The following is a 72,089-nucleotide window of genomic DNA, read 5'->3' as shown; positions in this document are numbered from 1 at the left end:
TGTGAGCAGGAACAGAGTGGAGGTGGCGGGGCGTTTGCAAGTGACTCCCTCCTGATAATTTGGGATAATTTGGGGTTTTCTCAGTTCAGTGTCTATCAATCACATGTATAGTTTCTCTTATTACTTATATTCTATCAACTGAAAAATATCATTCTACACTAACTTCACGATAACATGACCCCAAGTTGTACACCAGTGAATCTTTACAGCTCTCCTTTGGTTTTACTAGTTTGCCTCCTATCTGTGTCTTGCCCATAAGGACAGGAATTTTTATCTCCAGCATTTAAAACACATCTGGCACATAGTAGGGCATCAATAAGCATGTGACTTAGTGTTGAATGAGTGAACAGCTCATCCTGCCGACATATGCTGTACATGACTCCCCTGCTTTCAGAAACTAATAGAAACCATTTCTTAATTATGATGTTAACAAGACTATAACGTAAATTTATACCTTATATTTATTTAACACTCTGCCGACTATAAAATACTTTCACACACATTGTTTTGCTTAATTTTCACAATAACTTTATATTCCAATTTTTCACAGAAAGCCAAATCTGAGAGAAATAGGGTGTTTTATTCAGAAATCACAGGGAAAGGAAATGTAGGGAAATTGAGTGATTTGCTCAACGTCCACACAAGAGAACCAAGATTCAAACTTATGTTATCCTGACCACAAATCTGAGGCAATTTACACTTCAATATCCCAACACTTTGAATCTGTATCGGATCAGTTGCCTACATATTCTTCAACTCTATCAGGAACATCTGTCTACTCTCCTTGGCCAACTAGGCTCAGGACTCAAAATCCAGTTGATCAGGTTTGCTTCAGTTCTTAATAACCTTGCTAACCTAGCAAAAGTGGGGCTGGCTGGATGGCTCTGCCTCGTTGAAAAACGAGGATTAGGTAGTCTGAAAACACATGTTTTCAATACAGCTCATCTGCAAAAATATGGATAAAGATTCAGGCTGTAAAAACCTGGAACCAAAGACTATAAATCTCAGTTTATAGAGAATTGCATGAGGATAGAGACTTAACAAAGTTCTGGTCAAACCATTTAAATACATTCTCCTGTGGTCTTAAAGTTACCACGGCCCCTTCAAGGAATAGTTTTTCTCATTTCTTTTCAATTCTGAGCAAGTCCTGTCTTTTAAGCATTGTCCAAATCTTTATATAAATGGCTATTGAGTACCTACTACATAAAAGGCACAATGCTGTTTCTTGTCTTCCTGTTCATCCATAATCAAGTATTTAGCTTTCTTTGTAAACTTTCATTTCTCTTAGTCATTCATCTATCCTCATTCTTCTTCTCCGCCATCTTCCATAGCTCACTCCCACTCACAGAAAATTCATGATTATTAGGGGTTCACTTCGTTTTTTTCTTCCCTTTTGGCTTCCCCCACTTCAACTATAGACTGCTTAGAGTTCGAAATCCATTTCTTTGTACTATCATAGATTGTAAATATTCAAAAGCTGGTGGCTAAGGAAGGGAGAGGAACCCCATTCATGATTTGAACTGGAGCAAGGGAGCAGATACTATCAAACGCCCCATTTCAGTGGCATACAAATAACATGACTCAAACCAGTTTGGGTGCAGTCTGCACACATCAGAGAGGAGGAGAAGGACTGCTGAGTTGGCAAAGGGGTTGTAAATAAAAGCTGACTTTGGTTTGGCACCTATAATTACACCCAAGCCATAGCTTGCATTTTGATTGTCTCGAAAGAGAAAAAGAAAGAAAGAAAGAAAGAAAGAAAGAAAGAAAGAAAGAAAGAAAAAAAGAAAGAAGACAGGGAGATTAAATTTTGTTTTCTTTTTCCTTTTTTTTTTTTTTTAAGATTTTATTTATTTATCTGAGAGAGAGAGAGCATGAGAGGGGGGAGGGTCAGAGGGAGAAGCAGGCTCCCCGCTGAGCAGGGAGCCCGATGCGGGACTCGATCCCGGGACTCTGGGATCATGACCTGAGCCGAAGGCAGTCGCTTAACCAACTGAGCCACCCAGGCGCCCCTTGTTTGCTTTTTTCTTAATGGAACAGACTCAGATATTGTTTCCTTATAGAATTTATTTCAAACTGGAAATTTTCTTACAGAGGACATCTATGAGAATGATGGGGGAAAATGGTGTAATTACTTAGACTTTTGTAATAAATGTCTCACAGATTTTATAGGAAGCTTTAATTCCAGTACTGAATTAAAATTTGAAATTATTAGAGGAGAAACAATCCCTCTGCCCAAATCTACATGTCATATCTGGATCTAGTGTTTGGTAAGCAGTTTTTAGGTACAAGATATGTTGAGTACTGTAGAGAAGAAAAAAATTTTTTTCCTCTACTCTCCTAGGTTCACTGGCTACCCACCCTCCCAATTGAAGTGACAAGAAAAAGATAAACAAGAGAAAAAAAAAATGGATTTCATCACACACACACACACACACACACACCGCACGCACACACACACATATGTATGTATGCATATGGGAGTTCACAAAGAAATGAAAGCTCAAGGAGGTATCCAGATGATTAAGGTTTACATACCATCTCGGGAAAAAGAGGAAAAGGGATTTTGAGCTTCTGGGAGGAGGAAGCAAGTTATGGGCTGTTGAGGGGAGGAAATACATGGTAAATAAGATTTATTTTCTTATGCACATAAGAGGTGATAAGAGTTGTCTTTGGGAGTAGCTTTTCTGCATCTGCTGGTTCTCAGTTGCCTTTAGCTCATGATTATCCATATGCCAGATAGGCATATTTTGCCATGGTGTATTCTGGTACACTGTAGTGGTTAACACAGAAGGGTTCCTGTCCTCAAGGAACTTCGCAGCCTAAAAGGAAAATAAGATGTATAAAAATAACTATAGCACAAAGAAGAAGTGTTTTGATAGATGTATAAAGTGCTGTAGATGCCAAGAAAATGTAGAATTTGCTACTATTTAAGAGATTTTAGGTTTTATGAAGAAGGTGACACCTTAAGAATGGGTAGAATTTGTACCTCTGGTAAGTGGAGAGAAAATGGCAAACATAGGGGCAGGAAACTTCAAGAAATGTTTAGTGATAGGTGAATAGTCATGTTTGGTTGAAGGATATGTTAGGAAAAATGAATTGGAGGAGAAAGCAAGTACCAAGTCACAGGGTATTTGAGGCAGTTTGAGCTGTTTCATTTTTATTCTATGAGTCCTAGGGAACCCCTGAATGTTATTGAAAAGAAGGCTAACATAGTCAGGGTGAGTTCTAGAAAATTCTTTGACACCAGTTGGAAGAATGTTCAGAGGAGGTGAAACTGGAGTCTGGGAATATAGTAAGGAAACCATTATGTAACCTAGGAACCTGAACAAGGTGAAGAAAATGAGATATATATTAAGGATGTTTGGAGGTAGAATCCACATGATTTGGCAACTGCTTAAATGCTTACCTACCTGTTCAGGGGAAAGGGAAGCAGGTGGTAAGAGAAAAAGGCTTAAGTTAAGGTTTTGTAAATGACAGAAACCAAACTTGATTTACCCAAGAAGTTAAAAAGGAGAATTTATTTGCAAAATTAGGTTACTAACCTAGCTTTGGGAATGTTAAAAAGGAGACAGCAGGTCCCAAATGGAGTCACTTGTGCTAAACCCCATGTCAGCAAACCTTGACTTAATACCTAACCTAATTACAGTTTCGACCCTCAGGAATGTAACCTTCAACCAGTCAACAGGGAATTACCTGGTCAGCAGTAGTGGGATAATCTGCCATATAGACCCCCTTCCATTTGTCTTAGGAAGGCGACCTTGCCTGAAGCAGTGTATTCTTTGCTTATAACTTCCCTTTTTTGTCCCCTTTCCACCTCTACAACTTGGGGGAGGGGAGGTTCCTTTCTATTGCTAGATGGGATGCTGCTGGACTCCTGAATCATTGAAGAAAGCCAATTAAATCTTCAAATTTACTCAGTTGGATTTTTGTTAATTTAACGGGAAGGACAGAAATAGAACCAGGTACAGACAATTGAATCAGGGTCTCAGATCATTCTTCCTCCATATCCTCTCTTTGAATGTAGCTTCATTCTTCTCTACTACAGAGAAGCTCTCTCCAAGTCTGTGGATCTTCCAACTGAGCACCTACCAGAAGATGAGATCTTCTCCTGGGCCAGTTTGGACTTTTCCAGGGAGGGACACTGATGGATGGGCCTGGGTCATGTATCCATCTCTTGGGCCAGTCACTGGATCTGACATCTGAGGTGCTGGTTTCGGCAGCCCCCACTAGAAGGTCACAGTTGGGGATATGGGAAGGTATTGGAGGCATAGCCACAGGGGCATTTCTTGAGTGTGGAGACATCTCAACTACCCCACTGGGGACATAGCACAGAGGACAGAGGAACACAAATTGTGACTGGGGTTCTGGAATCATGTTTGAGAGGATGATGATATCTTTAATGGATAAAGAAATGGGTTTGGGTAAAGTAGCCAATTTTTTTTTTAGACATCTTATTTTTAAAGTATATCAAGACATCCATGTGGCATTCTGTGGGAGCCCCTTAGAAATTGGGATATTTAGGGGGTACCTGGGTGGCTCAGTCAGTTCAGTGTCTGCCTTTGGCTCAGGTCATGATCCCAGGTTCCTGGGATCGAGCCCCACATCAGGCTCCATGCTTAGTGGGGAGTCTGCTTGAGGATTCTCTCCCACTCCTGCCCCTCCTCCCAATCGTGTGTGCTCTCTCTCTCTCTAAAATAAATGAATAATTTTTTTTTTAAATGGCAAAGTAGACTGGGAAGGAGGTGTCAAATAACAGTGTCCAAGGGAGGGAAATGGGTAAGAAAGTATTAAAAAAAAAATCACTGAGTGATTTGCAAGTTCCCTTTTATCTTCTTTTCGAAATAAACAAGTTACCTCTGGAGCACCTATTACGGTCAGTGCACTTTGTCAGGGCACCAAGGGAGATAGAAAAGAAACAGAAGACACAGATCCTTCCCTGAAGTAAAGAAAACTTGCAAACTCTCAAGAATGTGGTAAAATAACGGTAGACTATTCGAGAATGTGCTGAGGTAGGGACCGAAATGGCTGTGGCTGGCCAGCACACTGATAATATTTGGCTCATTTGCCATTTTTGGCATATGCAGCAGAAGTCTCCATGAGAGAATGAGGGGAAGAACTGAATGCAATAACCCGTGAAAGCATTTGCTTGTCAGCTCGTTGTAACCGAAAATTACGTAAGGGACATAGTGCCTAATGAATAAACGAGTGATTTCAAAGAGTGATCACCCTCCGGGCTCAGAAGAGGGCTAGGCTTAAAAATATCATGTAATAATTGTTATCTAAAGAAATCAATCCCCTTGTCTGTTTGGGTAATAATTCATTTTGTTTATACTTTCTTTTTTCCAACTGAGTTTCTCTAGGGAATGATAACAGATTAGTAAGAGGTCATCATGTAGTGAAAGGGTCACAGTATAAGAAGGTAGGAAACCAGGATATGAGTTATGAACACCACTTTCTCCCGTCCCGGCCTCTGCCCCGCCAAGCAGACAAACCTGTACGTTCCAGCTCCGCAACCTTAAATAAATCACTTAATCTTTGTTTCAGTGGTTTCAACTAAAAAAATGGGAATGATAATAGTTCATTGGCCCAAGGACAGGGATATATGGATGACTTCTTGAGTTTCCTTCTGCTGTGGTATGATCATTCATTCCTGGGACATGTGTGCAAGGGATACAAGGCTAAAAGGATTTTAGTTTTCCTGTCTTCAAAGAGCCTACTGTCTGGTCTGGGGAAACAGGGATCACACAATTACAACTTGACACAAAAGTGCTATCGTGGGAGGGAACTGAGATATACAGAGGGCATATGAGGACTAGGATCCCACATCAGTGCAGGGAAGTTTGGGGACTTCCTTAGAGGAAGTAACACTTGAGCTGAGCCTGAACTCTTTGCCAACAAGGAGAAGAGGGGTTCCACGCAGAGATAACAGCATATGGGTTTTTTGGTTTGGTTTTGTTTTTGCAGGTTTTATTTATTTATTTATTTGAGAGAGAGAGAGAGAGAGAGAGAGAGAGGGAGAGCCTGCATGAGCAGGGGGAGGGGCGGAGGGAGGAGAGAATCTCAAGCAGACTCTGCGCTGAGCTCATAGCCCCATGCGGGACTCTATCCCACGACCTTGAGATCATGACCTGAGCTGAAATCAAGAGTCCATCGCTTAACCATCTGAGCCACCCAGGTGCCTCAGCACATGGTTTTAAAAGGAGAGGCATTTTGAGGAAGAACAGAAAGTAAATTCATGTTACTGGGATATAAAGAACAAAGCATGAAGTTAGTGAAAACTCGGGGCTGGACACACGGTCAGATATATCACTCAACCAGAACAGTTATTGAGTACTCTCTGGTTGAAGGGCATACAGCGGTCCCCCCCTTACCCACAGGGGATATATTCCAAGACTCCCAGTGGATGCCTGAAACCATGGATAGTACCCAACCCTGTATATGTTATGTTTTTTTCCTATACCTATATACCTATGACAAAGTGTAACTTGTAAATGAGGCACAGTAAGAGATTAACAACAATAACTAAGAATAAAATAGAACAGTTATAACAAGACACTGTAATAAAAGTTATGTGAATATGGTCTGTCTTTGTCTCTCAAAGTAGCTTATCATACTGTACTCATCCTGCTTCTTGTGATGATGTCAGATGATAAAATGTCTACGTGATGAGATGAAGTGAGGTGAGTGACGTAGGCGCTGTGACGTAGTGTTAGGCTGCTATTGACCTTCTGAGGATTTTCATCGGTAGGAGGATCATCTGCTTCTGGACCACAGATGACCATCCATGGGTAACTGAAATGCAGAAAGCTAAGCCCCGGGGAAGGGGGGATTACTATGTGCTAGATGCTGGGCTCAGTAGGAATTACAGGATCTTGGAGAATGATTTGGGAAGGCTTCAAGCTAAAGTCAGAAAGAACAGAAATCAAACAGTGAGGGAATCCAGGGAAGACATAATAAAAGTCTATGAAAGACAGTGGCTTGGGGGAAAAAGACATTTAGGAGATAGAATCAACCCTTAGTTTACTGAATGAGGCATAAGGGGAGGGAAGAATAAAGGATCACTTCCAACTTTCTGGCTTTGGAAACTGGGTGGATAATGGTGGTGTCCTCTGAGATAAGAAGTACAGAAACAGAAGCAGGTTGGTGGAAAAACATGAAGTTTAAGCACTCGTATCTTTCATCCCGCTTTTGTTTTATGGATGCAATGTCATGCTCCATATCTCTGAAGGTACTAAAGTACTTTCGTTTGTCTTCTGCTCATTTCTCACACTTGCCTTCTGCAGACTCTGTGGAGTCTTGACTCAATGAGTCTCTGGAGTCTCGATTCATTTCTGGATTTATTCCAGACAGGGTGACTTCTTCATTGGCTGTAGTCTCATTCTCGGGTGTTCTAGGCTGGAGGTTATTCTGCTCGGATCACCAGTCTCCTCTCTTCTTCCACCTCCTGACTTCCAGAACTTTGTTGGAATCTCTATTCCTCTCATGGCTTCCATCTTACTCTCTTTGTTGAGTTGGGTTGGGGATGTCCACACCTTTTTACTTCTTTACTATGGTTTTAGTGTGGTTTTTGGGGAAAAGGTAAGTGGATATGCTCTATCTGCCATGTTAAACCAGAAACTCCTGAATTTGATCTATGATAGGATATGTTTAATAGCTATGCAACATCTAGGTAGAGATGTATAGTAGGCAAATAGTTGTGTGTATGGACTCAGAATTCAGGAGGCAAATCTAAATTACAGCTAAAGATCTGGAGTTACTGGTATAGAAATGACGGGTGGGGATGAAATTGCTTCAGGAAAGCAGGCAGAATGAAAAGGGACTAGGAATTAAGCCTAATGCTGGGGACCATCAATATTTAAGATAATTGTTTTAAGGATACAATATTCCTAGTATTGTAGTTAGGGAGACTAACCATGGCATAGAACTTTCCCTTAGGGATGAGAAGGGCTCAAATGGGCTCTGTGAGTTCAGGAAGGTTGCATTTAATATGTAATAAAGGGGTAAAAGCTGTAGTAAGATGATTAGGTGTAACAGAGTTGAACAGGGGGAGGATAGGAGTTCCTAAGATGGGAAAGATAATCAAGGGTGTCACCAGTTCTAGATGATGCTATCTAACTGTTTTGGTTCTGGGCCCATTCTTATGAGTCTGCTGAATGATGACTCCCATGATCTGCTTTCCCATTCTTTTCTTCTGCTGAGAACATGGCTTAGATTCAAGTACCATTGTTCAGTGAGCTACATCTTGATAGTCTCCACACATTCAGTAAATATTTATCGAGGCCTTCAAATATGCCAGACTCTCGGTGAGGTGCGGGGGATATGAAAATATATACATAAGATAACATTCCTGCCCTCAAAGAACTCAGATGATGCATAGACTGCTCCTCATGCTCCAACTCAGTGTGGCTAACTGCCATTAACTTAGTAGCAAAGGTCTTGCCATTTGCTTTTAGGGAAAGTTTGGCCATCCCTCATATGGATAGATATGGAAGGTCTTATTTGGGTGTCCAGTGTGGCCATTTTGTGTCCCTGGGTCAACAAAGGATGAGGATTTTTTTTATCCTTCTAAAGAGTCATAGAAAGTCGCCCCTCCAACCCAACATAGCACAGTGCCTGGTGAACAGTGAGCTCTCAGTACGTATTAGTTCATTTCTGTTTTTTTGTTTTTAGTGTCTTAAAGTATTAGTAGTATGCAAGGATTCTAAAAAACAGCAAGTCACAGCACAATAGCATATATCAGGGAGGGCCAATAAAAGAAAAGGTTGTTTGCGAGTAAAATTTAAAATAAGCACAGTAGGCAAAAAAGTCATTGGTTTAAAAAAATACACCTAATCAAAGAACAATTGTCTTTTGCCTTCCTTACAAACATCACCGTCCAAACATAGATGAATTCTTTTGACCCAGAATTTTAGCTGTTGTATCTCTAATCTCAGCTGTTTTTTTTTTTAAACCCCTGTGATTTTTAAAAGTTTCCAGAAGAGATAGGGAAAATTAAATTAAGCAGAGAATAAGAATGTAGGTTGGCAAAAGGGTAAGGAGAGAATTAATCTAAAGTATGGTGCTTTATTATTATTACTTAAACTAATTAAATCTGTAATTAACATGATAATAGCAGTAATGTGATAAGAAGAAGGGAATTGGACCACTTCAGATGACTTTTATCTAGTTGAGGTAAAATTTCAGTATTTATTTATTTATTTGAGAGAGAATGCAAGGGGGGAGCAAGGGGCAGAGAGAGAGAGAGAGAATCTTAAGCAGGCTCATGTCTAGTGTGGAGCCCGACACGGGGCTCGATGTCATGACTCTGAGATCATGACCTGAGCCAAAACCAAGAGTCCCACGCGCTTAACCAACTGAGCCATCCAGGCGCCGCCCGCAATTGTATTGAATTGTATTGAATTGTATTTATTCATCCATTCATTCATTGATCCATCCAATCAACAAATACACTCCGCATGTGCCAAGCTTTGTGCTAGGTGCTGGGAATACCAAGATGAACTGGATGCCTCCTCCTTCTTGGGGAGATACCCACTAATCGCTAAATGAATTCCCACCGAAGAAAGTTACAGTGCAGTGAGCACAAGCTGAACCGGTGTGGCCGTTTGCTCTGGTTTTATTCCAGTTATCTGGTGCTGCCACCTGCTGGGCATTTTCTTTTTTGCAGAGTTTATCCAGAGGCCTGGACAGAGAAACCAGAATGTCCTTGGTGCAGAAGGCTTCCATCTCTGTCTTTGCCTACTGGACCATGCATTTTTTCTCCACGCGTACACCTACCCTCTTCCTCTGCACTAATACACCCCCCCCCCCCCATGGTGGCATCAACCCTAACTCTTCCAGAATTGCAGGCTCCTCGCTGGCTGGTGTGCTGAGTCACCAGTCCAGTATGCCCCGGGCAATTGCCTCACTTCTCCCTCTCCCTCCCAGTTCTGCTCCTGAGCTTCTGTTTGCAGGTTTTGGTCTTCTTTGGCCTTCCTCCCACTGTTGTGAGAGTAAGAGTTTCTTGCCAGGACACTGGTAGTGTGTGCCTGGGTTGCTTAACACGGGCAGGAAGAGGCCAAAGGCCTTGGCTCCAAGCACTTCCACTCAATTTTGAACTTACTCTCACTTCTGTGTAGGGGAGCAGCTTGGTGCTGGGGGTAGTTTACTTACTTCCTCATGAGTAGTTTGGTTCAGGTCCTCAGGGCTGCTTCAGAATGCTGAGCAGAAGTCGGGGCTCAGGGGATTAAGCATTAAATAGGTCTTGAAGTGAGTCAAATGCCTTCAGGGTGGTTTCATCATTAAAAAGGAGCCCAGTGGTACCAAGTCCACCAAGGACTGCACGGCCTCCGGACTCATTTGGCCCTGCTTCCAGCCACCGGCTTCCTATGAATTGCTGATATTTTTGCCCAGAAAACACTGATCTACTTAATTCTTAGACTACTTGGTGGGGCACAAAATCATGGAGACCAAACTTTTCCCATTGCTCGTCATCACATCAAAAATGATTCTGATTTAAGTAGATCAGAATGACTGTTGGGATATTAAATATCCTTTTGGAAAAAATGCAATGCTTACTTTGTACTTTTTATCCTAAGTCATGAAGTGGAAAATATACTCAAGCGTACACACATATTTCTCTCTGATGGACACCCTTGTGAAAGCTCCTCTGGAGGAACCCCACATTTGTCCTTCTTGACTCTGAAATTTTAAGAACATATCTGGAGCTCAGTGACATGCACTGACCCACGAGAAAGAAGGCCCGAGTGGACACGGCACTTAACAATTTAACTGCTGAATCTCTTCAAGGATACTCTTATTTCTTTGTTCTTCACTTTTCCTTTCTTAGCTTGACAAACCATCCCATCAACTCCTTGAGCTCAGTCGTCTTTCTGATCTCTTCTCAGACTCCACTTAATCTTCGCCTTTCCTCTCCCACACAGCCTGGAACACTCCATACTTGACTTGTGGTTAGAAACAGCCCAGCCCAGCCAGCCCCGCCCCCTTCCTTGATCCCGTGTCTGAGGTTGAGGTGATTTTCATGAAAAAAGTTAGTGTGGAACCTGTTATGGATTCCAGGTGCCCCATCAGTGCTCCATCCAATAGGTAAATGCCTCCCACAATTAAGTTACGATGTCCAATGTGTTCTTTCTCTCTCTCTTTTTAAGTAAGCGCTCCACCCAGTGTGGATCTCCGAACTCACAACCCCGAGATCAAGAGTCACATGCTCTACTGACTGGCACTCCAGGTCTAGTGTGTTCTCAAAAACAAAAGAGGGCCCTGAGGAAGGGGAATGAGGAAACCTGAAGGTAGGCAGCAATAAGAAATGATTAGGTCAGAGACAAGGAGATCTGGGGGTGTGAATGTGGGTAGTATGGGAAACAGGAAGGCGTGTGGACTTGGGGTGCAGAGAGTGGGGGCAGGTAGAGAAACTCTCAGAGTAAGGGGTATTAGCAGGGAAAGGGAACTTCGACTCCCCAGGCTGAACATGGGACTTGAAAACTAGGGCTCAGAAACAGTCCAGATCAAATCTTCATTCTTCAGTATATTCCACAATGTGAATGATTTATTTTAAGGCACTCCCCCCACCCCCGCCATTTCATTATATTTCATCCCTTTTACCAGAGGTGCAGAGTTAAGGGAAGGCAAGCAGGAGAGAAGTGAAAATCTAATCTTTCAGAACGATATGCACTTTTTCAAGTATAATTTGAAATTTAGTGCTAAATTGAGGGGATTTTTTTCCCTTCTCGTATCTATTTTTTTCTTTTCACATTTTTGTTTTCTTGCTTAAAATATATTAGAACATTAGAACATGCTCCTGGTTTCAAGTCAAACAGTATCGAAGTCCATAAACAAAAAATAAGTGTTCTCCTTCTTCAAAACTACCCATTAAAGAGCTACTGTTGACAGTTTGATGTATCATTTTCTATTTTTATAATAACATACGTAAAGACCCCCATTTTTAACAAAAATAAGATAACAGACACTCACACTATAACTTGCTTTTTAAAAAAATAATATATACTGGGGCGCCTTGGTGTCTCAGTTGGTTAAGTGCCTGCCTTGGGCTCGAGTCATGATCTCGGGGTCCTGGGACCAAGCCTGGTGTCGGGCTCCGTGCTCAGTGAGGAGTCTGCTTCTCTCTCTCTCCTTCTACCCCTCCGCCCTCCCCACTTATACTGTCTCTCTCTCTCTGTCTGTCTCAAATAAATAAATAAAATCTTTTAAAAGTAATATATATCAGCATATTAATTGCTACAAAATATTTCAGGCTTTGGATATGCAATTTTTTTACGCCATCCTCACTGTTAGATATTTTTCAAACTATTTCCAGTATTTTGACACTATAAATATTGTCAAATATTTATACACATCTCTTTGCATTCTGGTTCTTTTGCCTTTAAAGGATAGAATCCTAAAATTGGGATTGCTGTGTTAAAGGGTTTTTGCATTTTTAATTTTAGTAGCTGCTGCCAAGTAACTCTTCCAAAAGATTTGGGAGTGCAAACTTTGTGTTAGCACGGGATGGCCTATATACACATTTTAATGATTTCTCTATAACTGATTCCAGCTTAGTTCATGAGCCTCCATTTTCACTTGTATCCTGATAATTTACTCTGTTTAAAGCTCAGTCTCTTAGGAGTAACCCTCCAACCCTACAGTTCTCGTTCTTTTGCTCCTGGATGGCCTCTGAGTTTGAGGGTTGCCTGTGTGAAATTGTGGCATTAAGTGTGTTTGGGCCACGGATGTCTCTATGTTGACCTTTGGAACTGATCCCTTCAGGCCATGGGCACTGCTCTCTGTCCCTGCTGATCCCTGCCATGGGCCCCAGTTGTCGCATCTCAGTTCTGTATCTTCCTTGTCCTAACCACAAAGATGCATCTGGTGCCCCCAGCTTGTCCCGCTCCCTCTCGGGGGGCCTGGCCATTCCAGCTCCTTCCCTTGCATCATGCCGGCGTGTAAGAGACTCTGTGAGGGGGGCGCCTGGGTGGCTCAGTCGTTAAGCGTCTGCCTTCAGCTCAGGTCATGATCCCAGGGTCCTGGAATCGAGCCCCGTGTGGGGCTCTCTGCTCCGTGGGGAGCCTGCTTCTCAGTCTCCCTCTGCCTGCCGCTCCCCCTGCTTGTGCTCTCTCTCTCTAAGATAAATAAATAAATTCTTTAAAAAGAGAGAGACTGAGACTGTGTGAGAGTCCCTCAGGCCCTTAGGGCCAGCCCCAGCCCTGATCCTCGTCTTGCTCAGGCAGACATAAGGATGCTTTCGGAGGTTGAGTCATTCAGATTGTCTGCGAAGACAGGCAATGGTTCTATTTGCTCTGGAATGTCTCAAATGTATTTTAAGCTTATTCTGCTCTTCTAGAGACTTGGGCTTCTGGGAAGGAGAGGCAGCCCCAGGCCCCAGCAGCCCCAACAGCCCCACCAGCGATGGAGCCCTCAACACATTCCCCACAATCCTTGCTTTCCCGTGTGCTGGCCAAACTTTATTTTCCGAGCCGGACACGGCTTTTATGACATCACATACTCCTCTCTGTGGTTATGGTATAAATATTATGTACTTGGTCCTCCAGGTGTTGGCTCTGGATATTTCAAGCCAGACCTTGGGGATTAAAAAAAAAAAAAACAACAACCACGTTTCTCTCTCAAGTGCCTCGCTTTTATAATTGAAAGCCATAGCTTTTAAGACCTTTTTCTCTGCTATAGATTTCACAAAATTATTTTCAAGAGCTTGAAAGTTAAGCATTTAGTTGTTCACCCTGTATCATCTCTGTATCTCTAGTTCTAAAAAACCTAACACTCCTTGAATGGTAGGAAAAAAAGAGGTAAGTAAAAGGAATTTTTTAAAAACCCACATAAATATCCACATATTATCCCACTACACGAAAAAATATATTCATTGCACACTTAATTATGGAGGTGATGAAAAAACTTTTATTTGCAAGAATTCCATCTTGGGGGGGGAAGAAAAACCCTTAAATCACCCTGGGGGGGTATGGGGGGTGAAGACTGAGATCCTAGGGACATGTTATAACAAAAGTTGGTTTCCAAACTACTACGTAAAAGGAAGGAATTTGTTTGCACCAGTGAAGGAGCAGGGAGGTTAATGAGCAGAGGAGATTGAGGCAGAAAGAAGTCAAGAAAGACGGCAGGATGATGCACACTGCAAAATGTGCCAGATTCTAAGACTTCCTAGATCTCCAGTAAAATTCTATCAATCAACAAGAAAAATGTTTGGTCTAAGTGTGAATAGCTGCACTTTGAACTCAGCATGATGCAGGGATAAACAGATCCAATGTAAGGCGTCGGAAAGTGTCAAGTCACCAGCAAAAGTAAAGCCTGCTCCACACACAGCGGTTGCCCCCCGTTGCTCTGGCAATTTACTGGCTCTGCCCTATTATTTACTATCCTCAGTTTCCTCTTGTACTTTCCTGTTGTGTGCGGGTGTTGTGTTTTCATACCTTTACACAATGATCTGCCTTTCCTCCTTTGCTGCATATGAGCACCAGAGAGCCACAGTCACCCACAAACCCGGTTCCAGGATCGCTTAAAAAAAACCAACCCTCTTAATTTACCTCCAAGAGACACTTTTTTTCACTTTCGCTTGAGTCTCAGCAAGCCACGCCAGATTGCGCATGCGTTTGACCTTCTTTAAGTGCGAAGCGTTCACACACACGCGGGCACACATACGTGTATATTTGATAAATATAGTATGACTCATTGCATGCCTCAAGTGATATATTATCAGTGTATACGCAGATAGTGTATGTTGCGTGTGTGTGAGCTTTAAATATTATATATAATACGTATATAAATCCTTCAAATAATTATATTTATATTTATATTATAAATATTATGTATAAATAGACACTTGGACATTAACTGGCTGCCATTAGGACCATCCTCAGCATGATGTCACATTCAAAAGAAACACAAAGTTCATTCCAAAATGATCTTTGAAAACAGTGTCTTTATTTAGATGTTTCTTAAAGAGACAGGGACCAGAGAACCGCATCACATAACACATGGCAAGATTTCTTTCTTTCTTTTTTTTTTTTTAAGATTTTATTTATTTTGACAGAGAGAGACAGCGAGAGAGGGAACACAAGCAGGGGGAGTGGGAGAAGCAGGCTTCCCGCAGAGCGGGGAGCCCCACGCGGGACTCGATCCCAGGACCCCTTGAATCATGGCCCCAGCCGAAGGCAGACGCTTAACGGCTGAACCACCCAGGCGCCCCGCATGGCAAGATTTCTTAAACTTCTCCGCAGGCACCTCCTTTTCCCAGACTTTTATGCGTCTTGTGAGCAGCTCAAATATTTCTGTCCGCTCTCTCCAGGTACGCTAATGTCATCCTTGCTTTTCCCTACAGATCTCTTCTTCTTTCTCATCTGCTTCCTTTCACTCCCAGGATCTTTTGTTTCCTCTCACGCAGCTCCTATTTTATGTAGATAGATCTACCCCTTCTCCAAGCTTCTTTTATTCTGTATCTACACCCACTATCCACCCTTCCTCTCAAATTAGGTCAACAAAGTCCTCTCGCTAATATCTGATCAGCCTGTTAGAGGCAGGAAAGGGGAAAATATTTTAAATTCTTGTATTTCAAAAAAAATATGTTTTGGCCCTGAGTATACAGATCACTGGAGCTAGGCTTGATTTTTGCTGGTATATTTACCTTCCAGAGAGTTCTGACGGGTCAGTGCCCTTACAAGAGCAGCTGTTACATGATTTGAATACCACCTCTGTTGTAGCAGAGAGGGACACAAACATTTCTCATTGAAGAACTTCGCAGCAGGGGGCCGGGGGGTGGGTGGGTGGGGGGGTGGTGGTGTTAAGTATTTTGTTTGGGAAAAGTTAGCCCCCAGGGCCTGGCCTTTGTGACCTAGCAAGTGGGAATTTCCCTGCAAAATAAAGGTAGAATTTTGAGTTTTAGAAGGCAAAATTTAAAAGAATTTTGAGTTTTGGAAGGCAAGAAGTTCGGAACAGATAGGAGAAAACAGAACTAAGCAATATGGCATTAGTTTAAATATAATTACGTGCAGGCCCTGTTCTAAGTGCTTGACTTAAATTAACTGATTTGATTCGCAAAACAATAGCATTTGTGCACTATTATTATCATTATTATCCCCATTTTCAAGTGTAGAAACGGAGACACAGGGAAATTAAGTAACTTAACCAAGTATCAGGGAAAAACCCCAAATGGCAAAGAGCAACAGGCTTGCCAGGGACACGAGTAAGCCAGCAGCAGGTTGGCCTGCCAACACTTCATAGGTGCACAAGTAGAGAGGAGACTGAACGGATGGGGCCCAGATGGTCTATGACTCACAGCGCAGCAAACAGCGGGAACAGCAGCGCGGCCACGGGGTTCCCTGCCCCTGAGTCCCATGGGGCGGTAACGCGCCCAGATGGCAGCTACTCACACGGCGGGGCGTGCTGCCTGTGGAGAACCCAGGGTCAAAGGCTCAGCACTTTTTATAGCAAGTGAGGTGTAAAGGACTCACGCTGTGAGCACCCTGACCGACCTAACTGCTACGTGACTTGCTACGGAAACTGCTGGGCAGACGATGAGGAGGTGCCGTGGTCTGGCGCACTCAGCAAGGTCGTGCAGAGACTCCTGGGGTCCATGGCACACTGCCTCTCCCAACACCAAGGTCATGGTTAGGAAGTGATGGAATGAGAATTTGAACTGAGCAGTGTGGCTTCGAGTCCACACTCTCTACTCCATGCCGTCGTCCTGCACTGAAGCCTAGTATTCGATTTAACCTAGTGGTTGTTTTATTGTGCACTGCAGTGTGAGCTCCTCTTTAATAGCCAAAAACATAATAAAGCCTTCACACACAGCTTTAAGTCTGCCGTAGTTTGGACGCGAGGGGTTTGGCGTGCTGGCTGTCAGAGTGACAAATTGTTTCAGAGGAACAACCAATAGCCCAGGAGGTGAAATGCTGAGTGGAGAGAAAGAATTCAGTGGGAGCAGTGAAAAGGTCCTACAAAGGCTTCCTAGAGATATTGGGAAGGACGCGGAGTATTCCATCTTAAGTGGGACTGCATTGTGAGTTCATTTTTATTAAATCTTTTTTTTTTTTTTTATTTGACGCAGAGAGAGAGATAGTGAGATAGAGAGAGAGATCACAAGCAGGGGGAGTGGCAGGCAGAGGGAGAGGGAGAAACAGGCTCCCCGCAGAGCAAGGAGCCCGGGGCTCGATCCCAGGACTCTGGAATCATGACCTGAGCTGAAGGCAGTGGCGTAACCAACTGAGCCACCCAGGTGCCCTCATTTTTATTAAGTCTTAAAGTGCAAGATGACCCTACAAAACCGGAGGGCTTGGGGACTTCCAAGGGCTGGCACCTGGGGAAGGGATAGGTAGATGAATCAATAGATACATTATAGATAGTAGATAAGGAAGGAAGGAAGGAAGGAAGGAAGGAAGGAAGGCAGGCAGGCATTCCATGACATTCACACTGCTAGCGACTTTAATGATTACCATAAGCCTGAGAAGGAGCAATCACTATGTCCATTTTACAGAGGCGGGAACTACCACTCAGGATGGTAACTTGCCTGGCACCACATAGAAAGTGTCAGACCCAGAAATGTAACCCAGGCATTCCTAACTCTAAAATCCAGATTCTTTCCATTCTACCACACGGCCTGTTTAACCTGGGCAGGAAGGAGAGTGTGCAGAAAACACAAGTAATGGGTGAAACTCTTCCATATAAAGATAATCAGACAGCATCCGCGCCCCCTGCAGCGTGGGCGGGGCACGTCTCCCCCTGCTGCACCCGGAAGATGGCTGTGTCCTCAGGGCCAGAGCCGAGCTCTTTTCCTTCACTCTTCACCCTTTTAGAAGATTTAAAAGGATAATTTGGTCCACCGACCTCTGGATAAAAGAATGATGCGCTTTCTGGGGTTATCTAGTTATGAATATCAGAATAATTCTGTGTTTCATCAAATGTAAGGTAAAATCTAAGACATGTTCCAATTCCCGACGTGCTGAAATGTTGACACTGGGCATCTTAGAACTGACCAAATACAGTATTAAAAGCAAACCAGACAGGGGGAAAAATGCCTAATACTTAAGTTTTTCCCTTTCTCAGGGTGACCGGGTAAAATGTGTTTTTCCTGTGACTGTGCTGAAGGTTGATTTTGTTTTTGTCATTGCAGGATTATTGATGTTGAATTGAAACACACACATGTGTGCAGGGCATGCAGAGGGGCGTAAAATCTCTCCTGCTGACCAAGAAACTGATATCAGTGGTTGCTCCAAGAAACAGAGACTAAAGGTCAGGGGTGAGAATGAAATTTACTTCCCAATGAATATTTTTTGTATGGTTTGAGATGTTACTCATGTGCACATTTTATTTTTTTAAGACTCCTGTAAAAACAAATAGTAGGTAAATTGGATTGCTATCGATGGCAACTCAAATAACTAGACTCTGACTAATCATATTATCTATCCCTTGACCCCACTTGATGGTAAATATTTTCTTATATCATGCTTCCTGTGTCCTTATGAAACTGTTGATCAGTTTTAAGGTAGCTGGACACTGAGTCGATTTCTATCAAAGTTAGATAGAGGATCCTTTTTTATATCAGGGGACGATCTGTACTGTGGGTCACAACTTCTTTTAAGACCTCCTTAGAGAGTCTGTCTTTTCTCATAAGACAATTCCAGGCAGACAGTGAAGTAGAATGCCCTTGAGTACCACTTCCCTACTCTTTGCATGTACTTGATCTCATATTCTTCTGCAACACATTGACAAAAACACGTGTTTAAAAATACGATAATTCCAGGCGCCTGGGTGGCTCAGTTGGTTAAGCATCTGCCTTCAGCTCAGGTCATGATCTCAGGGTCCTGGAATCAAGTCCCTCATCGGGCTCCCTGCTCAACTGGGAATCTGCTTCTCCCTCTCCCTCTGCCCCTCCCTTGCTTGTGCTCTCTCACTCTCTCTCTCTCTGTCAAATAAATAAATAAATAAAATCTTAAAAAAATACAATAATTCCTAAACTCACAGTATATACAGCCCTTTTATATATAACATTCAGCAGTGGTTTTTCAATTCGGGATAATTTGGCCCCTTGCTCCCCAGCAACATCTGATAATTCTGGGGGACATTTTTAGTTGTCATAACTGGGTAGGGGGTGGTAGTGTGGTTGCTAACTGGCATCTAGTGGGTAGAGGCCAAAGATGTTACAATGCACAGGACCAGTCCTCCACAACAAAACATTATCTAGCCCAAAATGTCAGTAGTGCTGATGTTGAGAAAACATGCTTCAGAGTTTCCTCATATTATTTAAAGGAAATGTAATTAAAGCTGGCCAAGAATGGATGAAAATCAACTGGTGAGGGTATGTGGGGTAGAGATTTCAGTGGCAGTAGGGCGTCACCAAGCGTTTTAGTACTTTGCAGATTATAAGATATAATTAAATCAAGAGGATCTATTCTTTATAGCTAGAATAGGTATTAGTTGATCTAGTATTTTTGCAGTTGAAGAAAACTGAGACTATAAAATCTTGTGATGGCATAGCTGACCCAAAGCAGAACTGTTCCCAGAAGCAGTGACTCCAGATAAGTGAAACTCAGCAAGAGAGGAAGGGCAGCATACGAAGAAGACAGGAGCCGTAGACGAGGAGAGACGTCGGCAGAGTTATTTGCCACAGTTCACATTTGGCTGAGGTGATAGAAATACAAGTATCTTTTTCAAAGTGTTCTACGGTCTTTTCTATCATGACAGGCTTAGGGTTTTAAAATTACTTCAAATTTTAGCAAGCCTAAAATATTAATACATTTCTAAAATAAATCAAAGAAACAACAGTGTGTATGATGTGCATATGCATTGAGGACACAGTAAAAACAAGTAACACTTTTTAAAGGGCTGTGACTTCAGCTTCCAGCACTCTCTCAGAACTGTGATGAGCTGGTCTGAGTCCCGAGAAGAATATCCTTAAATAAACTAGATTGACTTGAATAGTTCTTAGAACAAGGGTGGTGACTAGGCTTCACTTTACTCTAATTCTCGTTAATCAGTAGTGGCTTCTTGAAGCTCTAGACCATCAAGGACTTTATGACAGAAGTAGAACTCTGTGGGACAGTGTGGAGTGTCAGGATACATAAGAATGTCTGTCATGGGCTTGAGGATGGATTATGGTGGAAATATTTGACATTCCCCGACCAAAGACCAAAGCAAGTTAAAAGAACTCTTCTAATTCTATACTGAAGATTGAACCCCACACCTTACCACTATGATGAGATGAAAGGCCATACTTAACCATTTAAAATGAAAGTAGAGATTTTGGAAGAAACAGAGCAAGAGTCAGACAATGTTTGTCCTGATGCCTATTGTGTCCAGCTCTCCTGGGACATCTTTGGTCAAGTTCCCCCTCATGAAACAAAGTACAAATGGACCCCTACCAGATGCAAATCAAACCACAATGAGCTATCACCTCACACCTGTTAGAATGGCTGTCATCAGAAAGACAAGAGATAACAAGTGCTGGGGAGGATGTGGAGAAAAGGGACCCCTTGTGCACTGTTGGTGGGCATGTAAATTGGTGCAGCCACTCTGGAAAAAAGTACTGAGGTTCCTCAAGAAATTGAAAATAGGACTACCACATAAACTAGTAATCCCACTTCTGTGTATAAATCCAAAGGAAAGGAAAACAAGATTTCACAGAGATAATCTGTCCTCCCATGTTCACTGCAGCGTCACTTATAATGGCCAAGATACGAAAACAACCTAAGTGTCTGTCCATCGATGTATGAGTGGCTAAAGTGGCTAAAAGAAACTTTGTTTCTTTTAATTAAGCATGATTCAGAAATTTCAGGGAACAGAGATACAGAGATCAATCAAGAGGTATTTCTCCAGTTCCTTTAATTCTCTACCTTATGAAGATATTCAGTAATATTGAGGTAATACACTAATTTTAGTCTTCTGTGAGGAGATAATGTTTCCAAGCATCGAAGCAGTTCTGAACATCCATTGGATTGGTCTTCTTGGCACACACAGAGGGTTTTGCATGTAACTCTTACCTAAGAGAGATGACTGCTTCAGGCATGCATCAGGGAGCTGCGTGTAACCCTTACTTCGTGGACATGACAATCAAAAAGATGGCTAGTAACAAGTGCTAGCGAGGATGTAGAGAAATTGGGACCCTCATGCATTGCTGGATGGAATGTAAAATGGTGCAGCTGCCTTGGAAAACTGTTTGTGCCTCAAAACATTAAACATGTAATTACCATATGACCCAGCCATTCCAATCCTGGATATACACCCAAAATAATTGAAAACATATGCTCACACCAAAACTTGAGCACAAATGCTCATAGCAGCATTATTCACAGTAGTCAAAAAGAAATAACCTAAGTGTCTCCCAACTGATAGATGAATACACAAGATGTGGTATATATGAGCAATGGATTTCCTCTTTTGGTTAAAAGTTAACTTAGGAAATTTTTAAATTTTTTGGTGGTCAAATGATCCTTTATTGAAATGTTTTCCTTTGTAGTTCTTAACTAGCGGGGCATTCCACCGCACCACTGTTGACGTCATCTATGACGTCATGAGGGTGGCGGCCATCAACATTGCAGCCCACAGACTGGGATGTCCCCAGGATCTCTTTAATGGCTCCAGAGAGTTCTCTGGCTAAAGAACGGTGCCACATCTGTCGGGCAATGTTGACAATCTCATCAAAAGTGATATTTCCACTGTGCTTCATGTTTTTCTGCTTCTTTCTGTCCCTTGGCGGTTTCCTTGAGGGCTTTGATCATCAGGGCAGAGGCAAAGGTCCCACTTCAATCTGGGCCTGTCTGTTCTGAGTGGTCAGTTTCACCGTCATCCTCAGACCCTTCCAATCACCGGCTGCCTTGATGAGGTCATCACCAAACTCTTTTGGAGACAGACCCAGCCGGCCGATCTTCGGGGCCAGGGCAGACGTGGCACCGACTTCGCCACCGGTGCACCTCAGGTCCACGACTTTGATCTCGTTGGGGTCGAACTTAGGCGGCGTGGCGGAGGCGGCTGGTGTCGGATGAACCCGGATTCGGGGCGGCCCAAGACAGCTGCACCTTCGCCTGCTCCAAGCCAAAACCCAAAAACTTACATTTTAATTTTAAAATTAATTTCTCTTGCTTTAGACTGAGAGAGAACATGAGATAATCTGCTCAATTTATGATGTCCCCAACTTCCGGCAAAATATTAAATTATTATAAATATTTCAGGCATACAAAAAATGAAGGCATATCGTTTTGAAGCATGTATAATTTTGAACATATTGACTAAATCAAACATGTTTATTAAATTACTCAGCTCTCTATATTTATGTATTTATCCTGCCTGTCAAAGAGTCAAACATGTTGGGGCGCCTGGGTGGCTCAGTCCTTAAGCGTCTGCCTTCGGCTCAGGTCATGATTCCAGGTCCTGGGATCGAGCCCCGCATCGGGCTCCCTGCTCGGCGGAGAGCCTGCTTCTCCCTCTACCACTCCCCCTGCTTGTGTTCCCTCTCTCGCTGTGTCTCTCTGTCAAATAAATAAATAAAATCTTTAAAAAAAAAAAAAAAGAGTCAAACATGTTAAAATTTCCCACTACAATTGTGTTTCTGGAATTTTCTTCATGCGTTTCTATTGTATTTTGCTCTGAACATAGTGTTTATGGATAAAATCACATGACTCATCATGGTGCAGCTTTATCGATAAAATGGTGGTCTGGGGCTTACTTACTGCTTTTGCCCTACATTATATTTTGTTTAGTATTACTTCTTGCTTTGTTTTTATATTCATTCCTCAGTATATCTTTGCCTATCTGCTTTCAACTTTTTTTTTTTTGTCATTTTGGCTCGAGTATGTTTTGTAAACGCATGACTGTATGTATCTACGTGTGCATGCATAAGTATGTATTTAACCAGTCTGAGAACTACTGTCTCTTGATAGGAGAATTTAAGAAGTTCAACCCATTTTCATTATTATAAATGTACCTGTTACTCTAGCACGTTATACATATGTTTTGTTTTTATTCATCATTGTTTTCTGAGTTACAACTGATAGACTATGTTTTGTTTTGCTTATAACTTCTTCAATAACTTTTGAAATTATCCAACCACATTTCTCAAATTTTCAATTGAATAAATCAAAGAATGAGTACATTTAACAGCATAAACATGAAACCATATGTGCATTGAAAAACATCACAAACTAAAAGATAACTAACTGGGAAAGTTAGTTGCAAACGGAGATTGGGCCCACCAAAATGTAGTACCAGCCGTAGAGACACAGAAGAGAAACAGACAATGCACAAAATTAAAAAAATTAAAAGATATAAAAGTCATACAAAAATAATCAAAGTCAATCGTAATCAAAGCAGTTTTTGAAAAGCTGGAAGTATTCAAAAAGTTCTTTACCCTTTGACCTATCCATTTTTATTCGAGGGCTCAGTCCTAAGGATATAACTATAAACACAGACAAAAATTTATCTTCTAGGCTGCTTATCAGTGTTTTAAAGAACATTTTTTTTTTTTTTAAATTGGACACAATCTGAATATTTGTCTATGCCAGTTAGCTTCTTGTAAGTTGCAAGGAGCAGATACATTCTCAGGTTGTCCTTTGTGTTGCAAGAACATATGCAAAGCAGAGAAAGAACAAAATAATCTCATCAGCCACAGAGCCAGGAACAGGACACGCAGACCTCAAAGAGCACTAAAAAGCTATTCTGATAACAAGCAGCTCTATTAAACTTGTTATCTTGTCCCTTAAAGAGTCGATGTCTGTTGCTTTCTAAGCAAGGCTCTCCTATTGGGATGACCGAATTTCTCTCTGTTGCTGCCTCTTCTGCTTCCAGTTCTCTTTCCCCTGGCATCTAACTCAGTTTCTAGGTTATTAGCTCTCTACAAGCCTCTCTATCTTGTTGGCCTTTGCTTACTCGTGCTGTGCAGTCTTCCAATAGGTTTCTCATTACTAAGGCTCTCTGATTCAGGATCTATGTGCAGCCAAATTAGTAAAAAGATTGACATTAAACACAGACCCAATCACGCTGCTTACAAAAGTGTTTACTCTGTAAGTATTAATGCTCTTGAAAGCGCCACACGGATTTCAGGCTACTGTCTTAAGGTCTTTTGTAATTTTATTTCAAGTTTTTCCTAAAGAAGAAAGCCATGGTAATTACAGAGCCCTCGGGAAATACAAAAAACATACAAGAGAATGAAATGACCCACAATCCCACAATCCAAAGATGGCAATTAATGACATTTTGGTGTTTTTCTTAAAGCCCTTTGACCTGCCTGAGGTAATTTCTTTTCCCCCTTTTTCTCCCTAATGTGAGGGGGGCGGATTCTGTTATTTAAATAACCAAAGATTAGAATATTTATGACCAAATATAAAAATGAACTAAATTATACATTTTTGATTATGTGCAACATGGGAGATCCAATATGACCAAAAATAGGGCATCAAACACTTTTAGTATCTTTCCACTTAAAATACAACTTCAGGCCTCCAGTCCTATTCGCTTGTTGCTTTTGCATAATGCTGAGCTGAACCTTACCTTGAAATTGCACATGAAAATGAAGTTTGCCCGGAGAATTCATGGTGTAAATGGGAAGACTAGGGACATGTTTGACCTATGTAAGGGCTCTCAAGGATGTTTAAACACTTGAACGGCATTCTTAAGTGTTTATATACTCATTAATTACTAGTTTTCAATGACTCTTCTTCTGCTCGTTAGTTTGTCAAGTAGAGCAAAGAATAGGGAGAGAGGAAAATAAGTTCACATTCTGAGGCATGCTTCATAATCCCAAACCAAAGCACGCTATCTAGTGTTTTCTTCACTTGGCTTAATGGTCCAAGTTGTGTCTAGAGTTACTAAATAAACATTTGTTGAGTGAAACCAAACCATTGAATCTTCGAAGTCCCATTCAAGATGAAGAGCATAACTCAAGATTTAACTCTCTCGTCCTCTCCTTTAGGAAGCGCTGTCTGGCGTCCAACCAAATTTTACATTCCTTGACCACATTTCTCCTAACAAGCATCAGTCTCTTATTCTGGCTTCTCTGTAAGTCTTTGTTAGTAGAGTCTAAGCTCCATTATTACTGTATTTTCAATTTATAGCATAATATTTAGCCCCCAACATTTTCTCAGTGGATGTTCGTTGGTTGAGTGGATACATCAACGTGCAGGCTACTGGTTACATTAGAATTTTTAGATTTCTAAAATTTGAGACCATATTCTTTTATTCTCCATTTCTTTTAGGGCTTGCTATTCTGCTTTTGTGAGGTGGTGATTACCCTAATGATTACGTGAAGTCATTATACTGGGTGAAGCAAGACACGAAGAGGATCTTACCAGGCAGCTAAAATAGTTCTCAAGGAAAACCATAGAGGTAGATCTGTATGTGTGGGCAAGCTATATCTAAATTTGGAAACTTTGTACAGGCACTAAGCAAAACCGCATTGTATCAACATTATCGGGTAGAAATCAATTCACATTGTCACAATTAAGCTAATCTATTTTAATATATTCTGTAAGGCAGACTTATCCTTAATTAGAATACTTTTCAATCTTTTTCATCCTTTTCAAGTGGTAAAGCTTTTATTAAGCCAAGAATATAAAATCTTTTTTTTTTTTTAAAGATTTTATTTATTTAATTGACAGAGAGAGACACAGAGAGAGCGGGAACACAAGTGGGGAAGTGGGAGAGGGAGAAGCAGGCTTCCCGCCGAGCAGGGAGCCCAATGCGGGGCTCCATCCCAGGACCCTGGGATCATGACCTGAGCCAAGGCAGACGCTTAACTGACTGAGCCACCCAGGCGCCCCAAGAATATAAATTCTTAACAAGGATCTAACATCTACTAAATATTTTTAAATTCTCTTTCCTTAAATTCTCAATACATTTTATACTTCTTATTTGGCACTTTTCACAGTGACCAGTCAGTGGCATAAAGGGTGTATGTGTTTGTGTCCTCACAAAAGAATGAACACTGAGATGGTAAGAACCACTTTCTCATTAATATGGTACCACCTTTATCCTATATTAATACATTTCTCGTGAAAGAATCATGGTAATTTTAATCAAACCAAAATAATCTCATTTCTTTGCAGAGAATCACTGCATAATCATTCTAGAAAAGGCAATACTATAGGAATAAAAACCAGATGCCAGGGGTTGGTGGAGGGGAGCAGTGGTTGACTACAAAGAGGATTCATGGAGGAATTTTCAGGCTGATAGAACTGTTCTGTATGATACGGGGTGGATAATGAGTCTGAATTTGTCAAAATCCATAGAACCATACATCATAAAGAGTGAACTTCAATGTATACAATTTTTTAAAAGATCCACCAGAGGGGCGCCTGAGTGGCTCAGTCGGTTAAGCGTTTGCCTTCAGTTCGGGTCATGATCCTGGAGTCCTGGGATCGAGCCCCGCGTCAGGCTCCCTGCTCAATGGGGAATCTGCTTCTCCCTCTCCGTCTCCCCCCTGCTCGTGTTCTCTCTCTCTATCAAATAAATAAACAAAATCTCTCAAATAAATAAATAAAATCTTAAAAAAAAATCCACCAGAATGTTGGGGGATCCCAAGACGGTATGCAGACTTTGACAGATGGATCTAACTATATTACAAATGTATGATAGAACATCAGGAAGGGGTTGGGGGAGAAAGAGCTCATCTAAGTAACTTTGGAAACCACTGTTTGGACTTGGAATTATCAGGCTAAAGACAAAAGCTGCTATATGCAAACACTGTTCTCCAGTTAGTAAATTTGTTCCTCATGGGGTTATGAGTTAACAATTCTGAAACTGTTTTACATGTAAAGTGAGTAATAATGGACAAACAAGATGATGGATAATGGGGGCCAGGTTTTCCACTATCAGAGAGGGAAGTTATAGATAAGCAAAGGGAAGACAGTAGAAGAAACCCTATGGTACTAGATTAGAGTCAGGGACACGAATATAAACTCATATTTAATTTTAAATACATATATCTCATATATCTCCATATTTAAATTATGAACATATATAGCATACATCAGTATGAACTCGTATTTAACTTTAAATATATTAAATATTTGAATTAAATACATATTTTATAAATTAAAATTTAGAAATTAAGTTATATTTAAATATATTTAAAGTTAAATATGAGTTCATACTGATGTATGATATATATGATATATATATTCACACAGACGATATAGAAATAATAATAGTTACATGTATAAACATGGATTGATATATTTTACATATGTTATTTATATCTTATATATATTACATATTATAATAGATATAGAAATAATAGCTGTATCTCTATATATTATATATTATAAGAGATATAATAGATACAGAAATAATAGATATGTGTAGAAACACAAGTTAATATATTTTTCTTTTCTTTTTTTTTTTTTAAAGATTTTATTTATTTATTTGACACAGAGAGAGAGAGAGACAGCTAGAGAGGGAACACAAGCAGGGGGAGTGGGAGAGGGAGAAGCAGGCTCCTGGCTGAGCAGGGAGCCCGATGCGAGGCTCGATCCCAGGACCCTGAGATCATGACCTGAGCCGAAGGCAGACACTTAACGACTGAGCCACCCAGGCGCCCCAAATTAATATATTTTTCATATATTATTTATAATACGTTATTTATGTATTTTTATGACGTCATAAGACGTCATAAGACGTCAACTTTATGTACTCATAACTATATGTATTTTATATATCTATATATTCTAGTTCTGTTCCAGAGAACTAGAAACAGTGACACCCAGTATAGGATTGCCAGAGAAAATGCAGGAAGCCCAATTAAATTTGAATTTCAGAAGAACTGAATATGCACACATACATAAATCTCTAACTGAGCAAAATATCTGTGGAAGGGTAATGCCAGGGAACTGGAACTGAGTGGCTGGGGACTGAGGGGAAGAAGGTTGCTTTTTGCTACACACCCTTTTACCTAATGCATATGTTTCCTACTCACGAAATAAACAATTCAAAAAGCAAAAGCTTATAGGTGCCTCAGTAAATAAAGATATTCTCTAAAAATTGGGGGGGAAATAACGTTTTAAACCTTCTCTGCGTTTTAGGGAAATCTTGTACGATTGTTCTGTAAGCCCCAGAACCCACTGTTCTCTCTGCATGAGTAGGTGTTTTCTGCCCTTCTGCAGACAGCTTGTGGTCTTGGGCAATGTAACCTTTCCTTCCCAGACCTTCTTCCTGGCATAGAGGAAGGGAGACAGGCAGAGGATCTGGACGGGAAGACAGCAGGAGGATGTGGTCCCGGGGATAATGGCCATTTAATCAAAGTCTCCCCTTGAGTTAAGAGAAGTGAGACTCTTATTCTCAGCTGTTGACACATGACAATCCCTTAATTAAACTCAGCCTGGCTACCTGTGCCAATCATCTCAGGCTAGAGACAAGGCAACATGCTTTACATGATGTAAAGGAAACTGTTTTTTAACGGAGGGAATAATTAGCCTGTGCAATTCACTGTCACAGAATCACATAGAGACAAGGTAGCTTATTATAATTTTAAAAAGATAAAGAAAAAGAAAAGGCAAGCTTTCAGCCCGACCCGGGTAAGAATGGCCTCCACAGTGACAGTGCAAGCCAGGGTGAAGCTTCCCAGGTCTCTAGAGGCATATGGTAATCGTCAGAAAGGAATGCTGAGGTCAAGTGGGATTTCTTCCCACTGAGCAAGCGCAAAAAACGGTAGACCAGCAACACTGCGGGGGGGAAGTGGGAGGGGACTGTATGCCTCCTGCAGGGCCGGCTACACCAGAGTGGTGAGCCAGAGATATGAGGAGAGAAAGTAAATAGTGCAGCGAAACTTCTCTTTTGGTTCAGCCTTGCCACAACAAAAGGACCTGCCAAGGCTTGGCCAGCGGGCTGGGCTAAGAGAGCCGGCTTTCTCTGCTGTCCATGGAACTGACTGGGGCTGAAGTCCCTGAAAAGGGAGATGGAGTGTCACAGCCCGACTGTCCTTCGCCCAGCTCAGCAGACATGGAGCATGGACCAAGCTTTCCTCCCCTTGTAGGGACCGCCGCCCTCCTCAGGAGAGACTTCTATGTAGAGGACAACGCCCTTAGTTTGATATGAAAGTTACAGGGCTGACGAGCAGAACTCTTGACGCCTTTACTCCAGTCTTGTTTCCTGAACTGCAGGAAGTCATGTAGAAAGACGTCAACTTTATCAAGCCTTGTGGGGAAAAATATAGGTATTCTTCTCCATGTTCATGTCCCTCTTCTTTGCTCTCGCTTTTTTTTTTTTTTTAAAGATTTTATTTATTTATTTGACATGGAGAGAGAGAGAGGGAGAGAGCAAGCACAAGCAAGGGAACGGCAGGCAGGGGAGAAGCAGGCTCCCCGCTGAGCAGGGAGCCCCATGTGGGGCTCGATCCCAGGATGCTGGGATCATGACCCGAGCCGAAGGCAGACACTTCACCGACTGAGCCACCCAGGCATCCCTCTTCTTTGCTCTCTTACGTGAAGGGAAAACTTCCTCACCAAGTGCTCAGATCTCACTTCCTCAACAGGTGCTCAGATCTCACCGCCTTGGTAAGGATCGGCTGGAACTCGGCATCCTGCACTTGCGTGTGGGCAAGAAGAAAAACACTTAAAGACCCCTCACCTCATGTAGCTCAGAGAATGCAGTGCCTGCACCATCCCTTTAAAACAACGCCAACACCACCAACTAAACCAGGTCTTTGATACTGCGATGAGCTTCAGCCACAGATACCTTTTCTTTCTCTGGTTTGTGTTGCGGAGAATGGAGGGTTGCCCCTTAGCAATTGTATTGCTTTCCTCGTGTTGCTATTTGTCAATGCTTTTATACGATTTCATTTCTCCTGTGCGGCTGGCTGGCGAGGTTAGCACTGCGCTATTGGTAACAAGCCACCGCGTCTGCCCTGTGCAGCCCCAGATTCTTCTTTGCTGAGGGAAAAGGAATAATAATTGTGAAAAGGGGTACGACAAAGAGAACAGCCCCAACACGGGGGTGGGGGGGAATGTTCCATAGCTTCATGATGACTCACCTATGAGGTCTCTACCTTCTGTGTTAGGGCTTAAGTAATCAATCATCTCCTCCACCTCAGTGGATTGGAAAGAAGGCTTGAAATCAAGAGACTTTGGTTGGAATTCTGACTTTGGCACTTGTATTCTTAGTACAAATTACTTAATATCTCTAAAATTTCATGTCACCATTTATAAAATGTCATTAAAAATGGTTCTTGACAGGGGCACCTGGGTGGCTCCGTAGGTTAGGCGTCTGCCTTCCCCTCAGGTCATGATCCTGGGGTCCAGACTACCTGCTCAGCGGGTAGTCTGCTTCTCCCTCTCCCTTTGCCCCCTCCCCACCCCTGTTTGTGCGCTCTTGTGCTATCTCTCTCTCTCTCTCTCAAATAAATAAAATGGCTATCAACAAAGATGTTGTGAGGAAGAAATAAAGGACTTAAAATTCCTGCCAAGATCATTTTCTCATTAAGTGCTTGTTGAGCCTGAATGAAATTGCTCCTGAATCTTAGCATTATCCTTTTTCAAGTATCTAGATTTGTTCTTGTCAAAGACAGTTTCTGACTGTTACAGGTTTGCAGTGGAAGGGAATACCCCACAGAGATGCCGAAGTAAGTTTACAAAGGGTTTTGAAATATTCAGCAGGACAGGTCAGTGGTAGAAGAAAAGGATTATTCGGGGAGGAGCTGGTATGTCACTCCTTATGTGTGTGACTTGTAAACGCTTAGTAAGGAATCAGTTACACTATGGCATTTGATACTTCTATGTTCAACAAGTGTTAGTGGACTTAATTTATTAGCATACAAAAAGGACAAAAAGCCAATCGTTTTTCTATCTGCTTATAGCTTGATAGTTTTTAAATTCTTATGCGAAAAAATAAATTCTTATCCATTTTAAGAAATCTCATAGAAATTTTATTTTCAAATTCTAAAAAAATGATTCCTCTCCAACACCCTTGAATACCTTTGACAGACTAGATTAACATCCCCTTTCTCTCGAAACAATATTCATTTGAACATATTTGGCTAAAAACATGTGGAATTCCTAAGTAAGTTTCCCTTCAGATAATACAGAAAATCATAGAGTTTGCAAACTCTATGTTAAAGACTCTTAGGATTTAGTAAAGAGGAGAATAAAAAATGTGTATAACTTTCACTTTGGCCTAACTTCCTGTGATCCCTAGTTTCCTGGCCCAGATGTTAAAGACACAAAAATACCATTGTCTATGGGGCACAACTTCTCAAGTTGTTTCTACCCTATTGCATCAAGCACAGGATCATCTTCCCCAACCCATGCTTTCTGGGCTTCCCGCTGCAGCAAGGCCTGTCCTTGCAATGCCCAAAGCCGCACATGGGCTCATGGGCTCCATCTAGTGTTCACTACTCAAATAATCCAAGACTCAGAATGTTTTTGAGGTGGGTTATATGACATTTGATCCAACCTTTGTTTTGACCTATGGGGAAATCTAGACCTAAGGAAGTGAAGCAAAGCATGCTTGGCACATAGCTGGGTAGTGGTAGAACTGAAGCTACACCTCCAAGCCCCCTGTCTCAGCTACATTCACTGTATTCCCACTCCCACCTGTCCTCCTCCTCTGATTTTACCCAGGTACACACTGTACAATGCAGTTTGACAACGTGTTACTCTCCAGGAATGTAAACATCTCGACATTCAATTCTAATGTAAAAATAAGCAGGACACATAAAAAATAACTTTTGAAATGATTATAGATATAGCAATAGAAAAAGTTATATACTCTCACTGGATGTATGTAAAGGTTAGTATGCTTTTTTTTTTTTAATTTTTAAATTTTTTTTTAGAGAGGGGGTGTGGTGAGGGACAGGGGGAAAGAATCCCAAGCAGGCTCCACACCCAGTGTGGAGCTAGATGCAGAGCTCGATCTCATGAGCCCGAGTTCATGACCTGAGCCAAAATCAAGGGTTGGATACTTAACCAACGGAGCCACCCAGATGCCTCAGGTTAGTATGGTTTAAAATTCAACAGTAAGCTTTGTTGAATTAATGAAAGGCACAGCAGACTTTGGTGTAGGAAGAGTCAGTGGAGGAGATGGAAACCCATTATCTTCTCAAATATGAAGGAGTAGATAAGAGGTAGGAAGTTCCTAGGATGGGACGTTTCAGGAATATGGAATATGGAAATAACAAAAAAGCATTCATATGATAAAGAGGGTGGTTGGAGCCCCTAGGCAGATATCAGGAATTTTTAAAATATTTTTTTCTATTATCTTACTTATTGATAGATTGTTAAAGGGACTGTATAAGTTTTGACATATATTTACACCAAGAAAGCCATTGCCATGGTGGAGATAATGAATATATCCATCACGCCCCAAAGCTTCCTGGTGCCCTTGGTAATCCTAACTCTTCCCTCTGGCCCCTCCCTGCTCAGTCAGTGATCTGCTTTCTGTCACTATAGATGAGTTTGCATTTTCTAGAATATTAATACATTTAGAAGTTTTATTTTAAAACAACTTCAAACTCAGAAAAATTGTAAGAATAGCATAAGAACCTCTATACATCCTTCATCAGTTGTTAACATTTCCCACATTTGTCTTATCGTTCTATCTGTATACTTATGCATATTATTGTTACTATTTTTTTTCTGAACCAGTTGAGAGCAGGGCAGACATGATGCGCCATTACCTTTTATTACTTATAAACAAGGACACTTATATAACCAGAGTGAAACCATCAAGATCAGGAAATGAATATTGCTGTAATATTGCCCTCTGCCAATACACCCATGGACCCCTTTCAAATTTCAAAAGGCATTTCAGTAATGCTCTTTATAATTTCAGAACCCAACCCAGGATCATGTGTTGTATTTAATCATTATGTCTTTTTTACTCTCCCTCAATCTGGAACATTTCCTCATTCTTTCCTGGCTTTTCACAACTTTGACTTTTTTTTTTTTTTAAAGACAACAGGCTAATTACTCTGTAGCATGCCCCTCACTTTGGGTTTGTCTGATGTTTTCTCGTTATTAGATTCCAGTAATGCAGTGTTGGCAGGAATTTCATGGAAGGGATGCTGTGTTTTCTCAGTTTATCAGAATAACTTAATGTGGGTTTATCTTGTTACTGATAATGTTATATTTTATCATTTGATGATGATGGTGTTGACTAAATTTGTCCACTTTAGTTAATTAGTAAGTATTTTGTACTCATTACTTAATAAGCAGGTAAATATTTTGGGGAGCTCTTTTGAGACTATGTCCATATCTTCATTAAATGTTCACATGCTGGTTTTAGCATCTAAGGATTCTATCTAAATTAGTTATTACTGTGATGGTTGCCAAGTAATGATTTTCTAATTCCATCATCCCTTCTATATTTATTAATTGGCCTTCTACCATAAAGTAGAGCTTTCTCTTTTCCCTCACATTTATTAGTATTATTTATATCCATATGAACTCATGAATTTTGATTTTTTCAGTGGATTATAATCAGTTAGTGTCATTATTAATTTTGATGTTCAGACCGTCCCAGAGTTGGCCAGAGGGAGCCCCGTTATGCTGGATCCTGTGCCCTTGAAGCATGTCCTCCTACTTCTCTGAGTGCTTCTTTACTTCCTGGCACATAATTTCCAGACTCATCTTGTTCTTTTCCTGTCTTAGCCTTGGAACCAGACATTTCTCCAAGAAGCCAGAAACTGAGATTTGGGTGCCAGGATGCTCATGGCAACCGGGGTGCTATTGCTTCTCAACCCTTCTAAATGTGCACGAGTAGGACATACAACACATCTATACGCGGATATCTATTTCTATATAATCTCTCTCTCTTTTTTTATTTTTTAATTTTTTTAGAAAGAGAGAGTGTGAGTGGGGAGAGGGGAGTGGGGAGGGGAGGGGAGGGGAGGAAGGAGAGGAAGAAACATAAGCAGGCTCCACATCCAGCATGGAGCCCGACTCGGGGCTCAATCTCATGGCCCTGCGATTGTGACCTGAGCCGAAATCAAGACTCAGATGCTTAGCTGACTGAGCCACCCAGGCGCCCCAACATCTCTCTCTGTCCCCCCATCTACCTCACCACTGCATTATCTATCTTAAAAAACCATGACTGCAAACCAATACCTCCAATTCCAGTCCAATCCCACAGTTTCTCCTTTCCACGCACGTTATGCCTTTCTCCAGCAGTGAGAAACTGCTCTGGACTGTCCTCTGCCTATTTACTCACTTGCTTATTAATCCTCTTGCATGAAACCAATCTCCCAGCTGTGCCGGTCCTGCTCTGCAACCCAACTCTGAAAAAGGGAAGGTAAAACAGGAAATGATTTCTCTCTTCTCCTTCCCCATTCTCTACATGCACAGTATTTAATTTTCTCTTTTAAATATTGCCCCAATCCATTCTCTCCCCTCGGCTCTACCCCCACCGCCTGAGTTCAAGCCTTTGACAGGTACTGCTTCTCCTGGTCTTGCCTCCCAAAGCAGCCCAGACGATCTTTCGGAACACAATGTGACCCATTATTCCTCTCCTTTAAACTCTCCAACGACTCCCCATTGCCCACGGAGTTAAGTGAAACTCTCCTAACCTGCCGTGACCCAGCCCCGGTCTGCACCTCCTTTGTCATCTCGGCCTCTCCCTCCCTTGTACCTTCAGTAGAAATAAATTTGTGCAGTTGTCTGCATATACCACGCTCCGTCACTGCCATTTCTGCGTCAGGCTCCTGTGATTCAGCAACTCCTGCTCCTGGACCTGCCTTTACAAACCCTGCTTAGGTGTTTCTGCCCCCAAGAAGCTTCTCTTGACACCCTTTCTCAACAGTTAATTGCTCCTTTCTGCTAGTCCTATTCCTTGTATACACATTTATGACTGCCCGTGTCCCTCTCCACTATGTGTTTGCTTACATGGCTGTCTCAGTCCAGGGGGCAGGAAGAAACTCATGTGCCATTGTAGTTCTAGGATCTAGCCTAGTTTCTGCCGTGAGCTAGATACTTAATAGATGACATGGCAAAGGAGAATTTAGGGGTATGGCACTTTCTTGGCTTGCCGGATGATGCATGACTCCAACCTCTGCCTCTGTTGTTACAGGTCCTCCTCCTGTGTGTCCGTGTCTCTCTCCTTGGAAAGACACCAGTCATATTGGATTTAAGGCCCACCCTAATCCAGTGTGACCTCATCTTAACTTGATTATCTGTCAGGACCCCATTTCCAAATTAAGTCACAGTCACAGGTTCTAGGGGGACATGAAGTCTGGGAGGACACTATTCACCCCAGTACATGTAGCTTTCACTGGGGGCAGTGGGGAGCACCCCCTCATTCAGGACACATGTCACATGTCAGGCCTACCCTGGTCATGGAGAACGTCACCGCCTTCGCCGTTGTTCCCTAGCTTCTCACCCAGAAAGGAACACTTGGAGAAACAGTTGTTGAGAATCCCTTGTAAAGGACATCACACTAGCATAAACAACTAAAAGAAGTTTCCTTCAAAGGAGCCTGTAGAGATCTGGCAATGAATGTTTCAGGAGCAGCGCCAGTAAGATGGGGATTAGAGCACGGCTATAGACAATGTAGCAACCGTGAGCCCAGAGGAGACGCTCTTTAGGCAACTGGATAAAGTAATATTCTTAAAGAATTTGCTCAGAGGGCGCCTGGGTGGCTCAGTTGGTTAAGCGACTGCCTTCGGCTCAGGTCATGATCCTGGAGTCTTGGGATCGAGTCCCGCATCGGGCTCCCTGCTCGGCAGGGAGTCTGCTTCTCCCTCTGACCCTCTTCCCTCTCATGCTCTCTGTCTCTCATTCTCTCTCTCTCAAATAAATAAATAAAATCTTTAAAAAAAAAAAAAAGAATTTGCTCAGAGACCAGGATTGAACACAGTTGTTACTTACTCCACCCGCCAGCCTGCCCCTGAGATCTGAAGTCATAGGAAACATAATGAACTGAAATCAGCAGGGACTCTCCCTCGGCCCCGCACGCAGTCCCGTGACCAAGAGATTGGTCCGGCTGAATCCTCTCAGGGTGTTTTTGTCTCCTGTGGGCACTTTTACCCCTAAATCCCAGATCATGGCTTCTAGTATCTAGGCTGCCGAGATCTGTTACTGACTAGCAGAAGGCTGTAAAGGACAATGCGGGGGGTGAGGGGTGGGGTGGTTGGCGGTCAGGGTTTACCGAATTCTGCTGCTCGGCCTGTACCCACCCCTCAAAGCTCTACCCACCACCCCCCAACCTGGCATCTGCCCAGGAGCATACTGTCCCCTGCCGCTTACTGCTGCCACGAATCCAGGAAACGGGGGTGGTGGGTGAGAATGTGGAAAGTGATGCTGCAGGGGTCAAACGTAGAGAACCCTCTAAACCATTTGAGAAGCTGCATTCCCAAGGCATTTGCCAAATGGATTTCAGCAGGAGCAGTAACAGTAACAGCAGCTGTGGCTCCCCCCAAAAATCCAAAGCAGTGTTAGTCTGTGCAATGTTAACGCCATTGTCCCATGAATACTTTTCCAAAGAAGGCTGGAGGCAGGTGGCTCCCCGCCAAGGGCACCGAGCTGCAGGGAAAGGAAGAGTAGGAAGCTGTGCGTTGTATGCTGCTTGCTGATCAAGAGTCATGCTGTTTCCTGTGCTAAGGGAGCTGTGTGGTCTCCGTGGGGCACTGGGAAGCCTTGGGTGGGACCGCTTAATCTTAGGTCTTGCTCATCATTGACTTAATGCTAGCTTTATTCATTTCATTATACGTTTATTGTGTTTTTACTGTGTTCTGGATCCTGTGCTTAATCATAGAGGGCTCACAGAGAGCAGTTAGGCTGCCTTTGTCCTGAAAACGCTCACAGCCCGCCACGTGGTTGGGATCAAGGTGGGCTGAGCACCCACTAGACACATGGTGCAGGCACGTGGGAAACAGAGAAGCAGAGAAACAAAGTTCGTTTTGTTTTAAAAAATGGTATGCTTCCCTACCAAAGCATACAGTCTTCTTTTTTTTTTAAAGATTTTATTTATTTATTCAACAGAGAGAGACACAGCGAGAGAGGGAACACAAGCAGGGGGAGTGGGAGAGGGAGAAGCAGGCTTCCCAAGGAGCAGGGAGCCCGATGAGGGTCTCGATCCCAGGACCCCGGGATCATGACCTGAGCCGAAGGCAGACGCTTAACAACTGAGCCACCCAGGCGCCCTGCATACAGTCTTTTAATTGTAGAAAGTACAAATGTTATTGTTTAATATTTAGGACGAATTGTTGAATTTGTAGGTTTTAAACTGGCCCGGTAATGGGTGTGAAAAATCTGTACATAATTAACTCTAATACAAGACAGAATGTGATCAATACCATAAGGGAGTGCCAAAGTGCCGAAGTATTGAGAGACAGAGGGACCCCAAAAAGCCTTAATGGAGGAGGTGCTGACTGAAGTGGCCTTTGATGGACAGGTAGAAGGGGTTGGAGCATGTGGTCTCTGAATTCATTCAGACTCTTTCCCACTGATTTGCTGTGTATTGGCAGGCGGAATGGGGAGGATGCTCCAGGCAAAGGGACTATTTGGGGAGCAGAGAGGCACGCTGCGGGAACCGAGTTTTCCTTTATGCTTGGAGAAGGTTGCAGCAGGACGGGTTCTTTTGGACCTCCTTTCCTCTTTTCAGTCTCAGGCCTTGTTTCCAACAGGAAAGTCTGGAGAGACTGCTTTCCTCTCCAAAGGGCAAGGTGAAGGCTGGCGCGGTCCACCTGTACCTGGCCCTGGTAAAGTAGAGAGAAACCCCTGTACGGCTTTCTTGTTCGATGTGCTGAGCACTCAGCTCCACTGTCAGTGTTCCTAGACGGCTCTGTGTACTTAGAGCTGACCTTTACAGAGTGACATTTGAGCATGCGGAGCCGAGCTTCCTGTGCAAAGTACAACAAGTTCGTGACGGTGTCCAGAGCTGCAGACATTCCTATTTGTCTGTGAGCTGCATGACTAATGTGGTTGGCCTCATTAAGAATGAAGTGGGCACATGAGAAAGTTTTCAAGGGCATCAACTGGTGCTGTGTGGACAGAGGAGAGCCACCTGTGAAAATTTCCCAAAGCTTCTTCCTGGTGCACGGTAGACTCTGGTTCAAAGTGTGCTCTTGTCCGGGGCGCCTGGCTGGCTCCCTCGGAAGAGCTTGTGACTCTCTCTCTCTCTTTTTTTTTTTTTTAAAGATTTTATTTATTTGTTTGACAGAGAGAGAGACAGCGAGAGAAGGAACACAAGCAGGGGGAGTGGGAGAGAGAGAAGCAGGCTTCCCGCCGAGCAGGGAGCCCGATGTGGGGCTCAATCCCAGGACCCTGGGATCATGACCTGAGCCAAAGGCAGTTGCTTAACGACTGAGCCACCCAGGCGCCCCGAGCTTGTGACTCTTGATCTCAGAGTCATGAGTTCAAGTCCCGCATTGGGTCTAGAGATTACTTATATAAAGACAACTTAAAAAAAAATAAAAACAAAAAACAAAGGATGCCCTTGTCCTCAGCATTTTATGCATCGTGGTGCAGATCCACACCCCTGGGCCCAGCTCCCGATATGGTGCTGCTCTCCTCTCTTCTGGAGAATCCCTGTCTTTCCCTTTGTGCCCTTAAGTGTTACTGAAACTCTCATGTGCATTTTATTCACAAGGTTATGATGGCTTCTTCCCATCCAAATTTATTTCCTCCTTGATCTCATTCCTTCTGCCCTATTTCCGTTAAGGGTGAAAGCCAATATCATCTACATAAGGAAATTTCTATTTACTTGAAGGGTTCAGTTCTTTTTTTTTTTTTTTTTAAGATTTTATTTATTTATTTGTCAGAGAGAGAGAGAGAGAGAGAGTGAGCCCAAGCAGGGGGACAGTCAGGCAGAGGGAGAAGCAGGCTCCCCGCTGAGCAAGGAGCCAGATGCAGGACTTGATCCCAGGACCCTGGGATCATGTCCTGAGCTGAAGGCAGATGTTAACCAACAGAGCCGCCCCTTGAAGGGTTCAGTTCTAGGAGTCATGTGCCCCAGTGACAGACATTCTGGGTAGTCACAGAAAAAGAGGGAGGTATGCATAAGCATACCATAACAAACTCAACAGAGCAGTTTAAAGATGAAGATGGTTCGTGTTACTTTTTAAGGAGTTCGAAGATAAAACATTTGCAAATTTAAAACATACTTACACATGTATTCCTCTTGGGGACTTGCAAACAGAGTTTTGCAAAATAACTCTGGCTGCCAGTTAAGACTGGAAGAAAAGTGTTAGATGTTAAAAACTGTTAACTGTTCATGGACCAACATAAATTGAGTCATGGGGTGGGGGGTGTGTTTACATTTGCATTTACATGATACTGCTTATCTCCACTCCTCCTTTGAATATGCACATTGACTTTGGATTTCTGTAAGATTTTCCAGCACATTGTATGTGAATGCAAAGATGAGGGAAGAGAAGCTGATTTGGTGGTAAGAAGCTAACTGTGTGACCATGGCCATTTATTCGACCTCTTCCAATACTTCTATCCTTACTTTTAAAATGAGGAGATTGGACTAAGCATCTTTCCATCTTTAGCAATCCGAGATTAACAGGAGAGAACACTATATAGAAGAGTAAATATAGTAGACTTTTGAACAACATGGGTTTGCACTGCGCGGATCCATTTACATGTGGATTTTTTTTCTAGCATTACAATACCGTACTGTAAATGTATTTTCCCTTCCTTATGATTTTCTTAGTAGCATTTTCTTTTCCGTAGCTTACTTTATTGTAAGAATACCGTATATAATACGTGTTACATACAAAATATGTATTCATCGACTGTTTATGTTATCGTAAGGCTTCCCATCAACAACAGTCTGTTAGCAGTTAAGTTTTCAGGGTGTCCAAAGCTATTTGCAGATTTTCAACTGCACCGGGGTTTGGCGCCCCTAAGGCCCATGTTGTTCAAGGGTCAACTGTCGTGTCTTAGGAACCAGTACTGGCTTTGATCCTCACAGCTGTGTGATCTGAATGAGATCATTTCTTTTCCCCGGACCTCACTTCATCTGTAAAATTATAAGATTATCCTCTATAGTCTTTATTCCCCTCAGCTGTAATGTTTTGTGATTTTCCTCAGTTAGGGTAGAAGTCTTACCTTTCCCTTTTTGCATTCTACTCCCGCTTTGCGGGGAGAGGAGAGGGAGCTGGGAGAGGCCTGCTACTAATCATTAATTTTCCCTCCGTCCCTCTCTATTTTGTCCTCTCTCTCTTCCCCCTCCTCCGCTTCTCCTTCCCTCCCTCCCCTACTGTTCTTCCAGAAAACTGGGAAAGTCTCCACATAACTGACTTTGCAGGCCTAGCTTTCCACAGTGAATTCTGAGACCTGGGTGTGGGCGGGAAGAAGAGTAGAAATCCTTAGGTCTTCGCTTTGTTTTTAAGACAGTTTCATAAGCCCTGTGACTTGTAGGTGATGAGGCTTTCTGGGCTGTCAACACTTTGAGCCTTGCATTGCTTAGGAATACATTTGGCTGAAAGTGATACAGAAAACCTAAGTAGCAGTGGCTTTAAAAACCAGAGGCTTATTTCTTCCTCAGGCAATAGTCCAAGGTTTGCAGTAGACGGCTGGCTTGGCAGCCATGAGCCATGAGGTCCTCAGGATCCCAGGCTCCTTTGGCCCCCCATCCCACCATCCCTGGGATGTAGCTCTTGACCTTTTGATCCAGGCCAGGTAATTCAGAGGGGAAGTGAAGAAGAGGCCTGGAAACTGCCACCCTGCACTTATGCTCACACCCCAATGGGCAGATGACAGCCACATGACCACACCCAGCTGCAAGGGAGGCTGGGAAGTGAAGCCTCCTTTCTGGGTGGCCAGGTGGCCAGGTATCCAGGCAAAAACTGAAGACTCCTGGGGGTGCCTGGGTGGTGCAGTCAGTTGAGTGTGGGACTCTTGGTTTCAGGTCAGGTTGTGATCTAAGGGTCCTGAGATCAAGCCCCACATCGGGCTCCCCGCTCAGAATCTGCTTGAGTTTCTCTCTCTTCCTCTCCCTCTGCCCCTCCCCCCATGCTTGTGCTCTCTTTCTCTCTCTTAAATAAATAAGTAAATCTTGAAAAAAAACTGAGGACTCCTGTCACCTGGGGAGAAAGGGAAAATGGGTATTAGGGTCAACTAGCCATCTCTGCTCCTACATCCCTTTGGCTAGCAAGTCCCGGATATATTCCCTCAATAGTTAGAGGGGAGGAGGCGTGAGTCCTGGGATTTCTAATATCCAGCATGCTTTTATTTCTCTTCATTCTTTCTTGTCCTAAAAGACTCTTGGCCACTCCTTCTCGGCAGTGCCATGTCCCAAGAGCTCTGAGCCATTCATGTATTTACTTATCTACACACGTTCGTGGAGTGCCTGCTCTGTGATGGGCGCTGTATTAGGCGAGGGGACCGGAAGGATAGACAAGGTCCTTCCCCCGAGGAGTCTGCAGTCCAGCAGGCAGAAGCGGACATGTAGACCAGTTGCCCTTAATTGGTATAGAAGCACTGATAGATGCTTGAACTAGGTATAGTGGCATAGAAAATACAGGTATAAAAAAGAAGTAGGGGGGCCTGGGTGGCTCAGTTGGTTGAGCGGCTGCCTTTGACTTGGGTCATGATCCTGGGGTCCTGGGATTGAGCCCCATGTCTGGCTCCCTGCTCAGTGGGGAGCCTGCTTCTCCCTCTCCCTCTGCCTGCCACTCTGCCTACTTGTGCTCTCTATCTCTCTGTCAAATAAATAAATAAAATCTTAAAAAAAAAAAAAGAAGTAGTTAATAATAACTTCAAAAACAGTTATGAAGGAAATGCTTCATAAAGGAAACCTCCATTAAACTGAGTGTTTAAAGTTAAATTCCAAATAAATAAATAAATAAATAAAGTTAAATTCCTTGGATGACGGGGAACAGGGCATCCCTATCTTTTTTCTCCCTTTTTTACTTCCTCTCCCGTGACTAAGATGTTTTGCTTATAACCACCTGTATGGAAATAGAACAACTTGGCTGCTGTCCTATTAAAAATACAGTATCGTTGGCCAAGTTCAAGGTACCAACTTGCATATTCGTACACATAGCAATTGCTGTAACCTTGCCTCTTAAGAAAACTGGACCAAATAATTACCAAAGCCGATCAACTACAGAAATATCCAAACCTTAATTCTAGGTAAAGCTTACAGAATATGCCACAATGTAAACTCTGGTGGTGGTGGTGGTTGGGGGTGTCTACAGAATAGGTAAAGCAATCACTTTTACATGGAGAAATTACTGGCTTCTATACATAAGCAGTTGTAAGCAAGATAATGGAATATGGCTTCACATTTACTGAATTGTTGAGCCATTGTCTGCTCAACTACTAACAATCAGTTTAAAGAGTTTTTTGTTCCTAATTATGAAAAGGGGAGTGAAAGCTGAAACAGAGACATTGATGAGCAATAAAACTTGATGTTTAAGAGACTATAATTTATCACCCACAGTGTGAAATTTTGGAAGATTAAAAATATGTTGTTCATTTCACCACAAAAATTCAAGACTGCTTAAATTCTTTCAGTTAAACCAGCCAAGTTGAACTTTCAAGTTCTTACAAATTCTTCCCCATGAATTTTTGTTGATTGACCAAGTCAGCAAGAGCATTCTCCGTTTTTTTCCTGAAGTTTTAAAATAGCATTTTTCTATATATAAAACTTACCTTAGGCTTCCTTATGTATTATTTCTACTTTACAATTTTAAACTCCTTGGAGAATTTTTTTCAAGTATAAAATTCAATTTTATAAACATGTATTCATTACCTAATAAAGCAAGAGAAACTATATAAAGCAGAGGTCTACAAATTTTTTCAATAAAGGGCCAGAGAGGCAATATTTGAGAATTTGCAGGCCCCATACAATCTGTTACAGATTCATCTTTGTTTATGTCTTTTTTTAAAACAACTTTTAAAAATGTAAAAACCATTCTTAGCTTGTGGACCATACGAAAGTAGGCCTCATTTGACCTGTGGGCTTTTTGCCTCCCTCTGAAAAGCCTTGATTTGAAAAATTTTACATACCTACAGGGGTGCCTGGCTGGCCCAGTCAGTGGAACTTGTGACTCTTGATCTCAGGGTTGTAGGTTCGAGCCCCTCCTCCACCGTTGGTTGTGGAGATTACTTTAAAAAAAAAAAAATATATATATATATATAAAAAAAATATATATATATATATATATATTTTAAAGATATTTATTTATTTGAGAGAGAGAGAGAAAGGGAGAGAGAGACAAGTGGGGTGGGGAGGGGCAGAGGGAGAAGCAGAGGCTGAGCAGGGAGCCTGACCTGGACTTGATCCCAGGACCCTGGGATCATGACCTGAACCAAAAACAGATGCTTAACTGACTGAGCCACCCAGGCACCCCTAAAAAAATAAGATCTTTTTTTTTAAAAAATAGAAACTCTTACATACCTACAAATAACTATAATACAAAGCAGATGTGTGAATGCTATTCAAGAGATGTACAAAACGTGTGAGTATGCAGAATCTGGTCCTTTTCCAGTGTTATCCTTCCTAGCAATGGCATCGTGTGTAGCCTAAGCAACTAAGGAAGACTCTCTGGGGCAGGATGGCCTGGATGGGGTTCAGGGCTGGGGCAGGGAGGAGCCGCAGCAAAGATGGAAGATGAGTTACAAACACGGGCACTGATCAAATAGGTAAATAAATTAAGGATACTGGATACTGTCTGAGAAAGAAGTGACAATACAGGAGAAAACCAAAATCATCCCAGTGATCCATGGTGTCAGACTGAGTTTGGAAGTATCAGTAAATTCATGGTTTTCAGTAGGTAGGTGGATAGACAGATATAGGTATAGATGTAAATGTGATTGTGTGTATGAGTTTGTGTCTGGGTGTATATACATGTGTGTGCTCCTTAGCTCTGTCCATTGAGAGGGCCTGACAGCTGCAACAGCTCAGTAGCAATGAACCCACCTCGTGTCCAGATCGTCACTTCTAAATACTATTTTCATGTGAAAGACACCAGGACTCCTCAAAGTATTGGCCGAGTCCAGGGCTAGGTAGAGAAAATACAAGATGGGCCTAGAATATCTCGCTGTGCCCCCAAACAAGGAAATGTGCAAAACAAACAACAACAATAGCAAAAACAGCAACACTACAAACTATGAAAAAATGGCAAAGGGCACAGGAAGCCAGCTTGAATGGGCACCCCCTTTTTATTAAGCCTTCAGATGTTTCTAAGCCTAGTGGTCTGTGGACCTCACTTTCAAAACCACAGGTCCAGCCTCTGCGTTGTCCCATTTCTGGTCATTCCCTTCCCCTGCATTGCAGGTGCGACAGCGGTTCTGTCGGCTGAACCGGTTTCGGGTGATTAGGAAAGTCAACAGTGAACTGTTTGCAGAGTACTTTTAATAGAGTGGGAATCTGTGGAAAGCAGATTACAATGGGCTGAAGAACAGAAAGAGTCAGAAGCAGTTGAAGAGTTTGTTCTTGAAAAGACAGGAGGGAAATAAAATATGGGCAAACACACTGGGAAGGTTTGAGGTGGAAAGGTGGGACCTTGCGGGACTAGGGGTTGGAAAGGCCCATGTGGTCAAGAATGGAGACAGTGGTGGGAGTCCTGTTATTTGAGACAACATGGATAGATCTTGAGGGCATTATGCTGAGTGAAAAAAGTCAGAGAAAGACAAATACTGTGTGAGCTCACCTACCTGTGGAATCTAAAACAACAACAACAACAACAAAAACCCACCACCACCACCAACAACAAAAAACAACAACAAAAATAAAAAATCCAAACTCATAGAAACAGAGAACAGATTGGTGGTTGCCTGGGTGAGGGTTGGTAGGGAAGAGGGATGGGCAAATGGGTGAAAGTGGTCAAAAGGTACAGATTTCCATATGTAAAATAAATACACCTGGCGATGTAATGTACAGCATGGTGACTTAGTTAATAATACTGTATTGTGAGGAGATTAAAAGGTACAAACTTCTGGTGATAAAATAAATAGGTCCCAGGGATGTAACATACAGCATAGACAGATGGTGACTGGACTTGTGGTGATCACTTCGTAATGTATATAAATGTGGAATCATTATGTTGTACACCTGAAACTAATATAATACTACATGTCAAATACATTTGTATGAAAAGATACTGTATTGTATGTTTGAGAGTTGCTAAGAGAGTAAATCTTAAGTTCTCATCACAAGAAAAAAAAAAATTTGTAACTCTGTGTGGTGGTGGATGTCAATTCAGGGCAAACAAGAGAATGATTGAGGTTCTGGCTGCTTCCAGAATCACAGTCTTAAAATTGGAGGGATAGAAGAGACAGATCAAACTCAATTTGGTGCTTAGATCCCCTCTGTGACATCCCTGTCAACTGATAGGAAATTATTATCCCTGGGCCACCCCTTCACATTTTCGGCCAGCTCGGACTGTTCTTCCTCTCTGTAATTTGCCCCACTGTCTAAGCATGCTCTGGGGGTAGACCTTATCCACCTTCTACATGGGAGCCCTACAAGTGCTGGGAGATGCCAAGCTATTGCCACCAAGTCTTCTCCAGGGTTAGCATCCTTTCTGATTAAAGGTCTTTCATGGTCTTTCTGATGATTCTTTATTTCATGTCCTGCCTTTATTCCTGTTTCCCTCCTCAGATAGGATTGTGGTTTTCTTTGTTGTATATCTCCCTCTTGTAGTTCTCATAGAACGGCTTGATCAGTGCAGAAAAGAGCAGAATCACTATCTTTTAACGTCTAGATGTGGTAATTTTGCAAAGATAGCCTAGAATTACATTAGCTTTTGGGGTGGGAGAGGGGTATGGGAGGTAAAGGGGTGTTGACTATTGACAATATTGTTTGCTATGTACTAAAATGTTCCTATCTTCTCTTCGTGTCCTTCTGCTAAGCCATGTTGAATCCAAGATGTTTTAGTGGCTCATTTGTACCTCACTGTTCTATTGATTTATGGTGGTGATCACTTCGTGATCATCATGAATATGGAAGAGAGGAGTTAAGATCACGGAGTAGTAGGAGGACCCTATGCTTGCTCATCCCTTGAAGACAGCAAGATAAATATCAAATCATTCTGAACACCCAGGAAATCAATCTGAGGACTAAGAGAACAACTAGAGGGAGAAAAGAGGCTATATTATGGAAGGTAAGACATGAGGAGATGTGACTTGGGGGAGAAAAGAATCCTCAATGCTGCAAAGGGGAGGGACCCCTGATCAGGGAGAAAGGAGAGAGAGAGAGAGAGAGAGGGAGAGAGCGAACAGAGTGCAGGGCATTGCACAAGAAAAACACTTCCCCAAAACCCTTGACGGGGAAAACCAGAGGGCAAGTTTACTGCAAGTTTTTACCAGCAGCGGAACTCAAAGACTAAAGTTTTAGAAGTCTGCACCATTGCCGAGTGGAGCCTGGCGGGGTAGTGGTGCTCCTGTGGAGAAGGAAGGATGAGGTCCAGGAGTGTACAATGTGGTCTGAGGCTCCCCTGGGTCACATTGGGAGAGACAGTTCCCTTTTTGGAGTGCATTTGAGAGAGGTGGTGCTGTCTCTCAGGGCACAAAAGAGCCAGAGAGCACCATTACTCTGCCCCATTCATTAGCATACAAGCAGGATGCTGGCTTTTTGTTGCGTTTTACCATAAACTCCAGGCCCCTGCACATAGGTGTGACTGCCCTTCTGGGACAAACCAGCACCAGCCACAGTGCTGTGAAACCCTCCCCCAGAGGATCAGTGCATGCCCTAAAATTTGGAGTTTGGAAACTCAGCTGTCTTGCCTGAGATAAACCAAGGAGCACTGCACTGCCAGGTGGGCAGATGGCTTGGACACAGACAGGGTGAAGGCAGATATCTGAGGGAAGTCTGAGACAAACAAGAAAGATTGTTCACTCTTTTGTGAGGGCTTGCTGAACAGCGATGGGAGTGAACTGCCCTCTCTGGGGAGGAGAGAGCCAGCTGATGCCATTTTTGCCCCCGCCTATCAGCATGGACAGACTTCAGTGAGCAGCACAGCACCTACAGTGGAGGCTTGAGCCTCTTACACCAAGCCCCGCCCCCTGCTCTCTGCAGGTGCTGCTGAACTAGGGCAAGTGTGCCTGAGAGTCAGAGCAGCAGTGGGCCCCTCCCCCAGACAACCAGCGCAAACACCCTGTATGCACCAAGTCTACTGACCATAGAGTGCTGCAAAGCTTCAGCTCTGGGGGAAATAGGATCTAGCCCCTTTAACAAGCAGACCCAAACACACCTAGTTAAAACTCACCGTACACTGGATGAGGTCTGAACACTGCCCATTGCAAGGAGAAATTCTGCAGAGGACTGACCTGAGGGAAAGAGCAACCAAAACACAAGAGCAGAGTGCACACAGCATACACTAGAAAGACTTCTTGAAATGCCAGGCCCAGGACCTCTTCTTAATATAGCCATTACTTTCAGGAGCAGGAAACATACAGGCTTTCCCCACACGCAGAAGGCAGAGACCCAGACAAAATGCCAAGACAGAAGAATCCACCCCAAAAGAAAGAACAATAAGAGATCATGGCCAGGGATCTAATTGAAACAGATATAAGTAATATGCTTGAACCAAAATTTAAAACAATAATAATAAAGATACTAGCTAGGTTTGAAAAAAGCATAGAAGACACCAGGGAGTCCCTTGCTGCAGAGATAAAAAATCTAAAAACTAGTCGGGCTGAAATAAAAAAATGCTATAACTGAGATGCAAAACTGACTGGATGTAATGACCATAGGATAGAAGAAGCAGAGGAATGAATAAGTGAAATAGAAGATAAAATTATGGAAAATAATGAAGCTGAAAAGAAGAGGGAAAGAAAAACATCGGAACACGAATGTAGACTTAGGGAACTCAGCAACTCCATGAAGTGTAATGACATTCATATCATAGGAATCCTAGAAGAAGAAGAGAGGGAAAAGGGGGCAGAAGGTTTATTTGAGCAAATTACAGCTGAGAGCTTCCCTACTCTGGGGAAGGAAATAGACATCCAAATCCAGGAGGCACAGAGAACTCCCATTAAAATCAACAAAAGCAGGACACCAAGACATATCATAGTAAAATTTGCAAAATACAGAGATAAGGAAAGAATCCCCAAAACAGCAAAGGAAAAGACAACCCTAACCTACAAGGGAAGACAAATAAGGTTAGCAGCAGATCTCTCCACAAAAACTTGGCAGGCCAGAAGGCAGTGGCATGATATATTCAACATGTTCAATGGGAAAAATATGCAGCCACAAATACTTTATCCCGCAAGGCTGTCATTCAGAATAGAAGGAGAGATAAAGAATTTCGAGTACAAGCAGAAACTAAAGGAGTTCATGACCACTAAACTAGCCCTGCAAGAAATATTAAAGAGGACTCTTTACGTGAGAAAGAAAGACCCAAAGGAACAAAGACTAGAAAGGAACAGAGAAAATCTCCAAAAACACCTACTATATAGGTAACACAATGGCATTAAATGCATATCTGTCAATAATCATTCTGAATGTAAATGGACTAAATGCTCCAATCAAAAGACATAGGGTATCAGAATGGATTAAAAAAAAAAAAAAGAAAGGAAAACAAGACCCATCTATGTGCTACTACAAGAGATTCATTTTAGACCTAAAGACACCTGCAGATTGAAAGTGAGGGGATGGAGAACCATTCATCATGCTAATAATGGATGTCAAAAGAAAGCTGGAGTAGCCATACTTATATCAGACAAACTATTTTAAACCAAAGACTATAACAAGAGCTGAAGAAGAGCATTCTATCATAATTAAGGGGTCTATCTGACAAGAAGATCTAACAATTGTAAATATTTATGCCTCCAACTTGGGAGCACCAAAATATATAAATCAATTAGTAACAAACATAAAGAAACTCATTGATGATGATACAATAATAGTAGAGGACTTTAACACCCCACTTACAGCAATGGACAGATCATCTAAGCAGAAAACCAACAAGGAAACAATGGCTTGGAATGACACACTGGACCAGAAAGACTTAACGGATATATTCAGAACATTTCATCCTAAAGCAGCAGAATACACATTCTTTTCAAATGCACATGGAACATTTTCCAGAATAGATCACATACTGGGTCACAAATCAGGCCTCTACAAGTACTAAAAGATTGAGATCACATGATGCATATTTTCCAACCACAATGTTATGAAACTTGAAGTCAACCACAAGAAAAAATTTGGAAAGACCACAAATACATGGAGGTTAAAGAACATCCTACCAAAGAATGAATGGGTTAACCAGGAAATTAAAGAAGAAATTAAAAAACTATATGGAAGCAAATGAAAATCAGAAAACACAACAGTCCAAAACCTTTGGGATGCAGCAAAAGTGGTCATAAGAGGGAAGTACATAGCAATACAGGCTTACCTCAAGAAGCAAGAAAAGTCTTGGGATACCTAGGTGGCTCAGTCAGTTAAGTGTCTGCTGTCGGCTCAGGTCATGATCCCAGGGTCCTGGGATCAAGCCCCACATCAGGCTCCCTGCTCTGCGGGGAGCCTGCTTCTCCCTCTCCCCCCTGCTCATGCTCTCTCTCTCCTCACTCTCTCTCTCTCTCTCAAATAAATAAATACATACATACATACATACATACATAAATACACAAAATCTTAAAAAAAAAAAAGAAGTAAGAAAAGTCTCAAATATACAACCTAACCTTATACCTAAAGGAGCCAAAAGAAGAACAGCAAATAAAGCCTAAGGCCAGCAGAAGAAGGTAAATAATAAAGATTAGAGCAGAAGTAAGTTATATAGAAACAAACAAAACCAGTAGAACAGATCAATGAAACTAGAAGCTGGTTCTTTGAAAGAATTAATAAAATTGATAAACCTCTAGCCAGACTTACTAAAAAGAAAAGAGAAAGGACCCAAATAAATAAAATCACAAATGAAGGAGGAAAGATCACAATTAATACCACAGAAATGCAAACAATTATAAGATAATAGTATGAAAAATTATATGCCAACAAATTGGGCAATCTGGAAGAAATGGATATATTCCTAGAAACATATAAAGTACCCAAACTGAGGGGCACCTGGGTGGCTCAGTTGGTTGAGCATCTGACTAATGATTTCAGCTCAGATCTTGATTTTTAGGTCATGAGTTCAAGCCCCACATTGGGCTCCACACTGGGTATAGAGTCTACTTTAAAAAAAAAAAAAAAGTTAACTAAACTACCAAAACTGAAGCAGGAAGAAATAGAAAATTTGAACAGACCCATAACCAGCAAAGACATCGAATCAGTAATCAAAAATCTCCCAACAAACAACTGTCCATGCCAGATGGCTTCCCAGGGGAATTCCACCAAACATTTAAAGAAGAGTTTATACCTATTCTTCTCAACTGTTCCAAAAAATAGAAATGAAAGAAAAACTTCCAAACTCATTCTCTGAGGCCAGCATTACCTTGATTCTAAAACCCCACTAAAAAGGAGAATTACAGGCCAATATCCCTGATGAACATGGATGCAAAAATTCTCAACAAAATACCAGCAAACAGAATCCAACAGTACATTAAAAGAATCATTCACCATGATTAAATGGGATTTGTTCCTGGGCTGCAAGTGTGGTTCAATATTTGCAAATCAATCAATGTGAAACACCACATTAATAAAAGAAAGGATAAGAACCATATGATCCTCTCAATAGATGCAGAAAAAGCATTTGAGAAAGTACAGCATCCATTCTTGATAACAACACTCAACAAAGAAGGGATAGAGGGAACATACCTCAACATCATAAAGACCATATACAAAAGACCCACAGCTTATATCCTCAATGGGGAAAAACTGAGAACTTTCTCTCTATGGTCAGGAACAAGACAGGGATGTCCGCTCTCAGCGTTGTTATTTAACATAGTACTGGAAGTCCTAGCCTTGGCAATCAGACAACAAAAAGAAATAAAAGACATCCACATTGGCAATGAAAAACTTTCACTATTCATAGATGACATGATGTTCTATGTAGAAAACCTGAAAGATTCCACCAAAAAAAAAAAAAATTATTAGAACTGATATGCAAGTTCTTCGAAGTCGTAGGATAAGAAATCAACATACAGAAATCTGTTGCATTTCTATACATCAATAATAAAGCAGCAGAAAGAGAAATCAAGGAATCGATCCTATTTACAATTGCACCAAAAGCCATTAGATACCTAGGAATAAACCTAACCAAAGAGGTAAGAGATCTGTACTCTGAAAACTATAAAACACTGATAAAAGAAATGGAAGATGACACAAAGAAATGGAAAAACATTCCATGCTCGTGGATTGGAAGAACACATATTGTTAAAATGTCTATACTACCCAAAGCAATCTACACATTTAGTACAATCCCTATCAAAATATCATCAGCATTTTCACAGAGGTAGAACAAACAATCCTAAAATTTGTATGGAACCACAAAAGACCCTGAAGAGCCAAAGCAATCTTGAAAAAGAAAAGGAAAGCTGGAGGAATCCTAATTCCAGACTTCAAGCTATATTACAAAGCTGTAATCATTAAGACAGTATGGTACGGTCACAAAGGCAGACACATAGCTCAGTGGAACAGAACAGAGAACCCAGACATAGACCCATAATTATATGGTCAACTAATCTTTGACAAAGCAGGAAAGAATATCCAACGTAAGAAAACAGTCTCCTCAGCAAATGATGTTGGGAAAACTGGACAGCAACATGCAGAAGAATGAAACTGGACCACTTTCTTAAACCATACACAAAAGTAAATTCAAAATGGATGAAAGACCTAAGTATGAGACAGGAAACCATCAAAATCCTAGAGGAGAACACAGGAAGTAGCCTCTTTGACCTTAGCCATAGCAACTTCTTACTGGACACAACTCCAGAAGCAAAGGAAACAAAAGCAAAAATGAACTATTGGGATTTCATCAAGAGAAAAAGTTTCTGCGCAGTGGAGGAAATAATCAACAAAACTAAAAGGCAACCTACAGAATGGGAGAAGATATTTGCAAATGACATATCTGATAAAGGTTTAGTATCCAAAATCTATTGAGAACTTATCAAACTCAACATCCCAAAAATAAATAATCCAGTTAAGAAATGGACAGAAGACGTGAATGGACATTTTTCCAAAGAAGACACCCAAATGAATAACAGACACATGAAAAGATGCTCAACATCAGTCATCAGGGAAATCCAAATCAAAACTCACACTTGTCAGAATGACACTTCTACGTCTCTAGCACCCACTCATGTAGTAGGTGCTCATTACTGTGTGATGGTCTGGTGAACAGGCACAATGAAAGGACCAACATAAAAACCAAGCCTATGGATCAAGGTGATGGTTCTCAATGACTAATAACATCCAAACAGAGAGAAAAACAGACATTAAGTTCCTCCTGAAATAAGATCCCACACCTATCTATGATGTGGTCTTCCAAAACAAAAACAACCCTGAATCTCATCAAGCCTCCAGACATAACTACGCTTTTATAGGAAATGGAACAGAAGAACGCATTAAATGGCACTGCAGGATGCCACTCGGCAGAAGCTAGACTAGGAAAACTCTACAGGACAAACAAGCAGTCTCTTCAATTAAAACAAAAGTAAGAGAAAAGAGATGAAAGGGGAAATCTACAGATAAAAAGAGACTTGGGAAATATATCAATTCATTATGAAGTCTGGGTCTTCTTTTGATCACAATTCAAACAAATGGAAAACATTTTAAGAGAATCAGAGAAATGTGACTGCTTGTAAGCAATTATTAAGATTTTAGGTGTGATAGCAAAGATCAAACAGACTCTCTTCTGTTTCATTGATCTATGTCTATATTTATGTCAATATTCTACTGTATCGATTACTATAGCATCATTTTATTTAACAGAAAACAAAAAATCTAAGTCATCTAGATTTTTAAATAAGATACAAAACACAGGAACTACAAAAGAAAAAGAAAGAGATAAATTGGACTTCATCAAAATAAAAAACTTGTGTTCTTTGAGCACCACTATTAAGAAAATGAAAAGATGGGGTGCCTCGGTGGCTCAGTCAGTTAAGCGTCTGACTTCAGCTCAGGTCATAATCTCGGGATCCTGGGATTAAGCCCTGCATCAGGCTCTGCACTCTGTGGGGAGCCTGCTTGGGATTCTCTCCCTTTCCCTCTACCCCTCCACACCCCCAACTCACACACACTCTCTCTCAAATAAATAAATAAAAAAGAGAATGAAAAGATAAGTCACAAACTAGGAGAAAATATTTGCAAAGCACATATCTTAAAAATGAAAAAGGCTTAAAAAAAAAAAAAAGAAAGAGGGGCGCCTGGGTGGCTCAGTCAGTTAAGTGTCTGCCTTCGGCTCAGGTCATGATCCCAGGGTCCTGGGATCGAGTCCCACATCAGGCTCCCTGCTTCTCTCTACAGAATGGGAGAAGACATTTGCAAATGACATATCTGATAAAGGTTTACTATCCAAAATCGATTAAGAAATTACCAAACTCAACACCCCAAAAACAAATAATCCAGTTAAGAAATATCCCCCGCTCATGCACTCTCTCACTCTCTTGCTCTCCATCTCAAATAAATAAATAAATCTTTAACAAAAAAAAAGAAAGAAAAAGGCTACTATCCAGAATATAGGAAGAATGTTTACCACTTAATAATAAGACAAACAATCCTGTTTAAAAATGGGGAAAAGGAGGGTGCCTGGGTGGCTCATTCGGTTAAGTGTCTGCCTTTGGCTCAGGTCTTGATCCCACATGAGCCCCCTTCGGGCTCCCTTCCTCAGCGGGCAGTCTGCTTCTCCCTCACCCTGCTCGTGCTCTCTCTCTCTCTCAAATAAATAAATAATTTTTTAAAAATGGGGAAAAGGTTTGAACAGACTAAGTACATGAAAAGACACTCCACATTATTAGTCGCTGAGGAAATGAAGGTTAAAGCCACAGTGAGATACCATTACACGCTCGTTAGAGCGAGGAAAATTAAGAAGATGAACAATACCAAGTGCTGTTGAAGAGGAGGAGGAACTGGAACCCTTATGAATTTCTGGTGAGAATACAAACTGGTAGAGCCACTTCGGAAAAACCGTTTTGTAGTTATTTATAAAGTTAAATATAACACTGCCCATATGACCCATCAACCCCACTCCCAACAGAAATAAAATAGATGTACGCTAATGTGTAGGTGAAACCGTTTACAACATATTCATTCATAGTAGCCGCAAACCAGGAACAACTGGTGAGAGGATAAGCAAATTGTGGTCCATGCATACAGTGGCATACACTGCTGAGTCAAAAAAGGGGGCAAACTACAGATCCCTGCAACAACATGGGTAAACCTCAAGAGCATTTGGTTAAGTGAAAGCAGTCAGACCCAAAAGAGTAAGTCCTATGTGATTCCATTCATGTGACATTCTGCAAAAGACGAAACTATAAAACCAGAAATCAGATAATGGGAGCCAGGAGTTGGGAGGGTCTTGGGGGGCGTGGGGTGGTGATTGATTTTGAAGACAAGGGAACTCTGGGTGACAAAAATTTTCTGTATTTTAACTGTGGTGGTATTTGACCAACCATATTCAAGTGTCCAAACTCATCAAGCTGTACCCTTTAAAAAAGTAAATGTTACTGCATATCAATTATAACTCAATAAACCTGACTTTAAAAAATAATGAATAAAGTGGAATGGAGGACAAAAGTTCTATATTCTCCCATAATTTTACCGGGACAGTCAATTTACGTGCTAATTATTTTTCATAGGGCTTAAAATGATTCATGTCTGCCTATCGTGTTTCACTGAGGCTATAATTTTACGTGGTGAAGAAAGGGAAGCAGGAAGGCAAAATAAGAAACACTCTCAGGCTGGATATTTGGGATTAAAAACTGAAAACAGTTTCACACAAAAGGAGTCTGACCTGTTGAACAAACCTCATGATGGTGAAATTTATGAGGGCCCCACCCATTGTTGACTCAATAAATGAAGTAGAATTGTTCCAGATGGCTGAGATGATCACTACATACACTGTTTCAGATTGTACTGAAAGTACTAAACAATAGGAGCTGTGATAAATTGTAGATTGTAAAGCAGTGACTTCTGACAGGATCGGCTTTATCTGGAACCTCCACTCTCCTTCGGGGTTCCCTCTTCTTTTTCTTTCAGATAGGAAAATCTGAGATCTTGGGAGCATTAAGATAGTGGGTCCCCAAGGAAAGAAATGCTCAACACAAAGGAATTTCTAGTTACTAATGGTTTGTCACTTCAGTGGGGGAGGAAGGGCCTGAGCAGATTCCCCATTGACGTCTTGGATCGTGTTATCTAGACATCCTCTAGAGAAAATTTTGGGTTTCTATCCAGTGAGTGCTTGTTTAATGCTTTAGCTTACAAAAGATGGGTGAGGAGGCAGGGATGTACTGGAAGTTGCCTCATCTAGCTGTTATCATGGGGGCTATGATTTGATAGCTTTCCTTGTGGCTCTGGGCTTGGTTAACGGGTTTGGTTAATTTGGGGTCTGTGCTCGTATGTTAATTTTGGTCCTCCACCCTCAGTCTCAGACTTCATGCTCTCCTCTGGTGATGTGATTCTCTGCCACAGCTTCATCTACCACCAACATGCTGACAGTCATCAAATTCCTCTGTCCTGCGTCAAGAACCATATATCTGACCAAATACTGGTTCCTCCAAGGGAAAGTTCCACAGACCTGAATGTGATATGTGTAATTCCTGTTATATTCCTTACCTGAGCGATGGCTCAAAGATCAACCCCATCACAAAAGTCAGAAAATTGAGATGGGTTTATCTTTCCTCCCTTTCTTTATTGCTTATATTCAGTCAGACTCCAAATCCTGAAGAGTCTAACTCCTCGTATTTTCAAACATTTACTTCCAACCTCATTATACTGCCTTCTTTCTGGCCCCTGTTATCTCTTACTCAGATGAATGAAAAGTTCTTCCCCTTAATCCACCTGCCTGAACTGGACATTTGACTTCGTTTTTTGTTTGTTTGTTTGTCTGTTTTTTGTGGGTTTTTTGTTGTTGCTGTTTTGGTCTCTCCAGAATCTAGCTCCTCAGTTCCTATTTTGGGGATTTTTTATTGTCCCCCAGCATGCATTCCCTTCCCCCATAGGGATAGAACTCGGGGCTTGATCCCATGACCCTGAGATCATGACCTGAGCCCAAACCAAGAGTTGAACGTTAACCGACTGAGCCACCCAGGTGCCCTGCAATAGAACTTTAACTGTCCACTTGGCCACACAGAATCCTGACTACACGTGTCAGTTTTTCGTGCAGCTAGATGTGGCTGTGTCACCAGGTTCTGGACAATGGCTTCTAGTAGAAGTGAGATATGCAATTTCCAAGTTGTGCTCTGAAAGGAAAGGAGCATGCCATCTCATTTTATGTTCCTGCTTCCTGCAGCTGGAATGGAAACGTGATGGTGGGAACGGGAGCAGCTCTCTTGGACCACGAAACAGAAACTAGGCGGGAGGATTGTGGAGTACCAACACCGAGGGCGGTTGGGCCAGCAGTGAATCTCAGAGGACAGCTGCCAAAGCAGTTTGGGCATCCATGCACAGGAGAAATAACATTGGCCTTATTTAAGTGGTCGTAAATTTTGATCTTTGTTACTGCAGCCAAACAGGTACCCTAACCAATAATGCTTATGAAGTCAGAGTGGCCAGTTAATTCTCGTAGCTACCTAGCCTACCTAGCCTCCAAGGCATGGGCTGATGACTGAGCGCTGATGATCCCGCACGCTCCTGCCGGGCCATCAGACCCAGTTCAGAACAGCAGGGTCAGCCACGTCCTGCCGCTGCTGAATCCTCTTGGCCACACTTCCATCTCTGACCCAATTGCTGAGCCCCCTCCAAACTGACTTTGCTCCCACCTGATTCCAAGTCTGCCCTTGCAGCCTTTCAATGATTTGGTGTACTCCTGATACCTGTCTGATAAATTCTCCCTTTTTATTTAAGGGAGTGGAACAGGTTTATGTGACTGGCAACAACAAAAGTCCAAATTGATGTGCTGATTTCCAGTTTTGCTTTCTTCCAAAGAAAGGGTACTCTGTCCGTGTAGTATTTGTAAACAGAGGTCTAATCCTGCATTTTCCCTGCTTAATATCCATTAGGGGTTCTTTTTTTTTTTTTCCTTAGAGAGAGGGAGAGAGCGAGCATGCGTGCTCGAGAGGTAGGGAGAGGCAGAGGGAGAGAGAGAATCCCAAGCAGGCTCCACACTCAGTGTGGAGCTGACATGAGGCTGGATCCCACAACCACGAGACCATGACCTGAGCTGAAATCAAGAATTGGATGCCCAAGCGACTAAGCTACCCAGGCGCCCCCATCAGGGATTCTTTGGTTAGGGTTTATTTGGTCAGGATAACCTCCACAGTGCAGCACGTGAAGCCTTCCAGGATCTGACCCTAGCACCCCTCCCCAGTTTTCTCCCTTAGTCCCTGTACCTCATGGTTCAAGCATACTAAATCTCTTTGGCAGGTCCATACCTTACCTCTCCTTCTGCCTGGAACTCTCAGCCCTTCCTTCTCACACCTACTGTCAATTCACATTCAAGAGACACTTCAGGCTTCCTTGACTCAATAAAGCTTCCCTAGCTCTCCTGCACCCGGTCACCCCTGGTCACTTGATTGCCAAGTCTGTTCTTTGCGCTGCACACGGCACCCCTCTTAACCATGATTCTATCCCTCACCCAGATCTTTTCTCTAGGCTCGCCTGTCTTCAAGACTTGCCTTTCCCATCTTGTGTTATCTATTTTTCTGTTTCTAGCATCTCTTAAATAATTGGTGCATAACACACATATTTTAAATGAGAGTGAATCATCTTTCTGGAAACCATTTGAAAAGTTTAAAAATAAATCGGTAGGTGGCACCCGAGTCTTTCTGTTAAAACCGGCTTTTGCAGGTGTAGTTTTTGTGTTTTGTTACACACAAGGCCAGCAGGTGGCGCTCTCGGCCGAGAAAGGCTTTCTCACTCGTTGCGTCCTCCCGCCTTCCTCCCTGACTCCTTCGCGCGCGTGCTCATCTGTATTAAAAACCCAAACCATCTATACCCCCACAGTTTACTATCGGTACCGCTTTACTATTCACTGTCGTCACCAACAAGTCTTTGCTATCCCTGGAACTCTTGCGCAGGAAGAAACAACTTGTGAAATGAGACTGTTGAACTTTCCAGTTGGTGGTATCAAACAGCTGTTTACTCCCCAAGACTCTTTGACACCCTTGCTGTCCACCGATCCTGAATTATTATTATATCATAATCTTTAACAAATCCTGATTAAGTTGCATAATGAAAGACCTACCTTATACCAAACCCCCAAATGTCACAAAAATCTTCACCTTGCACTCCACCTTTGAGACGTTGCTAGAACGTAATCTAGGTAGTGATCTCCTTTGCGGTGGGAGCAGTGAACTCAACTTGGCCAGCTCAACAGACTGTTGTATTAGTTTCTGGGGGGAGCCAGGCTTTGACAATATGTGTAAACCTGAGCATACAAGTATATTCTGGGGTTTGCTAACTCGAAATGTATAGTTTATTAACATGCAGAGCCTCAGACCCCACCCAAGCCTATAGCATCAGAATCTGCACTTGAACAGATGCCCAGGTGAGTCTTAGGCACAGTCAGTCTGAGGAACATCGCTCTTAAAGCATTACCTCAGCCTCTTCTGAAGAATGAATGCAGACTGAAAGTTTAAAATTTAAAGAAGGGTTGTTTTTTGTTGTTGTTTGTAGGTGATGTTTAGTTAGTATTAAAATCACAGTATAGAGGGCACTTGGGTGACTCAGTTGGTTAAGCATTCTGACTCCTGATTTCCACTTAGGTCATGTCAGGGTCATGAGCTAGAGGGCCGGTCGGGATCCGTGCTGGGCGTGGAGCCTACTTAAGATTCTTTCTCTCTCCCGCTCCTGCTGCACGCCCCCCAGCCTAAACAAACAAACAACCTACAGAATAGAAGAAAGATTTGAATTCCAGTCTCTGCTTAATTAGGAAATTCTTCAGTGTGGTCTTAGATCTGCCTTAAGAGGATAGGTGGGTTTTTGGAGTGTTTGGGGAAGCATATTTGCTGAATTCATTTAAGTCTTTTTTCAAACCCTCCCCTCCTCCTGGGGTGGGAGGCCTGTGAAACAATGGCTGCAGGATGTATCATAATATATGGAGCTGTGGGCTTGCACGTTCTAGATCCAGTGCTCAATCCACACACATAGTATGCACTCAGTAACATTGAGGCCACTGTTGATATAAGAGTTTTTTAAAAAAATATTTTAAATCTGAATTTATTATTTACATTGTACTCCCTTACACATTACATTATTAACTTCTTTGAGATGTGAGCCCCATTTGTCTTAGAGGTTTCTGCTAATATACCAAACAGATGTAATGGAAAGAATATGACATTTGAGGTTAGAAGACATGGATTAAAATCACAGTTTTGCCACTTCCTGGCTGTGTGATGTGGGGCTATTCATTTAACCTCTCTGAGCCTCAGTTTTCTCATCCTAAAATGGGGAAAATGGGCTGATTTGGGGATCAAGAGATAAAGTTTGTGTTAAAAGTTCTATAAACTGGGGCGCCTGGGTGGCTCAGTGGGTTAAGTGTCTGCCTTCAGCTCAGGTCATGATCTCAGGGTCCTGGGATCGAGCCCCAAGTTGGGCTCCCTGCTCAGTGGAGAGTCTGCTTCTCTCTCTCCCTCTGCCCCTCCCCCCGCTTGTGTGTGTGCTCTCTTTCTCAAATAAATAAATGAAATCTTACAAAAAAATGTTGTATAAACCAACTTTTGCACTTCTGGTCATTTGTCCTAAACACACTGCCACAGCACTGACATATTACTGTGCACGCAATAACGGATATTAATGAATTAATTCATGCATCACATCATTTCAATAGGGATAGAGGAGGAAGGCTGAAGTATCTAGAAATAATGGCCTACCACTCAAACAAGTTTTTATAAAGGTGGCAAATTTTGGCAGCTTTGGAAGTATGGTAGGCACGTGGCTTTGGTCAGGAATATCTCATAGTCACACACTACATTGGCCACCTGCCTAATTCTGTCTCAGACAGGCTATATGTATTTTGCTTAAAGTATTAAATCCAAAAGTGCACCGATCCTGTATTGAATTTCCTCTCTGCAAATCAGCCTTTCTGAAAACCACCAATCCACTGGGTTTTTTCCCCCCATTGCTTCTTAATGAGCTTGTTTCCCAGACTATGATTGGTGCTGTGCTTACACCAAGGCTCATCCCCAGACTCTTGGGGCAGAAAGGAACAAAGGCAAGCTCTACCTGAACTGCCTGGGGTAGAATGCCTAGAGAGAGTAAATGTATTTAGTCCATGGGTTTCAGAGCCTGTCCTATGCCTCCGCCATTTTGAGAGCTCTGAAAACATTAGAACCTTACCCAGCGATAGGTGTGAATGACTTTGTAAACGTTACTACTAATAAATTTGGGTGTGACCCTCAGTTGTAGAAAAACAATACAACAGGAAACAAGGACTGAGTTTTGGTTCTGTCTTGATTTTGTTGTGTGGTTAACTTGGAACCTCAGTCCTGGGGCAGGTTTGAGTACTGACTCAGTCATGATTAGTTGTTTAGAGTTGGGTGAGTAACTTAACTTCTCTGGACCTAAAGTTCCTCCTTAAGCGCTGGGTTGGAGTCTAGGATGTCTTTCAGCAATATTATTCTCACATTCTGTGGAACAGGCCTAGGTGGGTGGCTCTAGCCCAGGGTTGTCCCAGGGACCCATTGACTCCCCCAGGAAACAGACGATTGCTCTGAGACCCATCGGGTTGGTGGTTCCAGAGGAGCCATTTACTGGTCCAATGACTCAGGAAAAGAGCAGATGTACTGGAAAAGAGTGGGTCTTACAGGGATAGAGTCAGCGCATAATATGCCTTCCCTCCCCCAAACCCCTCCCCATGTCCCCTTGTTCCTCTGTGAATGTCCTTATTTTAATATCTAAACTAGAGGGTCTTCTCTTTTCCCTTTTTCAAATGATCCTTTGCACTCCCACAGGATTATCTTTGGAAAATGCAAATAAAATCCTCTCACTGCTGTTTTAAATGGCTGATAATCTATTGTTAATGGTTCGTATTTGTCATGATGCTTAATGCATTGAGAATCTGGCCACAGTTTTACGTTTTACTAATTGCCCTCATCTCTGACTCCAAGGCATACCTTCAGACTGTCCACAGAGCACTTCTAAGTATTCTCTCAACTGATCCTGAGCTTTCCCAGCATCCTGGCCATTTATACATGCTATTAATTCTAATGGAAACATCCTTCTTGATTACCGGGTGAACTCCTCCTCATACTTCCACTCCTACCTCAAGGGTCATCTCCTTTTAATTCTAATGGAAACATCCTTCTTGATTACCAGGTGAACTCCTCATACTTCCACTCCTACCTCAAGGGTCATCTCCTTTAATCCCTTTATAGTGTCTGCATCCCTTGCACCAATGACACTGCCTTACAGTTGTGGGTCATTTTCATGACTAGTCCCCCAGCTAGCAGATGAGCTTCAGAGATGGCAGGCACCTGGTTTTGCTCTTCTTTGTTTCCTCCAAAGTGCTTAGCACACTTCTTTGAACTTGAAAGTGCTCAGGTCAATACTTGTTGAATAAACAAATATTCTCACAAAGCAAGGCAGAAGGGAGGGTGCGTTCATCTTTTCTTGACATACCCACTGGACTACTCTTCTGTGAATTATTTTTGAGGTTTTTTTCCCCCACTGTTCATTTTCAAGTATTTCACTAATGAGTTAGGATAAAACCCATAGGTCCAGCAGACATTAAGGTTGGTCTCCTTAAGAGCAGGAGTTGGGAGTGGAGGTTGAGTCAGTGGGTAGGTGGACGCAGTCAGTACGACCATTTTGCTCTGGACTTCAATTTGAAAGTTTCTTCAGGAGGATTTTTTTCATTTTATCTGAGACTTTTGATGGTATCTCTAAATGAGAGTTACACATACAGTTGTAAGTATACACTAATGGGACTGAAGATGTTCATCATAAGACTTCAAACTTGCATTCCATTCCTTTTATAATGTACTACAGATTATTTTTTCAGTTGTGATTATTTTATAAATAGCACAATAATATTATATTGCATCTGCATTTTGCCATCTCTTGGTTTTTTTTTTTTTTGAATATCATAGGAGTCTCAAAAAATGGAAGTGACTGGTGTCTCTCTCGGCTTGTGAGATTCATAGGCAAAGTGGTAATTGCAAAATAAGTTACTATCACACACCCACCAGATTAGTAAAAATTTAACATGGGGTTATACCAACTATTGGTGAGGATGTGTAGCACCAAAAACTCTCATATGCTTGTGGCAAGAATTTACATTGGCACTATCCCCTTGGAAAAGAAATATTAGTTATTTAGTATAATTGAATATATGCATACCTATCACCTAGCAATTCTGCTCTAGGGTATATATCCTAGAGAAACTCTAGCACATGCTCACCAAAATAGTTGAATAAGAAAGTACTTAGCAGGATCATAATATTAGAATAGATAAATAAATTTTGGTAAAATCATAAAATGGAATATCATATAGAAGAATGAAATTAAAATTGTCTGAACTACATGAAACAATTTGGTTGTATTTCACACACAGAATGCTAAGTGATAATCTCAGGAAACAAACTGAGGGTTGCTGGAGTGGGGGGTGGGGTGGGAGGGATGGGGTGACTGGGTGATGGACACTGGGGAGGGTATGTGTTCTGGTAAGCGCTGTGAATTGTGCAAGACTCTTGAATCTCAGATCTGTACCTCTGAAACAAATAATGCAATATATGTTAAGAAAGAAAAAAAGAAGAAGAAGAATGTAGCAGGAGGGGAAGAATGAAGGGGGGGAAATCGGAGGGGGAGAAGAACCATGAGAGACGATGGACTCTGAAAAACAAACTGAGGGTTCTAGAGGGGAGGGGGTTGGGAGGATGGGTTAGCCTGGTGATGGGTATTGAGGAGGGCACGTTCTGCATGGAGCACTGGGTGTTATGCACAAACAATGAATCATGGAACACTACATCTAAAACTAATGATGTAATGTATGGGGATTAACATAACAATAAAAAAATTAAAAAAAAAAAGAATGCTAAGTGAAAAGAATAAGCTCAAAAAATACATAATGAAGTTGAAAAACAACATGTCCTGAACTTTCCAATATCCAAAAGAATGCAAAATTGGATCTCAAAAAGATATTTGTACACCATGTTCATGTCAGCATTATTCACAAAGCCAAGAGGTAGAAGCAACCCAAATGTTCTTTGACAAATGAATGGATAAAGAAAATATGGTATATCCATTCAGTGGGATATTATTCAGCCTTAAAGAAGGAAGGGAATCCTTCCACAGACTAAACATAGATGAGGATACTATGCTAACTAACTGAAATAAGCAAGTGACGAAAGGACAAATGCTGTAATGATTCTACTCATATGAAGTATCTAAAGCAGTCCAAAGCATAGAAACAGAAAATAGAAGGGTGGTTGGCAAGGGCTGGGGGAGGAGGGACATAAATGTTTAATGGGTATATAATTTCAGTGTTGCAGGATGGAAAAGTTCTAGAGATCTGTAGCACCAGAGTGTGAATATACTTACCACTACTGAACTGTGCACTTAAAACAGACGGCTTAATACTTCCCTTGGCTTTGACACTGTGCTAGAGTGATGTATGTTCTTTCCCTCGCATTGAAAGGACCGTTTATCCTTTTAAATGCATTCAGAAAGTCAGCACATTATATTAACTTAATTGTATCAAAGGGTATGAATGATCCCTTCAAAAACTATCTTTCACTCAAACTATAGCTGCACCTAATTGAAGAACTCTAGTGTGGAGGTGGTTTTGTAATTGTGTGTTTATTATTAGGGTCTTTATCCCAGAATAATAAGAGAGGGATCTGAAGCTTCAAAGGAAAAGACACATTGGTTTTTGGAATGAGTCAATGTAAGCAGAAAGAAGAACAGAAAAACACTTATAGGTGTGGCGGGAACACCTCTACATGGGTTCACTCTCGCCAATGTCTTAACAGAGGCTATACTGGACTCCACTTTGTCCAGTAAAACCCAAAATGAACCTATTGATCTCTTCATGGTCAAGATCATGGAAATGAAACAGAAATCTGAGACTGATATAAGCTTAATCAGAGGTCTCGTTTTGCATGATGGGCCACTGCATCCTGATATGAAAAAAAGAGTAGAAGATATATCCTCACGTGCTATGTGTCATTAGAATATGAAACAAGTATATTCTGGCTTTTTTTTTTTTTTTTTTACTAATTGCCCTGAAGTATACAACACATAAAACAAGCCGTTTTTACTCAATGAATAGGGTGCTTTGTTTTAGCTGCAGTGATCCAGAAATGCATGTTAGTTAAGCATATGTTACCTACCTTATTAAACATTCCTTGTAAAAAAAAAAATGGTTAAGATAGTAAAGCTAATGTTAGGTCCTTTTTTTAACCACGATTTTTTCAAAAAGGAAATATGTGAAAAAAATCAGATTACATCAGTGATATCTTAAAAATATTGTTTAAATATTTTTAAAAGGACACTTCAAGTGCAAGCTACATTTTTTTTGTGATTCTTTAAAATAACTTAATAGGAAAAAAAACCCAACTTGGGCCTGGAGCGAAGAGAAAGTTTTCTGTTTTGAACAGAGACAATAAAGGCAACTGGCTTGGGTAGAGACTGCATGATCTGTGTGTGATGGAAAAAGTACGCCTATTTATTCAACAAATAAATAACTATGTCATATGAGAGAGAGTGAGATAAATATAAGGATCGCAGTCAGGTCAACTGGAATTTTATTCTCATTTGCCAGGTATTTCAGTTATTCAAGAAATATTATTAACAGCATGCTGTGGACCAGGAGCTAGGAATGAAATTGTGAAATAAGAAGCTCAGTGTCATGAGACCTGTAAATAAATAGGAAATTGAAACCCTTTGGGAGGACATGTGACCCTCTCTTTGCAGGCCAAGGAAATCTTCCCTGGAGGAATAACATCTGAACTGAAACCAATAGAGTGGTTCCCATAAGGGGACCAAGGGTTGGGAATGGGCATGAACAGAAGCAGAGAGCTTGGTGTTTGGAGAACTGGAAGCAGTGTGTTTTGCAGGTCTCGTTTTGCATGATGGGCCACTGCATCCTGATATGAAAAAAAGAGTAGAAGATATATCCTCACGTGCTACGTGTCATTAGAATATGAAACAAGTGTATTCTGGCTTTTTTGTTTTTTTTTTTTACTAATTGCCCTGAGATAGTGAGGCAGGCTACACTAGTTAAATGCCTGTAAAACAGGATGGCGTTCCACTGGGAACGGGAAGAAGACTCAGATTTAAAAACTACTTAAGAAATGGAATCAACAGGATTTAGTTTTTTAGATCTGTGGGGTAAGGGAAGAGAAGGAGACAAGGTACCCTTGACAGGTTTAGGGTCGGAGTAGAGATGAGCAGTAGAGAGTACCAGAGATCGGTAATACTCACTGAGATAGGTGGTCCAGGAGGGGAACAGGTTTTGGGGAAACAAGATGAGCACAATTTTGAACTTACTTGGTTTGAGGCCCTTGTAGAAAATCCACTGGATAGTTAGACACGTAAATGTGAGGTTTGAAGACTAATTTGGTCTAAAGATATAAAAGTTCCCTTATAGTCCAACCTCATTACTGAACTCAAACGGGCCCCTCTTCCTCACACACTATTATGATTCGTGTTTTAGTTATTGATATTTTGGGTGAAAGAGATATGAAAGCTTACTGCACCCCGGAATGGGTGACCATGGAAAGCTAGATGTTTTTAGTAATGCCGCATGGGAGAAAGCCCTCTACTAATGGAGTGGATTTTGAGATCTTTCTGAAAAATGGAATCTGTGGAGTCAGTTTAGCATTACTTATGTTCTGAGTCTTTCACAACCTTTTCTGAACATGATCTCCCTAGCTTCTTTTCTAACTCCTCTAAAAGATGGTGTCAGGGTAGCAGCAGGAAATAGATATTCTCTCCTTTTTGCCCCCTCCCCTTTTTTCCAATCTCTTCAGGTATCCCTTAAAATTGAAAGCAAGAGTTGGACAAATAGCCAAATCTGGATTCCAGTTTGGCTTAGACAAGACTATCACTTACCTAGTCTTAATGTAATCCTACAAAACCAAAGTTATGCTGAAATGCAGAAAAACAAAACATAACACAGCAAAAGAAACCAGAACAGTAAAAGCTGCCATAAATCTCTTAGGAACGAAAAAGGGGGCACCTGGGTGGCTCAGTTGGTTGAGTGTCTGACTCTTGATTTTGGTTCAGGTCATGATCTCAGGGTCTTGAGATGGAGTCTTGCGTTGGGCTCCACAGGGAGCAGAGAGTCAGCTTTAGATTCTTTCCCTCTGACCCTCCCCCCCCACAAATAAATAAATAAATCTTAAAAAAAAAAAAGAAAGAAAAAAAGTCAAACATTTTGTGCACCTGCTATGTGCCTAGCATTCTGATCTGTATTATATTTTTAAGTTTTATTTGCTCTCACCATAGTTCTAAGAGGTATTATCATTTCCATTTCTTATTATGGGGCAATACATTCAGAAAGAAGAAATCACAAGTTTGAAACACATACTTGCTTTCTATTTTAGCTCCTCACAAAACTCTTCTAGGTTTCTGTAAGTTTGTAATATCACAACTATCAGAATCACTTTTCCTTCTACATAAATCAACATAGAAATGGTTATTTCTCAATTTTTAAAATATGGGTTTTCCGTTAAAATGAATGGTTCTCAATCAGGGACAATTTTGTCCTAAAGGAACATTTGTCAATGTCTGGCACCATTTTGGGTTGTCACAACTTGGGAAGTGCTACTGGCATCTCATTGGTGGAGGCCAGATCCTATAATCACAGGAGCTCCTTCCTATGACAAAGAATTATCTAGCCCCAACTGTCAATAGTGCCAAGTTGAGAAACCTCAATTTAAACTGAAAAAAGTTATTAAATGTAAGTTATTAAATAATGCACTTTTCAATATGTGTGCTTTCATGTAGTTTTATTTAGAAATAAAAATAGTGCTATGAGTAGTAATGTTTTTGTTGTTGTTGCTCTCCGCTTTGGTAATTACAACAGGGTAAATCTCATTTTAATTCTAGGAAAGCCAGATTTGCAACTGTTACACTGTTCAAATTCACCAAAGAGGACAACATAATCTATCAGGCGAGGAGACTTGCTGGTTGCAATCAAAGATTTTTAGAGAAACCTATGGTATCAACTACTCTCTTAGTAGTTTCCTTATGTCAAGAGTTTATGTTAACATCCAAGGCAAGTATGAATGAATTATCGATTTTCCAATTTTCTTGCTATGTCATCTCATTGTCATCTATAAGAACGACACTTAGTGAGATTATGGTCTCGGCACTTCCTAAATTACTCTGAATTGTCAGAAACATTTAATTAGAGTTTGTGATATAATGAACACCTGGGTGGCTCAGTCAGTTAAGCGTTTGCCTTCGGCTCAGGTCATGATCCCAGGGTCCTGGGATCGAGTCCCACATCGGGCTCCCTGCTCAGCGGGGAGCCTGCTTCTCCCTCTGCCTGCCTCTCTCTCTGACAAATAAATAAATAAAATCTTAAAAAAAAAGATTTCCTTAGTCTACATATTGTTATCAATACTTATTTATGAATCACCTGGGGAACCTGTTAAAAATGTAGATTCCTATTTTTAGCAGTTCACCCTATGGATCTGAAGCAGGTGTTATTTTCCCACTGAATTACAGGGTGGAGCCCAAGCTCCTTTATATCCCTTACATGACATGCAGCACCCCCCCCACCCCAGTTTTTCAGCCACGCTTCAGTCCTGCATTGCGTGCTTCGGTACCATTACACCCACCATCTGTTGTAAACCCACATGGCTTCTTTGTGCTTCAAAGGCTGTCCTCCCTGCTCTTCTACATCCAACCCATTCCTAGTGGGCAAACTCCCTCTCTGGGAAGTGTCTCCAGCCAGGCTCTCCTCAAGATCTTCCTTCCCCTGGCCCCGGGGTCACTCAATTTTTACACTATCTCTCCATGAACTTCATTCAGACAAGCGTTCTCACTCACGCTCTATTATGTGCCAGTATTTGTGTGCCTCTCTCATGAGTCTTTTTGAAATCTTGAAAGGGAGAGCTCATGTCACTTTGATCTTCTTAGGGGCATGGTTCAGCTTACTGTATGGTGTATGGCGTCTTGTATGGCTTGGGGGGATGGATCTGGAGTGAGACAAAGATGGTTCGAGAAACAAAATCTCATTTCAGAATGGCAGGCAGAAGAACCAGAACATAACTTCTTTCTCTACAAATGAGGCAATTACATCAAGAATTTCTGTCTGAATGGCCTCGAGGAAGAAGAAGGGCTCCTTATCCTTTCAGTGGTATGAATCCCTTTGGAGGAATTAGCAAAGGGCCAGAATGTCAGCGGACCACCTCCCACCCAAAGGCTAATTACTACTTATCTTTACTTAGCGGTTAACATTAGTAGCCTGATGAAACAGGGCTTCAGGCTCAGAATGTCCTTTTCAACTCTAATTTCCCAATCTTCAAAGTCCAAACCAAATGCTACCTTTTCCAATACAAGTTTCTCAATTCTTGGTTTCGGTCTCATGTTCTGGATTCTCAGAGCATTGTTTCTTTTTTTTTTTTCCCTTTGCTTCATTACGTACCTGCCTCCTAAACTAGATTATAAAATCAAGGCCTAGGACCCTATGCTCTTCCTTTTTTTCCATTTTTCCTCTCAAATGAAGGTGGGAGGGGGCAGGAGGAGAGACCACTCTTTCCTCTTAATTTTGCACATAATAAATGCTCAACAAACATTTGTTGGGGATAAAAAATTATTTTTATTTCATGTAATATTTACCTGGCTCCAGCTTTAGGAATGACCATGATGGTGTGAAGTTGGACTGTGACTGAATCAGACTCTCAGGAATTATTAGTATGAATGGCTTAGTTATTACTGTTTTGACTAGAAGAGGTATAAAGTCTTCCTAAGCCAAGGGATGTGTTATCAGTGAAAGCTAGTGGTGAGCCAGTGATAATCTATACTTGAAACACTATGGAATGGAGTGGATTCTAGGACCCTTCTGAATATTGATATGGCCGGTATAAGTTTAGCGCTGTTGCTTATGCTCTGAGACTTTTCTAGTCTTTCTGGAATATGGTTTCTTCTAGTTCTTTCCTATTTCCTCCTGCCTTTGTTTTTGCTTTTTATTGCTTCCTTGGTAAGGTTCTCTCATGGCCTTCTCTGACTGTCCACTTCTCCCCACCCTTCATGAGCCCATTGCTTTCTCCTCTACCATCTCTGAGCCTTCTTCTTTAGCTTACCCCAAAAATGCTTACTGAGAAATGCTTCTTGAATACATTAGTCTGTAAGTGCATGGATGTTAGCTTCCTGTTGTCTATTATTTTGGATCTGAGCCCTTTGTGTTGACATTTACCTGCCTCCTTCATCCATGAGGACTGTCTCACCCTTCTTTGTGGCTTCCAGAGTACGTAGCCCAGCAACGCAACAGAGCAATTCATAACAAAGGTCTGTCCTGTGAGTGAATGAAAAGACAGCATTCATCTGGGTAGGTGGTGCTCTGTACATAAATGAACAGACAGCCTTGGTGCTGGGCATGGTCAGGTTGATTCTCCTGGAGACTTGATTGCCTTGATTCTGCTCATAAGTAGATGTATTTGAATTGGGCCTCCTGCCCAGCAGAAGGTGTTTATTCTTTATATTTAAGATAACTAGAAACAGTGGGGCCTAGGAGAATTGAGGAGATATCCACCAGATTAGAACAGTAACATCTAGGGGTCTTCATGAGTATGAATTCTATAAAAATCTGGCCTGACACACGCTATTAGAAATTTTGTTTTTCTGTGCTCTTTAAGTCAAGATGTGATCTAGATATAGAGCCATGAACAACGGCTAACAAAACACTGTATGAGAGAAGGCCAGCTAGGAAATGAGAACACTTGATAACTGGCTTCAGGCCATTCATCCTGGATCTCTAAGATCAGGGTATGTGACAAGATTTTTGAAGTCATTTCAAGTTCTAACATTGTGTGATTCTTAGTCCTCCTTTTGCTATGAGACTCATTATATAAGGGTTTCCTTTGTTCTGGCAATGGAAGAAGTATAGTATGTTACAGAGGTTCTAAGTTTGACCCTAAATGTCAGATACCGTGGGATGGTGTCCCGGTTCAGCCACTCATCCACTGAGTGACCTCAGACAAGCAGCTGAACTTTTCATTTTGTTCATTCATTGTATCCATAAATTGGGAATAACAATACTTACCTCAGAGTTGCTGTGTAGATTAAGATTGCTGTTATTCTAGGAGCTTTGATTCCTTAATTCTGTTTTGCTTAAGCTAAGTTCACTGTGACTGGGCATGCCTCAAGCACAGGCCAGTTGCTCCGTGTAAAAGGAGGCAAAAACATGGACCATGGTCTGGAATTGAAGAATTCTGTTGCTGTTTTGAAATTATGATCTTTGTCTTTCACTCTTAGGCCACACTGAAGCACCAGTTTCCAGGAAAACCAGCCACGTGTCCCTTCATCTTTTTTGACTCAGCTGTGTTTCAGAATCCATCTAGCTTCTGAGGTTCCTCCCCCACAAACACACACACAGTCCCCCTTTCTCTTCCTTGCCTCACTTTCCTTCTTAGCGTTTATACTGTGAAACATACAAAGTAATTTTTACTTCTTTAACTTGATAGTTGTTTCCTCTACAATGTGATGCCTCATTAGGGCCAGAAACTTTGTTTTGGACTTTGCTTGGTCCCTAGCACCTAGAACAGTGCTTGGTATCTTACAGGTACTCAATAAGTATTTTTTGAATACAATAAAGTCTGGTGTGTATATATTTACCAATTTCTCCCTGATTGCTCTTAATTTTACTCATACTATGTTGGGAGAAGACTAGGCAATAGTGCATGAAAATTCTTTTGTTTTTTTCAAGATTTTGTTTATTTATTTGACAGAGAGAGACACAGCGAGAGAGGGAACACAAGCAGGGGGAGTGGGAGAGGGAGAAGCAGGCTTCCCGCTGGGCAGGGAGCCCGATGCGGGGCTCGATCCCAGGACCCTGGGATCATGACCTGAGCCGAAGGCAGATGCCCAACCGACTGAGCCACCCAGGCGCCCCGGCAATAGTGCATGAAGAAAATGAACCAAGCCCATTCCATGTCACCTTAGGGCCTTTGCATTTACCGTTCCTGCTGCCTGGACCGCTTTTTCTCCAGATAGCGTATGTCTCTCTCCCTTACTTTGCTGAAAGTCTTTCTAAGAGAACCCTTCTCAGAGCCCCTATCTAAAATAGCATATCCACCAACTTCCAGACCTGCCAGATCAGCACAGGGTCTGTAACCCTTCTTGGATGATTTTTTCCCGTACTACTAATCCCATCTAATTTACTTATATTTACTTCTTTATTTATTGATGTCTCTTTTCCTTCATCATGATGACAGAGACTAAGCCTATTTTATTTTCTACTAGTACTTAGAATAATGCCTGATACTCAATATATATCTGTTGAATAAATTAATACACTTGTCATAACATGAAAAAGGACAGCAGCATTTATATTTTCTTTAAAAAATAATTTACCCCTTATTACCAAGGTGAGTCATGCTCATTCAATACAATTATTATTAAAATAAATGAGAAACATCCAAATTCTTATTATATAAATAGAGTCACACAATAGGTAATTTGATAGTGTTTTCTTTATAGACTTTCATATTTAGCTACTATGCCCTATTTTTTCTTTTTATTCAGTTATAGGCAAGTTGTAGGTATAGTTTTGCATGTCGCTTTCTTCCCTCACTACAGATTATTGTATTATAGGCTTTGCCCACATTGCCTTTAAAATCAAGATGGTGGGGCGCCTGGTTGGCTCAGTTGTTAAGCGTCTGCCTTCGGCTCAGGTCATGATCCCAGGGTCCTGGGATCTAGCCCCACATCAGGCTCTCTGCTCAGCGGGAAGCCTGCTTCTCCCTCACCACTCCCCCTGCTTGTGTTCCCTCTCTTGCTGTGTCTCTCTCTGTCAAATAAATAAAATCTTTTAAAAAATAAATAAATAAATAAAATCAAGATGGTGTGTTGTAATGCGATCTTACAGCACAGTTCAAAAATTCTTTATTTTTTCTGGTCTTCTCTGCCATTCATTCCTTTCTTGAATTTAAATTCTTTTTTTATCCCTAAACTACATGGAAAAGAGGAGGTAGATATATAGTTCTAGATTGAGAAAGAGGGATTTCCTTCTTTTTCTTCCACCAGAAACTTCTCCCTACAGCATCCACCCCCTTCACAGG

At 41.7% G+C, this 72,089-nt stretch overlaps 1 protein-coding gene and 1 non-coding gene across 2 annotated transcripts; one reads left to right on the top strand and one right to left on the bottom strand.

Moving 5' to 3' along the window:
* Nucleotides 1-21,469: 21,469 nt before the first annotated feature.
* On the bottom strand, nt 21,470-69,408 carry LOC116624091. The gene is given in 4 exon segments (XM_032391717.1): nt 21,470-22,031; nt 47,087-47,147; nt 57,854-58,038; nt 69,227-69,408. Coding segments are annotated over 4 exon segments (990 nt in total).
* Nucleotides 63,407-63,536, top strand: LOC116624169. The gene has a single exon (XR_004297840.1). It is a non-coding gene; the product is annotated as a small nucleolar RNA SNORA22 (small nucleolar RNA).
* Nucleotides 69,409-72,089: the final 2,681 nt, after the last annotated feature.

Source organism: Phoca vitulina, unplaced genomic scaffold (assembly GCF_004348235.1).
Source record: "Phoca vitulina isolate PV1807 unplaced genomic scaffold, GSC_HSeal_1.0 scaffold64, whole genome shotgun sequence".
NCBI classification, from domain to species: Eukaryota; Metazoa; Chordata; class Mammalia; order Carnivora; family Phocidae; genus Phoca; species Phoca vitulina.
Note: the sequence above shows the minus strand (reverse complement) of the source record. Positions and strands in the feature narration are given on the sequence as shown.